General features: G+C 40.8%; 1 long non-coding RNA gene across 1 annotated transcript; it reads left to right on the top strand.

Annotated features, from left to right (window-relative positions):
• The first annotated feature begins 12,781 nt into the window (after positions 1-12,781).
• LOC134734378 (uncharacterized) lies at positions 12,782-30,820 on the top strand. The gene is made up of 3 exons (XR_010117592.1): positions 12,782-12,949; positions 22,990-23,198; positions 30,753-30,820. It is a non-coding gene; the product is annotated as an uncharacterized lncRNA (long non-coding RNA).
• The last annotated feature ends 41,269 nt before the right edge of the window (positions 30,821-72,089 follow it).

A 72,089-nucleotide genomic window follows, 5' to 3' on the forward strand; every position in this document is an offset into this window, starting at 1 on the left:
AAACAAATGCTATCTAAGATCCATGTATTGATTTTCTTTTTAAAGCATAAAGACAAGAAATTAAATAAGGATAAAAGTGGATGTGGCTCCTGATGAATCTTGGTTTCCAACCCAGTTGGCTTTTTCACAAAACAAGTGATAAAAGGGGCAGGATTCAATCTTTGAAGAGATAAAGCCTGTAATAGAAAGGTAATGAACATTTGTAATCCATTTCCCATTTTTTAAAGTCTTTTTTCAGTCTTGCATAATATTCTCATAGTTGTGAGACAATCACTCAAGTATTGTTATTCTCACTTCCAGAAAGAGAGGTCAGAGAAAGCCAGTAACCTTCACAAGGTCACTTGCCCAAGGTCATAAAGTAGGAAAAGACCCAAGTCTCTCAACTGTCAGTTCTGTGCTTGTCTATGAGAAAGAAAAAACACTTTTTATATAAGGAACACAAGCCTCTTTAAATTACCAGGCCCAGAGAGGCATTGGAATGAAAAATAACAGTCACATCACTCCTGGCTTGTGAAAAACCGTTACCTCTTGAAGCCACTTGCTATGTGGGGTCTAGAGTAACTGATGCCAAATAGCTATAAAATGCCATACACTGGACCCCATAATTCTTACCCTATAGTTCAGCAATGTATAGTTCATTGCTAATCAATGTTATTTCTGTAAACCAATGATAATACCTTGTGGACAACTTTTATGGATTTTGTGATTAACCCTTTCCTGATTTGTCACTTCTTTAAAAACTTGAGCCTCTCCTTTGGCAACTTGGAAGTGTGCCCTAAACAGCTATTCTCAATCTTGACCCAAACAAACTCTCTATAGTAATTTTGCCTCAGCTTCCTCCTTTATATTCATACCCACCACCCATATTAGATCCCCACTGTATGTGTTTTCTTTCTACTAGTAGTGCTAATTTAATAGATACCTAGAAATATCACTGCTTATAAGGGTAAGAAAATGTAGAAATGGATTATTATCCATAAGTTAAGAAGTTTTTCTGTATTTTAAAAATTATGTATACTTATGAAAAAATGTCAGAAAAAATGCAGAACACAAACTCAAATTACTCTAGTTCTATTAGTAATATATTTTCACTCAACAACTTTTTTGTATATCCTTAAGTCTTTTTTCTACTAAAAATTGTTATGTTTTTAATGTGAAATGCTATGTTGTTTTACCTTTAAGATAGCATAAGCCTTTCTTCTTGTTTTCACAGATTTCATGAATATTTAGTAGCTCTATAGTAGCTCTCATTTATGAAATGTCCACCATATTTCAGCCACAGTGCTGGCCTTCAGTAGATACTGTGATGACCTTATTAGGCAACAGTTTTTATACCCATGTTACAGATAAACGTAAGCAGGAAAGCAGCTCTGCTCAGGCCATGTAATCTAGAATGGGCAGTTGTGGAATCCCTCCCCCGTGGGGGCTGTTAATCCCTCTCTGCTACACAATTTATAATCGAGTGGATATTCCCTGGTTTATTCCCACACAGTTGGACATTTAGGTTGTTTCTAATTTTGTCTGTTACAAATAATATTGAGAAAAAATATTTTATGACCGCTCATACATTCTCACTACTAATATTAAATAAATATCTCCTTAGCATAAATCTTAGAAATGGAATTCCTAGGTCAAAGAACATAAACAATTTAATGTGATTTAATTGCCATTCTCTACCTCCCCCTCCCCTAAAGCAGTGTTACAACAGCAAGACACAGAATCAACCTAGGCAGGTGCCCATCACCAGTGGACTGGATAAAGAAAACATAGTACATATACAGTATGGAATACTATGCAGCCATAAAATTATTTCCTTTGCAGCCACATGGATGCACCTGGAGGCTATTATCCTAAGCAAACTAACACAGGAACAGAACAGCAAACACTGCATATTCTCACTTATAAGTGAGAGCTAAACATTGACTACACACAGTCATAAAGATAGGAACAATAGATACTGGGGACTTCAAGAGGGAGGCAAGGGTTGAAAATCTACCTATTGGGTATTATGCTCACTACCTGGGTGACAGGATCATTTATACAGCAAATCTCAGGGACACACCATTTACCCATGTAACAAACCTGCATATGTACCCTCTGAACCTAAAATAAAGTTAAATAATATCCATTTGTGCTCCCAGTTGGGAGTCAGAGTGCCTATCCCACAGTGCTTCTGTCCACATCAACATTTAGGTTAATATCTCCTTACCTTTTCCCTTTGTTAAATTATAGGTGAAAATATTAACTATTTTTATTTTATTTATTTATTTATTTTTTGAGACGGAGTCTCACTGTGTTGCCAGGCTGGAGTACAGTGTGGCGTGATCTTGGCTCACTGCAACCTTCACCTCCCAGGTTCAAGGATTCTCCTGCCTCAGCCTCCCGAGTAGCTGGGACTACAGGCACATGCCACCATGCCCAGCTAATTTTTGCATTTTTAGTAGAGATGGGGTTTCACCATGTTGGCCAGGATGGTCTCAATCTGTTGACCTTGTGATCTGCCTGCCTCGGCTTCCCAAAGTGCTGGGATTACAGGCATGAACCACTGTACCCAGCCTAACTATTTATTTTAAACAGAAATATTCTGACACATTTTGGAAGATACAAGTTGTCAGTGCCAGTCCTTGACTTTCCCTTCCACATATACTTCTGCCTCTTTTACTTAAGAGTTTTCTCTTTACTTTTCCTAACGTCATGGACAACAATTGTTCACTAGTACACTATTTGCAAGGCTTTATGCTTGATATGATTTGGGCACAACTTGGGGGTATACAGTACTACCACCAACCTGTAAAAGCTTAATGTTTACTAGACACAAAAGGAAAAAAAAAAAAAAACTAACAAAACAATTGCCCAGTGAGTTCCTAGTATTCAGAGGAAGGAGAGATCAGAGATTTCTATCCCTTCTCTCTCCTCTCTTTCTCTGACAAGGGCAAATTTTCTACTCTCCATACCCTCCAGTCCCTCCCCCGTGGGATTCCAAAATAGCTTCCAAAATAGCTGAGTCATGTTCCTGAATAATTATAAAGCAGGTGCCAAATCCTAGCATCTATACACACATCTATATGCTTTTAATTAGGGGAGGGAGTGAGGGTGGTAGAGGTAGCTGGGAGGTCTGCTCATCATTTAGAGATTCTGGGAAACTTATAATAAATGCTATTCACTATGAGAGTTTATTACAATAAACGCAGAAGCTTTCTCCAGTGATGTGTAGCCCTTAAGAAGTGCAGATTATACCAAATTCAATTGCAAATTGGAAAGTGTCTATTAGACCACAGGAGAAAAAAGTACACTGAGGGTGTGTTTTCCTGACTTGTTATTACTGAAAGCAAGGACAGCAAGTGGGGATATTAGGATGATTTAGCATCCCAGGGCAACCTCAAGATGATCAGTACCCTGTACTTTTATAAGGCCATGGTTTCGTACACATAAAAGGACAGCTGAAAAAGAGGAACTGCCCAAATGCAGTGCTGTCAGTTACTTTGCTGTCATTTGGATGGTGATAGGGTGAGGGAGGAGGATGGAGTCACTCAGAGTAGAAATGGGGAGACCAAGAAGAGCATCCAGGGGCTGTTGCTGCACTAGGGGTTGAGGGGGCCTATGTGGATTGGGTTTAAGAGTCAGGGGTCATGGCTTGAGGTGAAGGGAGAGGAGATCCTGTAGGATTCTAGGCAGGATGAGGAAGAGATGGAGACAGGAAAGTAAGCCCTTTGTTTGGGACCCCAGGTACCCATCACCATATCTGGCATAGGCTTATCCCATTTATAATTCTTCTACCCCTCATCCCTTAGTTACCAACTTTTACCCATCCTTCAAGCAGCACATGGCTTAAAACTCTCTTCCTCAAAGAAGCCGTTTCTGACCCCCTCAGGGACAAATTTGCTAAGCCTAGTAGGTCCCTCCTAGGTTGCCATATTTCCATTGCCATCATAGCATGTTTCACTTTATGTCTTTTCTCCCCTACAGACTGTACGTCCAAAAGGGGCAAGAGAGTCTTATAGGATGCTGCTGTGTCCCCAGGGTGAGCACAGTGCCCCACACCAAAGGCCTTAAAACACATAAGGGTTGAGTGAGTAGAGTGGTCCGTGCAGCTCGGTCATCCTCTCTCTAATCGATCTTTGTGATGACAAGGCTGTGAGCAGCACAAGGGGAAGATTTTGTTGGACCGATTTCCATATCCCAGGTCCTAGTATTCTGCCTGGGACCTAGTAGGTGCTCACTGGTATTTGTTGAACAAGACAACTGGTGGAAGCCAGTGCCAGGCACAGGAAAGTGGCACATTCAAGCAGTCGGCTTGACCTTCTTTTCCTTTACAATTCAAAATCCAGATTTGTCTAAAGCAAAGGCCTCAACGTAGTTGGTGCCCTGTTTACTAGTTCTGATGAAGTCAATGGAAATTGGAAGGTGACCCAACAAGATGTTTGAAACTAGACATCATTATAAAAATAACATTCCCTTCAGCAAAACTGTGCCATGATTGATTTTTCACAACTTTCCTGTTTTGCAGAGAAAAATGTAATGCTAAGCAAAAATGGCTTTATTTGTATATCCATTCTAGCTTTGTTTGTTTGATTATACAATTGAAAGTCCAATTCTTATCCATTTATGGCTAAATCCTGGATTCTAGTCAGTGATATGATCAATATTATATAGAGAACTCAGGATAATGTAAAAATCTAGAGAAAAGCTAATGCAAGCTCATAAATTTACATCACTAAGGAGCTGAAATTTTTAGCTCTTTATTAAACAAACAAAAGAAGGGCCCTTATATCTTCACAAAATTTAATGTGAGTCAGACCCGAGTTAATGATCTACACATTAGCCAAGGTTTGGACATGAGATGCAACATCTGCTATGCCTAAAAGTAATTGTATACTCAGAAATGTGCCTAATTAGCTAACGGATAGGTCTCTGGCATTGACATTTCCAAGGATAAATCCTGAAAGGGAAATAAGAAGTCCATTGGGAAGGAGGAATGTACAATTACATAATGTAAAAAAAACATACTTAGATCAAACTCCTTTAAGCATGGGCCATAATCCTATGTGCTTGAATTTTGGTTTGTTTTCATTTTTTAGTTATGTTTATTATTTTTAAGGATATAATTAATTTGTACATTCTTATACAAATTCAAACAAATAATCCTACAAGAAGGATCCCTTTTGCCACACAAATTTCACAGTCTTCTCTAGATATAACAACTCTATGCAGTTTGCTGTACATATGTCTGGATTTTGTTCTATACATTTACATATATATGTGTTTAAATTTAGAATTATATATTTTTGTTTTGTTTGCTTGTTTTACACAAATGGGATTATATCATGGGATTATATCGAATATTGTTTTGCAAATTGTTTTTACAAATGAAATATGTCTTAGAGATCTTTATTTTAATGAATACAGATTATCTCATTCTTTTTCATTGTTGCATAATATTTCATAGTATAGATGTGGTATATTTCATTTAACTGTGCCTTACTAACGGACATTTTGTTGTGTTCAATTTGTCACTATAACATGCAACATTGCAATGATTATTCTTTCTGTACACATGGAAATACTTTTTAGGAAAAATGCTTATAGTAAGAATTGCTAAATAAGAGGCTATGCATACATTTCGATAAACATTGAAATTTTTTGCCAGAAGAGCCGGTATCAATATCAGCACCAACAGTAAATAGAACCTTTCATCATCATCATCTTTCATTTTCCTTCTTCTTCCTCCTCATCTTCTATATTTATGGGGGAAAAACTGATTTTTCACTATTTTGTATTTCTCTTTTTGCATCTTTTTATATGTTATTGGCCATTTGCATTTCTTATTCTGTAAATAGCCTGCTCATATTCCTTTCTCTATCTTTTTTCCTTATTGGTAATGGAAACCCTAAATATTTCAGTCTACTAGATTGAAAGAAAATAGTTGCAACATATGTTATTGCCTTTAAACTTGATATTTTTTGTCAGATAATTTATATAGAGTCAAGTTAATCAACTTCTTTGTCTAACTTAAAATCTTCTCTGCTCCAATATTTATTTCTAATCTTTTTCTTTATTTTCTTATTTTATAATAATGCTTTTCACCTTTAAAAAATAAATATGGATCTAACTTAATTTTTTTTCTCAGATTGCTACCCAGTTGCCTCCAGCTCTTTCTTCAATTACAGAAAATGTTATTTCTAACATGCATTTATATCTGGTTTATCTTCAGATTCTTTTGAGTTCTACTGATTTTTTTATCTATTTTATTTCCTATTCATGTCCTATTCATCACTATAGCTTTCTAGTATATTTTGTTGTCTAATAAGACATGTCCCCATCATTTTTTCTAAAAATTGATTTATTCTTATATATTTTCTGTTCTGTAATAATTTGAGAATCAATTTGATAGGTTCCATAGAAATTTGATTAGGATTGCACTGGATTTATTGAGTCTTCTCAACCATAAATATACTTATTTTATCAAGTCTTTTTTTACACCCCTCAGTAAATGTTATGGTTTTCTTCATATTCATATTAGAAAATTTTATTTTATAACTATCACTGTTGTATAGATAGATAGATGATAGGAAGATAGAATCTGCCATGTTGCTGAATTTTCTTAAGAGTTCAAATAGAAAATTCAAGGAAGACTGCCTGACAAACTACTTAGATTTTTATATAAATCCAAATGATATTGACAGTATCTCTTTCCTATTAGTGGCCATTATATATTTTCCATATCTTATTGCATTGTGTAGGACCTCCATTATTATGTTGAATAGTAGCGATCATAACAGCCATAGTTCTCTTGTTCTGGATTTTAATAGGAATGCTTCTAATATTTTAACATTAAGTGATATGTGTGCTGAAGGGACGTGTTCATATAGTTTGTATTCCACAAGTGAAAGCAAACTTTTGTGTGTGTGTGAAGCAGCTTCAATCTCACAGACAGTGTTGGAAAAGACTTAATTGTGGAAGGTTTTTTTAAGGAGCCCCCAGGAGCATCTTGAGAAAGGAGCCCTAGTTAACATTTTCTATCACTTTTTAATGTTCCACATTGTTCTCCCATTAACCCAAGGACCTAAAAATTCCTCACCTTTGATTAAAATCAACCAAAATTGGTCTTATATGTGTCAATTCTGTCTCAATTCTGTCACCATGCAACTCTGCCCAACATATTCTCTGCTTCCCAAAGTGCCTGAAAGTCATCATTGCAACAGCCCATCTAGGCAGCACCATTCCTAGTCCCCTGAAAATCACTCTTTGCTATTGTAATGACTCTTATTTTGGGGCCTTTTAAAATAACTCTCCTGACATACATCCAGATGGACCTAATGGATATCTGGTTAGGACCTCTTCTGTCCAGAGCTCATCACTCCAGGCAGTTAGCTTTGATGTGTGCATGACCTAATGTTTCAGAGGTTGTCTGTCAGGATAAGTTATTCTGCACTCGTATAGTATCATTTACCGTATGCCTAGTACTGTACTAGAATATTTAGTGAATAACAAAAGCATAAAAGATACTGGCTTTTTCCTACAATTTTTCTACAATTTCTCACATTGTAATTGATTCACAAATATAAACAAGACCTGTTTCCACGTCTGAAAAATTATTCTTGGAGGAGGGGCATTCTTAAATTGGGGCCTAACAGACATAGATCAGTATAGAAGGTCTAGAAATATGTTTTGTTTTGGACTGATGCATCATGATTAGTAGGTCCATCTTGGATGCAGTCAGAATTGGGATACATGTTATTGTATTTCTCTCTATATTGAAGCCCTTGCTTCATAATTAGACACTAAGTCACCATCATCTCCTTTTCACTCATATTCTGACAAGTGCCAAGCCTGCCTCATGTATCTCCATAGGAAGTCCATTCCTATAACCACATTTACCTCCACCCGGAGTATTGTAAGTATTTAGCCTCACCTGGAGTATCCCTATCTAAGTGGCCTCCACACCTCCAATTTCTCATCCCCCAATCAGTTATATCACTGTGATAGCTACCATCACAATCTTACAGAGAAGCTTCAAGCATGCCAATCCTATCCTCAGAAACGTAATGGTTCCCTATTGCTTACAAACTTAAGTCCAGACTTTTTACACGAATGTTTAAGATCCTGGATGACCTTTCCTACCTCTTTACCAAGCAGTGGGTTTTCCATAATCCAACCACATATAACTGCACAACCTAAAAGTCCTTACCTTTGCTTATACTGTTACATCTCCTGGAATATCCTCCTCTCTTCTTATTCCAAGGCCTTAGTCCAATACCAAAACATTTCCTGCATTATTTCCATCTCTCATTAATTCTGTCTTCGTCTGGACTTTTCAGTCCTGTTAAACTACATGTGGCAATTAAATCACACTGCTGTTTTATATATATGTAGCCCTTTTTTTACCCTTCTCTACTAGATAGATTGTAAATCCTCTGAATAAGGTATTGTGGGCCACATCATTACTATATTTTCTTAGGATGATCACAGTGCCTAGAACATAGGGCCTGTGTGAATTTCTTCCACATTGAATGGATCATGCAGATAAACTGAGATAACCAAAGATTATAAGGCTACCCTTGATTGGAGTAATTTCTATTCACGATATTTTGCATTTGTGGCCCAAAAGAGTACATATAAGCCAGCTTTAGGCACTGAGTAAACCGAAGTAGCAATTGTCAACTTTTTTCTCTTCCCTAGAATATTTACAATGTTGCCCTACTCACTTGCTGTTAAATACCAAGAGGGAAATGGTTAAAACAGATTTCTGAGCCTATTGATTTTCTTCACACATTTATGAGCAAAAAGTTAGAAAGAAATTCACAGCAGAAGTGCATTTAGAGAAGGCTAAGAGCAGCAGAAAACCAGATGACACATCCTGGAATGGGAGCAATCAAGGTTCTATTCAATCCTTTCCTTCTACCCTCTGCATCAGAATATTTCCCCCTTTGAAACCTCTGCACAGTTGCACAGGTGTATTGAATTCACACTGATCCACCAAAAAACAAGAAAAAAATTGTTTTTATGTCAACAGCATCCAGAAATTTCAGCAAATTATTTAAGATGTAAAGATTAAAAATAATCCACTAAGGATTATCTCCTACTAACAGGAAAGTGATGATACTTTTCAGCTGCAAATAATCTGTTGATCTAACTAACTGTAAAACTGTAGAAAATATAATCTGTTTGTAGAAAAAAAAATTGTCCCTAGTGCTGTGCCAGGTAATGGGAAGGCATATGCCTAGACCAGGAGTCAGCAAACTTGCTGTAAAGGGTTAGGTAGTAAATATTACAGATAGTAAATCTCTGTTGCAACTACTCAACTTGGCCTTGTAGCCAGAAAGCAAATTATATAAACAAATGGTCATGTCTGTGTTCCAATTAAACTTTATTGACAAAACAGGCAGTTGGCTTGCAGCCATAATTTACCCAGGGCTACACCATATGTTCTTTGATTACAGTGATCACATCTTTCTTAGTAACCATTGCATCTTCCATGTCCAGTTTAGTGCCTGACTTTAGTGACTATAAATTTAAAAAAATTAATTTTACAAAAGTATATTTTCTGTCCCCAGAGTGCTTACTATCTAATTTTTATTGTAAGACAAAACAGGAAAATGTAGAGTAAGAAAATTTCAAAGATTGTAAACATGAGATTGGCTCCTAGACTTACCGTAAACTCTAATAAGGGTTTATATTTCAACTAATCCTATCTCCATATCTCAAGAAGTCAGTTTTCGTAACTATTGAAAATGGATTTAGGGTTAGAATTAGTTATAAAACTGCTACAATCAATGGCTTTTCAGGTTGCTTTTCTGAAGCTCAGCTTAGGTCAGAAAACCAAAAAGAGGCCCCATAAGATTCACAAGATAAACAGAGACTGAGGTAGGCCCCTCTCTTTTCACCTTTACCTGCTATTTATAACACATTAATTTCTCACAGAACATGGAAGGGTCAGACTCCATTACCACCATCAGCAAAGTCCTTAAGAAGGGCTAAATAAGGGAGATATAGCAAGAAAGCGGGCATATTCAGAAAGACAGGATTATTTGATATGGAATTCTTTCTCTAGCCAACACAGGTCATCTCCTGGGGGCCTATAGCTGGATCTTGGTTTAAGATAAGTTGATGACTGGTATATAAATTAGAATTCCAAAAGTAAGCAGATGGTATACTCAGGATAATTCAAGGATAGTTTATTTACAAGGTGTGGATAGCATATAGGGAAGCCACAAGGGATGATAATATCCCAGGGTTAATAAGAGCAGAGACATCATCACCCCTAAGCCCAAAAGGACAAGGGGAGGAAGAGTTGTGGGAATCCTGAAGAAGAGAGTCATCTTGAACACCCAGATTATCATGTGAGGGACAATGACCTTGTGTTGAAGGACATGGCCAGCCACAGGTAACCTCGCAGGGAGGGAAAAGGAATGTAATTCTCCATTCTCATTTCCCTTCCTCTCTTTGATGTCCTGCCAGGGCTCCTGTTTGGTTGAACCAAACCAGGTCCCAGGGGCCAGGAAGCCTGTTGGCATGGTCCACATTGGTCAGCCTCCAAGGACAGGGAGCAGGGTGGAGAAGGTTGAGAGCAGTTCTGGAGCAACAAACAGAAGATGTCCAGCACAGCCAGAGCCCTACAGAGCTGATAGCTCATTACCCCCAAGGCTGTCTGTTGGGAGTTGTTAGGTACATTGGGATGACATCGATTGATCATCCACACACTCCCATTTTTCTCCTGAATGAGATTTTCACCACTGTCTACAAGGAAATGAATTGAGCAATTTTCTGTTCCCTGCAATGTAAGGAGATCTCTTGCCAATCACTCTCATTTACCAGATGGTAGGTGATACTGTGAGGTCTGTTTGACTCCTTCTAAGGCAAACAGCCAGGTAGACAGGGCATTGGGGTCAGAAGCCCTAGTTCTCAGCAGTGGCTCTGCCCCTAGGTGACCACAGGGAGGTCACTTCTCCTGGGGCTTAGTTTCACTTTCCTAATTTAAAACATAAAGTGACTGGATCTGATGATCTGTGATCAGATCTTCTAACCTAGCATTCTGTTGAAATCATTTAAAATTTTGTAAAAAAAAAAAAAAAGTGTTTATGCACATGAGCATTTTCCTATCATAATAACAGCTCCTTCTTATCAAGCACTTACTACTCAGTAGGCATTTAAGCACTGTGCTTAGCTTGTTCTCTCTCCCCATCTCTTCCCCTCCATTTTCTCCCAAAAAAATGTATTTAAATCCTCACAATAATCAGTGAAGCACTTGAGTCTTTTTCTTGTTTATCCTTCAGTGACTTGCCCAAAATGCATGGTTAGTAAGTGGCAGAACGAGAATTCTCACCACTCTCTAATCCTCAAGATCATGGCCCACTTTCTCCCTGCTGTTGTCTCACTTCCCTAGGTCAGGCACACATAGCTAAAGATCCCAAGTGTGTATTACCTACTCCTATAGGACAGGCCTCAGGGCAACGCTGGAGGACCATTTCCCAGAGGGAAAATGTTTGGGAGTTTGGGTATTGAGGTCCACAAGAATGACTCGCAGCTTAGGAGAGGTTAGGGAAAAACAATTCTGAACTAGGACCATCAAGTCCTGTTGAGGCCTGGGGGTGAGAGAGCTAAATACCAGAGCAGGCCTGAAGGCCAAGGAGACTTTGATGCAGAGCAGGAGTGCTTCCTCTCACCTTTTTAGATGTTTTTTTTTTTTTTTTTTCCTGTAAATAGCCTATAAACTTCATTGCAATCTGAAGAAGCATTTACCCATTCTCTCCATAGCAGCCTCAGAAAGCTCTGAAGCAACAGCTTCTCTATCCTACCAAACTTTCCAGAGACCTCAGGCAACAGAAGATTGGGGTTCTTAGTTCCTTGTGATCTGGTATATCTAAGCAAATTGAGCCACCAGAGCCCATGCTGGGATTGCTACTGATTGTTCTGCCACCATCTGGAGAGCCTTTCTGCCATGTCGTGGCTGCCCTTTGAAAGCCAAGCTTTTCTGTTGCTTATTCCAGATGGAGCCAATGTCTAAAGAGCAACTGTAAGGCCAAGATGCCCCATCTGTATTCTGAGGCTAAGAGTGCTTTTCTGACCCATCCTCTGAGCTTCCAGTGGGCGAGAATCCTCTGAGCCAACACGCAGCCATCCTGATAGCCTGGTCAGTGAATGGCACCTACCATGAGATGCCAGGGACACAATTCCCCTGAAAAGAAAGGATTTGCTGGCCTCTCTCTGCAAGGGAAATGGGGGCTTTGGAGTTCATCGATGCTGCATCTCAGAATGGATTACTCTACTGGGCATAGGCAGCAAGTAAGCCAGGGTTATTCCTCTTTACTGGCAGGAGCCATACCAACCGAAAACCTTGGCAGCCCCGTTTGACCTGGATCGTGAATTTGAAATTCTCTGCATGGCCTAGCAAGGCCTCTAGATCCCACTTTGTTCTGCCAGAATCCTTTCCTTGGCCTCATCAATCCATGTAATCCCTTCCTTATTATCTGGCTACACTGATGGTTTTAGCGTAGGTTGCCTCTGAGCTGCCTGAAACCTGCAGTCTGTTACCACTGCTGTTGCCAGAAATCTCAGCCCAGTATCCAAGGCCTAAGGGACTCTGGGGCCCTCCATCCAGGCACCAGGATGGAAAGTACCACTTGGTCTGGCTGTTCTTGACTCAAAAGAAATGTGAAGATCTTTCTAAAGTAGCCTATAAGTGATATAAGATGATAGGATGGTTGATGCTGTATGTTGATCTACCCCTTGTCTGTCCTCACAGCCTGTGCTGACATGTCAGCAAGAGATACATTTTCCTTCTGCTGGTTTGCTGATTCTCCCAGCTTCCCATCACTGACAATCACTCCGAAATAGCTGGAACTTCATTTCCTCTTTAAACTGTGACACCTGGCTCTTTGGATTGCTTTCATGAATGGGATTTCACAGATGAAGAAACTGAGTTACAGGGAGACCAAGCAAGCCATTAAAGGTAACAGAGCTTGTCAGTGGAAGAGCTGAAATTCAGGGAAGGAAATAAGACTGGACACCTCTCTTACTGCATGGTGGGCATGGGACTAGGCCTCTTACACATCCCCTTTAATTAATTGCTAACCCATACTGGATATGGACATTGTTCTCATTATTGCTGCCACCTGTGAGAACTCCTAGTCCCAGCCTTCATGGAGTTTGCAGCCTGATGTTCTTTCGTGATACCACAGTGACTTAGGTTTATTCTACCCATTTTGAAGAACTGTTCCTTTCATATTCTCTTCCTCTAAAGCTTTCCTCTTATTTAGAAATTGAAATCCATGGATGACTAAACTTGCATTTTATTTCTTCTTGCCAAAGCAAAATTGAATCAAAAACTCATGAAATTCATCATTAACCAGGTTCCTTTTAGTTTGTCCCTTAAACCAACTTTGACCATCCACTCTGTAAAAGGCAACAACAGGCATCTGAGAGAAGAGGTTCTGTCTGCTAGAAAGTTAGAAAGTAGATGGAAAAAGACCCAGAAATTCTACTACTGCAAGAACTCTTGCATATGGAAACCTGGAGAGAGACAGTTTTAAGAATGATCAACAAAGCTTGATCATGATATATTTTTTACATGAAACAACCCAAATATATCAATAATAGAATGGACACATAGAGTGTGGGATAGTCATACATATAATCCTACCCAGTAGGGACAATGTGTGAACTCCAAGTCAAGGCATCTCTGAAGATCAACCCCAAAACATAATATAGAGCCACAGAAGTCACAAGAGAATGCAAGTCATATGTCCATTTATATGACACTGAAAAATCAAAAACTAAATGAAATAACATCACATGTTCAGTGTGTAGGTTGTGAAACTATAAGGCGAGCAAGGGCATGATTCCTCCACTCATCAGGATGATCTTTGGGCCTGGGGATGTGCAGAAGGGTTTGACTGAGAAGGGACCAGAAGGTTCTTTTTAGGTAAACGTTCTATGTCCTCATTTGGAAAGTGGGAACCAGGTAGTCTTTCTTGTGCTTCTTCTTTAAAGTATATAGATGTTTTCTGTAGATCCTTTCATATGTGTGTGTCTCTATATACCCTAGAATGTAAACTTGATGGGGGTAGAGTTTTGCCTGTTTTATGTATTGCCAGGTCATTAACACCTTCAAGGGGACATTACAGATAGCTGACATTCAATACCTATTTTTGAATCAGTGAATGAATTTCAGCCTCTCTTTGAAAGATTAACAAGAATGTGTATTAAATTCTCCCCGTGAATCCACTGTGTTTTCCCTTTGCATTAAGTTAAAATTCAGACACACTTCCACCTTAACTTCATTTTGAGCTTCTGCTGGCTGTGGTTCCAAGCCACAGCCTTAGATTTCAGTTTCTCTCTTCCTCTTTCCTCCACACAACCCTAACTCCTGTAAGACTTCAACAAGGAGTAAGGTGCCCAGAAAGAGAATTTGCAACCTTAAAATTCCTCTTTAAAATTTAGAATAAAATATAGAAGCAAATCAAAACTTCACAATTTTATCTTATTTGTGAGCTTGGGTTTTTAAAATAAGGACCCCTCCTTTCTAAATCAGACTGCATTTGTGTTATGAGAAAAATATGATAGGAAAAAGAAATCCTATAAACAGAGAAAACAGATATTCAAGGCGCAAAACACAAAAATCCTAGCCCCTCTTCTGAGTATATCTTTTAAGCCCGAAATGCTACATCCTATTGAATTGCTTCCAATTAGCAAATTAGAATCGGAGCCCAGAAAAACTGACTTAAAGTCCTTTCAAAATTGAGATTCACCTGGTCTCCACCCTGGGTTCAAATGAAATTGGCTCTCTTGGTCCTGTCTCCCTATGCACACAGAATTCACACCAGTCTCTGGTGGGCGTCACCAGTGTGGGTGGAGGACAGTGGACATGGGCAGCTGCCCCTGTTGCAGTGATTACTTCTATGAGGTTTGCCCTGTGCTCTGTCACTAGTAGAATGTGGGCCATGGGTGAAAATTAAACAGCCTGGATTAGGCCTCATCCTACCTTTCCCCAATGCCATGTAGAACTTACAATGATGCTTTGGGTGTCACCTGGAGAGAATATTGTCAAGAAGAGACCTTCAGAATGTCTAACAGACTTAACCCTGTGATCAGCAAAAAAAGCTATAAAAACAGAGGGAGAAAATCAAAAAAGAAGGTCAGGGCATGTAAGCAGAGAGTCTCAGGACAGAATTCAATGAAGATTTAAAATATTTGAAGATAGGTGGTCCAAAAAGCCTCTTTTCAAAGAATAGACAAAACTGAAAATAGGAGGGTGGAGCCAAGATGGCTGAATAGGAACAGCTCCGGTCTACAGCTCCCAGCCTGAGCAACACAGAAGACGGGTGATTTCTGCATTTCTGTTTGAGGTACCGGTTTCATCTCACTAAGGAGTGCCAAACAGTGGGTGCAGGACAGTCAGTGAGGCACACTGTGTGCCAGCTGAAGCAGGGCGAGGCATTGCCTCACTCGGGAAGTGCAAGGGGTCAGAGAGTTCCCTTTCCTAGTCAAAGAAAGGGGTAACAGACAGCACCTGGAAAATCGGGTCAGTCCCACCCTAATACTGCGCTTTTCCAACGGGCCTGGAAAACTGCACACTAGGAGATTGTGTCCCACACCTGGCTCGGAGGGACCTATGCCCACGGAGTCTCGCTGAGTGCTAGCACAGCAGTCTGAGATCAAACTGCAAGGCGGCAGCGAGGCTGGAGGAGGGGCGTCTGCCATTGCCTAGGCTTGCTTAGGTAAACAAAGCAGCCAGGAAGCTCGAACTGGGTGGAGCCCACCACAGCTCAAGGAGGCCTGCCTGCCTCTGTAGGCTCCACCTCTGGGGGCAGGGCACAGACAAACAAAAATTCAGCAGGAACCTCTGCAGACTTAAATGTCCCTGTCTGACTGACAGCTTTGAAGAGAGTAGTGGTTCTCCCAGCACGCAGCTGGAGATCTAAGAACGGACAGACTGCCTCCTAAAGTGGGTCCCTCACCCCCGAGCAGCCTAACTGGGAGGCACCCCCCAGTAGGGACAGACTGACACCTCACTCGGCCGGGTACTCCTCTGAGGCAAAACTTCCAGAGGAACTATCAGACAGCTGAATTTGTGGTCTCACAAAAATCCGCTGTGCTGCAGCCACTGCTGCTGACACCCAGCCAAACAGGGTCTGGAGTGGACCTCTAGTAAACTCCAACAGACCTGCAGCTGAGGGTCCTGTCTGGTAGAAGGAAAACTAACAAACAGAAAGGACATCCACACCAAAAACCCATCTGTACATCACCATCATCAAAGATGAGAAGTAGATAAAACCACAAAGATGGGGAAAAAACAGGGCAGAAAAACTGGAAACTCTAAAAAACAGAGCACCTCTCCTCCTCCAAAGGAACGCAGTTCCTCACCAGCAACGGAACAAAGCTGGATGGAGAATGACTTTGACGAGTTGAGAGAAGAAGGCTTCAGACCATCAAACTATTCCGAACTACAGGAGGAAATTCAAAACAATAGCAAAGAAGTTAAAAACTTTGAAAAAAAATTAGACGAATGGATAACTAGAATAACCAATGGAGAGAAGGGCTTAAAGGAGCTGATGGAGCTGAAAGCCAAGTATCGAGAACTACGCGAAGACTGCAGAAGCCTCGGTAGCCGATGCGATCAACTGGAAGAAAGGGTATCGCTGATGGAAGATGAAATGAATGAAATGAAGCGAGAAGGGAAGTTTAGAGAAAAAAGAATAAAAAGAAACAAATAAAGCCTCCAAGAAATTTGGGACTATGTGAAAAGACCAAACCTACGTCTGATTGGTGTACCTGAAAATGACAGGGAGAATGGAACCAAGTTGGAAAACACTCTGCAAGATATTATCCAGGAGAACTTCCCCAATCTAGCAAGGCAGGCCAACATTCAGATTCAGGAAATACAGAGAACACCACAAAGATACTCCTCAAGAAGAGCAACTCCAAGACACATAATTGTCAGATTCACCAAAGTTGAAATGAAGGAAAAAATGTTAAGGGCAGCCAGAGAGAAAGGTCGGGTTACCCACAAAGGGAAGCCCATCAGACTAACAGCTGATCTCTCAGCAGAAACTCTACAAGCCAGAAGAGAGTGGGAGCCGATATTCAACAATCTTAAAGAAAAGAATTTTCAACCCAGAATTTCATATCCAGCCAAACTAAGCTTCATAAGTGAAGGAGAAATAAAATACTTTACAGACAAGCAAATGCTGAGTGATTCTGTCACCACCAGGCCTGCCCTAAAAGAGCTCCTGAAGGAAGCACTAAACATAGAAAGGAACAACAGGTACCAGCCCCTGCAAAAACATGCCAAATTGTAAAGACCATCAAGGCTAGGAAGAAACTATAGCAACTAACGAGCAAAATAACCAACTAACATCATAATGACAGGATCAGATTGACACATAACAATATTAACTTTAAATGTAAATGGGCTAAATGCTCCAATTAAAAGACACAGACTGGCAAACTGGATAAGGAGTCAGGACCCATCAGTGTGCTGTATTCAGGAAACCCATCTCACGTGCAGAGACACACATAGACTCAAAATAAAGGGGTGGAGGAAGATCTACCAAGCAAATGGAAAACAAAAAAAGGCAGGGGTTGCAATCCTAGTCTCTGATAAAATAGACTTTAAACCATCAAAGATCAAAAGAGACAAAGAAGGCCATTACATAATGGTAAAGGGATCAATTCAAAAAGAAGAGCTAACTATCCTAAATATATATGCACCCAACACAGGAGGACCCAGATTCATAAAACAAGTCCTGAGTGACCTACAAAGGGACTTAAACTCCCACACAATAATAATGGGAGATTTTAACACCACACTGTCAACATGAGACAGATCAACGAGACAGAAAGTTAGCAAGGATACCCAGGAATTGAACTCAGCTCTGCACAAAGTGGACCTAATAGACATCTACAGAACTCTCCACCCCAAATCAACAGAATATACATTTTTTTCAGCACCACACCACACCTATTCCAAAATTGACCACATAGTTGGAAGTAAAGCTCTCCTCAGCAAATGTAAAAGAACAGAAATTATAACAAACTGTCTCTCAGACCACAGTGCAATCAAACTAGAACTCAGGATTAAGAAACTCACTCAAAACCGCTCAACTACATGGAAACTGAACAACCTGCTCCTGAATGACTATTGGGTACATAATGAAATGAAGGCAGAAATAAAGATGGTCTTTGAAACCAACGAGAACAAAGACACAACATACCAGAATCTCTGGGACACATTCAAAGCAGTGTGTAGAGGGAAATTTATAGCACTAAATGCCCACAAGAGAAAGCAGGAAAGATCCAAAATTGACACCCTAACATCACAATTAAAAGAACTAGAAAAGCAAGAGCAAACACATTCAAAAGCTAGCAGAAGGCTAGAAATAACTAAAATCAGAGCAGAACTGAAGGAAATAGAGACACAAAAACCCTTCAAAAAATTAATCCAGGAGCTGGTTTTTTTAAAAGATCAACAAAATTGATAGACCGCTAGCAAGACTAATAAAGAAGAGAAGAGAGAAGAATCAAATAGATGCAATAAAAAATGAAAAAGGGGATATCACCACCAATCCCACAGAAATACAACCTACCATCAGAGAATACTACAAACAAACACCTCTATGCAAATAAACTAGAAAATCTAGAAGAAATGGATAAATTCCTCGACAAATACACCCTCCCAAGACTAAACCAGGAAGAAGTTGAATCTCTGAATAGACCAATAACAGGCTCTGAAATTGTGGCAATAATCAATAGCTTACCAACCAAAAAGAGTCCAGGACCTGATGGATTCACAGCCGAATTCTACCAGAGGTACAGGGAGGAACTGGTACCATTCCTTCTGAAACTGTTCCAATCGATAGAAAAAGAAGGAATCCTCCCTAACACATTTTATGAAGCCATCATCATCCTGATACCAAAGCCTAGCAGAGACATAACCAAAAAAGGGAATTTCAGACCAGTATCCTTGATGAACATTGATGCAAAAATCCTCAATAAAATACTGGCAAACCGAATCCAGCAGCACATCAAAAAGCTTATCCACCATGATCAAGTGGGCTTCATCCCTGGGATGCAAGGCTGGTTCAACATACGCAAATCAATAAATGTAATCCAGCATATAAACAGAACCAAAGACAAAAACCACATGATTATCTCAATAGATGCAGAAAAGGCCTTTGACAAAATTCAACAACCCTTCATGCTAAAAACTCTCAATAAATTAGGTATTGATGGGATGCATCTCAAAATAATAAGAGCTATCTACGACAAACCCACAGCCAATATCATACTGAATGGGCAAAAACTGGAAGCATTCCCTCTGAAAACTGGCACAAGACAGGGATGCCCTCTCTCACCACTCCTATTCAACATAGTGCTGGAAGTTCTGGCCAGAGCAATCAGGCAGGAGAAGGAAATAAAGGGTATTCAATTAGGAAAAGAGGAAGTCAAACTGTCCCTGTTTGCAGATGACATGATTGTATATCTAGAAAACCCCATTGTCTCAGCCCCAAATCTCCTTAAGCTGATTAGCAACTTCAGCAAAGTCTCAGGATACAAAATCAATGTACAAAAATCACAAGCATTCTTGTACACCAATCACAGACAAACAGAGAGCCAAATCATGAGTGAACTCCCATTCACAATTGCTTCAAAGAGAATAAAATACCTAGGAATCCAACTTACAAGGGATGTGAAGGACCTCTTCAAGGAGAACTACAAACCACTGCTCAATGAAATCAAAGAGGATACAAACAAATGGAAGAACATTCCATGCTCATGGGTTGGAAGAATCAATATCGTGAAAATGGCCATACTGCCCAAGGTAATTTATAGATTCAATGCCATCCCCATCAAGCTACCAATGACTTTCTTCACAGAATTGGAAAAAACTACTTTAAAGTTCATATGGAACCAAAAAAGAGCCCGCATCGCCAAGTCAATCCTAAGCCAAAAGAACAAAGCTGGAGGCATCACGCTACCTGACTTTAAACTCTACTACAAGGCTACAGTAACCAAAACAGCATGGTACTGGTACCACAACAGAGACATAGATCAATGGAACAGAACAGAGCCCTCAGAAATGATGCCGCATATCTACAACTATCTGATCTTTGACAAACCTGACAAAAACGAAATGGGGAAAGAATTCCCTATTTAATAAATGGTGCTGGGAAAACTGGCTAGCCATAGGTAGAAAGCTGAAACTGGATCCCTTGCTTACACCTTATACAAAAATTAATTCAAGATGGATTAAAGACTTAAATGTTAGACCTAAAACCATTAAAATCCTACAAGAAAATCTAGGCAATACCATTCAGGACATAGGCGTGGGCAAGGACTTCATGTCTAAAACACCAAAAGCAATGGCAACAAAAGCCAAAATTGACAAATGGGATCTAATCAAACTAAAGAGCTTCTGCACAGCAAAAGAAACTACCATCAGAGTGAACAGGCAACCTACAGAATGGGAGAAAATTTTTGCAACCTACTCATCTGACAAAGGGCTAATATCCAGAATCTACAATGAACTCAAACAAATTTATAAGAAAAAAACAAACAACCCCATCAAAAAGTGGGCAAAGGACATGAACAGACACTTCTCAAAAGAAGACATTTATGCAGCCAAAAAACAGATGAAGAAATGCTCATCATCACTGGCCATCAGAGAAATGCAAATCAAAACCACAGTGAGATACCATCTCACACCAGTTAGAATGGCCATCATTAAAAAATCAGGAAACAACAGGTGCTGGAGAGGATGTGGAGAAATAGGAACACTTTTACACTGTTGGTGGGACTGTAAACTAGTTCAACCATTGTGGAAGACAGTGTGGCGATTCCTCAGGCATCTAGAACTAGAAATACCATTTGACCCAGCCATCCCATTACTGGGTATATACCCAAAGGACTATAAATCATGCTGCTATAAAGACACATGCACACGTATGTTTATTACGGCACTATTCACAATAGCAAAGAGTTGGAACCAACCCAAATGTCCAACAAGGATAGACTGGATTAAGAAAATGTGGCACATATACACCATGGAATACTATGCAGCCATAAAAAATGATGAGTTCATGTCCTTTGTAGGGACATGGATGAAACTGGAAAACATCATTCTCAGTAAACTATCACAAGGACAAAAAACCAAACACCGCCTGTTTCCACTCATAGGTGGGAATTGAACAATGAGAACTCATGGACACAGGAAGGGGAACATCACACTCCGGGGACTGTTGTGGGGTGGGGGGAGGTGGGAGGGACAGCATTAGGAGATATACCTAATGCTAAATGACGAGTTAATGGGTGCAGCAAAACAACATGGCACATGGATACATATGTAACAAACCTGCACATTGTGCACATGTACCCTAAAACGTGAAGTATAATAATAATAAAAAAAAACACTGAAAATAGATACCAGGAGCTACAGTACAGAGAGAAGAGAAATCTTCTAGTACCTAAATTCTTGTAGTACCTGGTGTCTATGTGTGCAGGATTATGTAATGAGGCTTCCACCTTTCCCTGTACCCAATTCTCCCATACACATACATAACAAAAAAGAGATATTTGACTGTGCAGCAGCAGATTAATCCCTTCTCTCTGCTGTCTCTAGAGTTCCCATTTTAGTTGGTTGATTCTCCAGTACTTAGTGGTGTACAATCAGATGATAATATTACTATGAATACTACGACCACTACTACTACTACTAGCAGTTAAGGTTATTAAGCACTTCCTGTGTACCAGGCACTGTTGGAAGCATCTTATAAGTATGAGCTCATTAATCTTCATAGTCCCTTCCGCATAGGAGTAAATGCCCTCCTTATATACAAGAAAGGTGAGGCACCATCTATGTAACACACTCAAGGTTACACAGCTAGCAAGTGATAGCATACTAGAGAAACGAGGGAAGATCAGTAGACTTGGGCAACTAGGCTCAGGCAGTCCACCTAACATAGGCCTGGGGGTTATGAAGGAGGAAGAAGAGAGAAATGTCAAATAGGTTGGACATCGAGAAAGACTTTTAGGGATACCAGAGTAATAGCAGGTGGAAAAGAAGAAGGAAAGGAAAGGTGCTTATCAGAAACATGGCTTATAGGTTATGAATTTTATCAACTTTTATGTTCTTAAAGATACATACGTAAAAATTGAGCTTCCTTTTGTAATGTTTATGTGTTAGACTGGGTTCTCAGATCCTAACTCCACAGAGTCCAGAACATATAAGGACCCTGCTTTTATGTGGGTTACCTAAAGTGCTTTATGGTTTCATATGTGTCCTCTGACCAGTTAAGTATAAGTCTCATGAGGATAAAATGTAGTGGTGATGTGTATTTATGGAGAGGGGGCAGAAAGGAGTGAAGTGCCTCCAAATAGCTTAGAAATGAGACGGCTGCTCTCATAGTGAAACTATGAAATTAGCATATAATGGATGCATTCATTTAACAAATATTTATTGAGCACCTACTACATCGTAGGCACTGTTATATGCAGAGAGAGATACAGCAGGGAACAAAATACATTTTTGGAGCTTACATTTCAGTAAACAGAGAAAGATAATGATCAAATAAATGAGTAACTATTTACCATAATGTCAGTTAATGGCTGACTCAGTGGTTCTGAGCTAAAATCTTGAAAGTTGTCCTAAGATTGTATATCTACCAGCTCTGCAAATCTCATTTTAACCATAAGATTGAATGTATTGCCCACCAGAGAGGAGTTGTTATAGAAGAATGGATAAGAGAGAGTTACAGAGTCCAATATCAACAGAGTCCATGAAGAAACTATGAGAGAGACATATTTCAAATCTAAGCTCTACCCTCTTCAAGCCATGTGGCTTTGGGCAAATTATTTATCCTCTCTGTGACTGAGTTTCTTCAAATGTAGTGATACTGTTTACATGTTATATTTCAGGTATACATTCAGCAAGGCAGTATCTATAAAGTGTGTACCATGGAGAGTGCCTAATAATTGTTGCTAATATCACTGCAGTGACCCAACTGTTGAAGATGCTGGCCCTGCAAGAATTGGCAACACTCGTACATGCTAGACAGATGTGAAAGCTCGCTGGAATGTACAACAAGAGTCCAACTTGGTGACAGAGATCCTTACCATTTATCAGAAGCCTCAAATACTTAGGTTGAGGACCAGAAAGACACTCAGCATGGATGGAAAATGCCCTCCAGAGATACTGGAATCAGGTTGTCTGTACATTTTTCTGTTTTCGAAATATTTCTTATTTTTCTTATTAACAAGAACAAACATCGATAATCATTATCAAGCATTAACTAGGTGCCAGCACTAAACCCATGTTCCAGAGAATACAAAGACAATGATAATAAAAGGCCAAATTTAGTTCCCTGCCTCTGGGAGCTCACCACCTAGGTAGGATGTATGATCTAAATAAATTCTTGGATCAAAACTCCCCTCAAAGCAGTACAAGACAAAGGCAAGCCTGGGGGTGGCCTCTGAGCACCACAGAAAAGAATGAGAACGATGTCACCTGGAAGGAAGGCAGAGTTCATAGGCGGATGCAAAGAGCATACTTTTGTGGAGCCCTCCTAAGTGCCAGCCACCAAAACACACAATTCCATCTCCTCCTCACACATACCCCATTAGGATAGGTCCTTAGGTCCATTTTACAGATGAGAAAAATAAGTCTCAAAGTTAAATAAGCTTCAAAGTTGAATGATTGAGGCGGGGCACAGTGGCTGATGCCTGTAATCCCAGCACTTTGGGAGGCCAAGGTGGACAGATCAATTGAGTCCAGGAGTTCTAGACCAGCCTGGCCAACATGGCAAAAGCCCATCTCTACAAAAATTAACTGAGCATGGTGGTGCATGCCCGTAGTGCCAGCTACTTGGGAGGCTGAGGTGGGAGGATCAGCTGAGCCTGGGAGGCTGAGGTTGCAGTGAGCCAAGATCATGCCACTGCATACCATCCTGGGTGACACAGCAAGACCCTGTCTCAAAACAAACAAAGTTGAATGACTTATCCAAAGTCATCTAGCTATTCAGAGACCATCCCAGGATACAATTTGTATCTGCCCATAAACCCTTTATAATATTTCCCTATTATAGGGAGTAGTGGTCAAAGGTAATGGTCAAGGGTGTGGAGGTATCAAAGGACAGAGCTAGGATTTCAACTCTTACATCTAACTGTGTGATTTGGGAAAATTATTTCACCCCCTGTGCCTGTTCTATCAGATACAAAAGATGTTTCATGACAGTATCTCTCACAGCATTGTTGAGAATGAAATGGTATAATCCTTGTCCAGCACATAAGTGGCATTCAATAAGCATTGGCTGTTGTATCAAATATGACATTGCCATTACTTCCTTCTGCCATCCACTCAGGGGAAGCGACCCTAAGAAAGCTCTAAGATCTGGAGACAAGCACCCTTAGGAAGGAGCGGTATCTTGAGAGGGAGAGTGGCCATTGTGGGGAAGTCTGGGGCAAATGCCTAGACAGGCTTCCAGGGCCTGGCAGATCCCACCACCAGCTACCCGGTTCCCTTCAGGAGCTGCATTGCTTGGGATGGGCTCTTTTGCAAACTACTGGCCATTATAGCAGACACTGTCACTTATCCCCTCATGGTTTATGTACTCACTGTTGTTCCATTCTGTTCTAAGTGCTTGCTCTGACTGCAGGAATAGGCAAGGCTCATACATAGAGCAGGCCCAAAATAGGTGGATGTCTATGCCAGCCTCCTTACTTCCTGGAGCAGGACAACTCAGAAGTGTATTCTCCATTGTCTGCCAGAGTCCCCAACAGGACTGAGCTCCAGTTGCCCACACAGTAACCTGCTCATCAACACATCTTTTGTTGGTCTCTTTCCCTTTCCTATGTCACCTCCACACTTCCCTACTTGTGTTTCCTGGGATTACCCAAATCTTAGTTTCAGAGTCTGCTTAAGGGAGAACCCAGCTGTAGACAGCTGGACTCAAAAAGCTTTCCAGTTCAGCACACAATTCTTGGTTAGACCACCCCATTGCACCCCATTAGCCCTCTCTTAGTTTCTCGTTGCACTGGGACTTATAATGACAGGCTTTTTGCTTCTGAATAGAGCTTATTACCAAAATATAGCCTTCTTATAATAGAAACTGACATGAAACCACTGTCACCAGTTTTCCAGTTTTGTTGTTGTTGTTTGCAAATGCCTTATACTCCACTGCCCTCAGCTCCACTCCCATCCCACCCACCTGCTCAGAATGGTGTCCTCTCATCCCCAGCTACCTTGATGCTCTTCTCAGGGGAGAACTGAAGGAAGTAGTCAATTTCTGAAGTATCTGTGAACTAAGGAGTGTTTGAACTGAAGAGTTAGAAAAAAAAAGATTTCCTGAATCAGCAAAGATTTATGCTAAACAAACAACCCTTTTATGAAATGACCCACTGAGAAAGGAAAGCTTCACTGCAGCAGTTTAAGGTATTTCTTGGGGAAGAGAAAAGGAGTCATATCCTTCTAATTAGCTGACTCTAAGTACTTAGAGAAGTCTCCCATGATGCCAACCAGACTCTTAGCAAGTGCAAAACAGCAATTTTAAAGGCTTATCAGATATTTAATTGAATTATTTAGAAAATAGTGGTTGAGAACCTACCATGTGCTCTGGTAGGCACTGACCTAGAGAATGGGGATAGAATAGCAACAACAAATAAACAACCCCAAAACCACACAGAGTCTCTCTCTGTCCTCATGAGACCTACATTCTATATCAGTTTATTGCTGCATAGCAAGTGGCACCAAAACCTAATGGCTTAAAGCAATAACCATTTACTTTCAATTCTGTGGGTCGGCAATTGGGGCTGGGCTTGGCTGGGCTTAGCTGAGCTGGTCTTCTATTGGTTTCACGTGGGTCCACTCATGCACCTGCAGTTATGTGGCGCCTTATCTGGGGCTGGTGGTCTAAGAAGGCCTGACTCCCAGCTGGCAGGTGGTGCTAGCTGTCAGCTGGTTGTTTGAAGGGCCTCAGCGGAGACAGCTTATCTCTGCTCCGCATAGCCCTTCTCTTTCCAGTAGGCTCCCTCAGATGTTCTACAGTACTGTGTTTCAGCATTCTACTGGTCAAATCAAGACACAAGGCCAGCGCAGATGTAAAGGGTACTCCATCTCCTGATGGGAGATGCATCAAAGATACATTGTAAATGGCAGGTATACAGGTTTGGAAGGAATTTGTGGCCTTTATTTGCAGTCTATGATTATTCTAATAGTTGAGTCAAATAGCAAATATATAACAATGTTTAGCTAGAATTTCTCAACCCTGATTCCACATAAGAATTACCTGGAGAGCTTTTTTAAAAAATGCCAGCTCCTCTATCACAAGCAATTAAATCAGGGATTAGAGCTTGGGAACCTAGGCAGTTACCCAGCTCTCAAGTGATTCTAAATTGCAGCTAGGTTTGAGAATCACCGGTTAAAGTGCTCTGAAGGAGAAATGAAGCAGGGTAGAGGAATGTTGAATGAGAGAGCTGTGTAAGATGTGGAAATCAAGGGAAGACTCTCTAAAGAAAAAACATTTGAGCTGAGATCCACATGGATGAAGGGGGCCAGGGAGCCTTGGTGCTACTTGGAGAAGGGAGGGAAGAGCAAGTGGAATACTCTGGGGCCTGAGATAGAAGAGGCTGGGTGGCAGGAAAAGATGTGGTTGGCAGATGTGTTGGGAGAATGGTCTAGACCATTCTAGACTGGAGGTAGCAGTGCCTTGTAGGAATGATCTGTCTGGTTTCCCAGCAGTCAAGGCCTTGCACTTTGATGAGTCGCCTCACTTGGTTTTTGTAGAGAAATAAAGCAATAAAGAATGGACTGAATAGACTGTGGAAGGGCATATGATTTTTTAGAAGGTATTTATTGAAGAACTCACCAATTGAGCAGCCATCTCTAGAATATGGGAAACAAAGCGGGAGAGGAGAAGAGTATAGAATATGAGAAAATAACACCAACAAAAAATGGATTGCTTCTGAGAAGCCAAATGTAGAAAAAAAGAACTCTAGGCTGAGAGACAGTGGAAGCTATGAGCTGACCTTCCAGGCAGAGATGCAGCACTTGGAAATGTATAGGAAGGAAGGACAGGTAGCGGCCGGAAATGCAGGCATTAGAAATGTCACAGGACATAATCTTCCATGGCAATTGTGCTGCTTATTATGTGTAGGGAAGGCAAAATCTTCTCTCTTCACACTTAATTTTTCAGCTGGGCCTGAGAATTTGACTGATGACAGATTAACAGGGGAAAAGCATGCAAATGTATTTAATCAAAGTTTTTTTGTAAGCCCTCATAAGGAAATGAAGACTCAAAGAAGTGGCAAAACCTAAATGCTTTTAGACCAGGTCGAACAAAAAGAGGCAACTGTGTAAAAGTAAACTGTGTGGGGAGGCTAAAGGAAGATAAGAATGATTTTAACAAGGTCTGTTTGTACAGAATTCTCTCGGTCTCAACTTCCTGTGCTTGATGATAAGAATGTTCTTTCCCTTCTGGTACAGGGAGGCCATCTTCCATATGGGGGTTTATCTCCTGCTTTCGGGAAGATAACGGGGAGGGTCAGAGCACCTTTCTTGCACCTGCTGGCTTTTTTAAAGGGCCTTTATCCCAAAATAATCTGTGTGCCAAAGTAACATATTTTGGGATGGCAGATTCTGCACCCTTCAAGTTAATGTATGAAATCCCTGGCTGGAAGACTTTTGCGTGGGTTTCTAAAGGTGCTTCCCTATGTGTCATGGCATTTACCCTTCCCATTGCAGCTATGGGGTGGGGGTCAAGGGTGCCAACAGTATGTTCTCCATTTTTGTAAGAGCAAACAGACGCCCTGAGAGCCAGAAGGCTGACACCACATCCCCCAGCTACTCAGTAGCTGAAATGGGAAAGGAAGCAGAGATTCTAGCTCCTGCTATCCTTACTCACCTTCCCACCCTTCCCTGCCACCCCCCTCTTCCCTACTCAGCTGACATTCTGCAGTCTGCCCTTGTCAATGCACATTTATGGACCACCAGAGGGATCTTCAGCATCTTGTCCTCCTACCCACCTTCTCTGACAAAGTTTCTAATTTGCTACCTAGGCTGTAGCTTCCCAGGAAGAAGCCAGCCCTGTGCAGAGTTGTTATTTCACAAAACACCATTTGTGTCCTCACTAGAGGGAGTGGTGTCTCTCACCTTGTGGAGCCACCTTAGAAGGTAACAAGAATGGGATGTAGCCCAATTCCCAGTAATGGAGACCCTAGCAAGAAGGAAAAGTTCTGGAAGAAACAAAATTAAGACCTAACTTGGATACTCCAAACCCACCAGGGGCTGGCCACCAAGTGAAATATGGTCAGTGTCCCCTCTCCAGAAACTATATGGCTGGAGGTTTCACCATCTTCTTTCCTGCTCATGGTGGAACCAAAGTCCACAAGCAAAGGGTTTGAACTGCATTGAGAGTTGGCCACAGCCTCCCTCTGTCAGGCTTCTCCCTAAAGGTCCTGAGAGCCTGTATCAGAAGCAAGCAGGAGGCAGAATTCTAGACCCCTCTCCAACCCACTGAATAAGAGTCTATGGGGTTGGAACCTAGAACTGCTCATTTTAAACAAGCTGCCCAAGGTAATGTTGCTGCAAGTTAAAAATCACAACTTTACGTAAAAACTTAAATTCAATTCTCAGCCCTCTAGCAACCAAGTGAATTTCTCTCTCATTGGCCTAGTAGGAAATTCCAGACCCAGAACCCTTTTCCAGAACATGTCATAAACAAGAGGCCCTAGAGCAAGACCATGAGCCCCTACTCTAGCAGAAAAAGGGCATTTCCCCCAAGGAAGCACTTTTAATAAGCTCTGTAAAACAATTCATTCTGTAGCCCATATTACCTACAGCATCCTCCTGGCTCTCTGTGCACTAGCAGGAGCTTAGTAAACTTGAATGAGGAGACCCACAATTCCAGGGGTCTTGCTGGTTTGAGCTTACTCCTCAGATTAGAGTTTTGACATTGTTGATGGAAATCCTAGAATATAGTTCTGGGAGAAAAGAAAAGGGAGACTCTGACTTGTGCATTTCTCACAGGTGAAAAGGTTTTGTTCTGTTGGATCCACACACTAGGACTAGATGAGGTGTGACCATGAGATGGTGAGAAGTGAGAGAGGAGAGGAGGCAGGTGAAGATGCAGGGAAGCCCAGCTCCACCTCCTGGGTGGCAGACCTAGTTCTCTTCTCTCTCTCTCTCCTCCCTCCCCTTTCCTTTCCTTCACTCTCAACCTTTTTATTTCTCTCTCCTTGTCTCTTTCTTGTATCTCCCTTCATCTCCCGCATTCTCTTTTTCTCTTTCTCTCTCCCTGTCTCCCCTTCTTTTCTTCCTTTTTCTCTTTCCCTGCTCCCCTCACCTATTCCCTCATTTCTGCTACACAGATTTACCAGGTGCCCACTCTGTGCTCAACGCCATGGATAGCAGAAAAGGAAAAAAACAGTGGCCTCTAGGCGTTCCCTAGATCATGGGGAGGATCAAAGAATAGGCAATTGCAGCTCAGTTATGAGTGGTGAGGTGGAGATATCTAAAGCAGGCATCTAATGCAGGCTGAGGTCCCAGGAAGTAATGTTTAAGCAGAGATCTAAAAGAATAGTGTGTAGCACACCAGTAAAAGGCTGGAGGAGGGATGGAGAGGACTCTAGGCTGGGACAAGGTCCCAATTCAAGAGAAAACATGGCACCTCTGAGAGTCCAGGGCTGCTACACACAGTTGTGTAGGTTGCATCCTGCACCAGGGCCCTGGGTCAGTGAACAAAGGTCTAGAGCCTCCCTGGGGCATGGACCTTCCTTTCATGCAGTGAGTCTCCTATATTGAGAGGAATGGCGTGCCTGCTTCTTCCACTGTTACTTTTCTTCCTAGTACACTGGCAAAAGACTGGGACAAGGACAGTAATACAGAAACTTAAGTGGGAGCATTTTTGTTCTAGTTTCCTTGTTCAGGAATACAATGATATCTCAGACTCTACCCAAGCTGAGGCTCACCAGATATGGTCAAATCTTGACCATTTCCTCCACACTTTACTTTGGGCGTATTTGATACCTCTGCCTTCATATTAGCCTCTCTTCCTCACAGTCATTGTGCTCTTAGGTTGCACTTCATGGAAGTGGTTTGTTTCCCAAATTTCTAGCAAACGTTTACCTAGCGATGCCTCATTACCATTTAGAGAAGAATTTTCAACATGAATATTGGGAATCATCATTTATTTTCCCCTTTGGAAACAGAAGACATTTTGATATATTGCATTCTTTTTCAGAATTTGGCTCCAAATATGATCCAAAGGCAAAGAGTTAGATGTGTCTAAAAGACATATGCATACTTTTCTAGTAATTAAAATTCATTTAGTTGATCAGGGAGATGATTTTCGGCTGAGACAAAAATGACCTCAAGATACCAGCAATTCCTTCCTTCACCTTCAGAACTAAAACCACAAGGAAAACTAAGTTTCCTGTCAACATCTCTTTCCTCTACAGTTGAACCGAAAAAGCTAGACTTTGCTCTCTCATTGAAACTGTGTTTACTCAGCATTGCCCATCAGAAATCTTTGAAGGAAAGATGATTGTCCGTAGAAATGGGATTCTAAATATTTAGGAAAAAAATATATATGATACGTAATATATTTGGGGAAGATATTTTGAAATAAATGGACTTCACTTTCTTTAAATAGAAGAAACTATTTCTTTGAAAATAGAGTCAGTGAGAAAAGAGGCTCCTCCAACCTTTAACCTTCCTGCACTATCAGGAAAGGGAAAAAAAGAAAAGTTGTTTTGCCTTCCAACAGGAATGAGGGGTGAGAAAGATGCACGCTAATGATCTGTGATGGCATGTCCCAAAGTATGGAGATGTGGCTGCAGACATCAAATCACAAAGACAAAAGCCATAGACAAAGAGATGAAGAGACCTGGAGGATTGTCCTGTATAACTTCTTGTTCTAGAGGTGAGAAAACCAAGGGCCACTGAAGACAAGTAACTTTCCCAAGCCACAAAGCAAATCAGTGACAGTGCTGAGATGAGTCCCTAAGATGCCTAATCTGCAAATAACTTTCTTCAGTACCATGAAGAAAATAAATAAGCTTCATTCACAACTACTGTTTCCTGGGTATTCAGTGAGGTTAGTGGGAGACAATGACTTTAGACATGGAGGATAGAAGCTGATGGAGAAGAGAGTTACTTCCTTCTCTTAACAATAGACCAGAAATAGGAGGCAGTAGAAGTCTGTATGCATGTGTAAAGATGGGTGGGGTTGTGTGTGTGTGTGTGTGTCTGTGATTTTAGGTAGAAATGGCACATAAGCAACACATGCATGGAAAAAAGGCATGGATTTTGATATCAGACAAACTATGGCTCAAATATTGACTCTCACATTTACCATGTGATCTTGATTAAGGGAGGCAACCTCTCTCAGCCTCGCTTTCTTCATTTCTAATGTGAGGATAACAAGTTAGCAATCACTTACATGAAGCTTTGGTGTGCACATTGAGCAAGGCAGGGAATGTAGAGTCCCTGCACCAAATGGATAAAAGAGAGGTCATTTTCTTCTTTAGGGAGCAATTATTAGGGAGAGAAATTTATATTGTTATAAAGGAAGACTATACATCCTGTTTTCCCACATTCTTTAAATTCTCAAGAATTAAGATGTTTTCAATTGTGAAACAGAAGGGAGGAAACAGGAAGGAGCCTTTATTAAGGATGAAAAATTGCTACAATTTTAATTTTGAAAGCAAGCTTATTGACAGAATGTGGGTATGTTTTCAGAATAATTAACAGGAAAGCCAGGACTGAGGAAATTAATTGCTATCAATATAATTGCCTTCCAAATGGCAACCTTGAGGCTGATGTACAATAAGGCCTTAGTTTATCCATGGGATTAGGTAAGGGCCCTGTTTGATAGGCTGCTCACTGGCTTGGGAGACCGAAAATGTAGCTCTGTCCATCATAATGGGATCTTCTTAAGATGGAAATGAATATTTGTTAAGTTTCTACAACATGCTCAAAGTATACTAGCTGCTGTTTTCTATGCAAATTTAAATATCTTATAAATCAGATAGAATTGAGTATATTTTACAGAGGAGAAAAGTGAGGCCTGAGAGTTTGCTCAAAGACAAATGTTTGGAAATTGGTAGAGTCAGTTAGAACCCAAATCTGCCAAACTTCAAAGCTGTGATCTTTCTTCTCCACGAGAACACCTTCCACAAAGCATGTAGTGGATGTGAGAGTAGAGGTAGACTTAGGGCACTAGAGATCCGAAACTCACTTTATTGATGGTTATTCCATTCATCCTAGGTTTTAGGACCACCATTTAATAGCTTAGTGACTTTGGCAAGTTTCTTAACTTGTGTGATACTCAATTTTCATATCTCTACCAATTTTGTGATTTTGAATGTGTCACTTCCATCCTACTCCTGTAGGATGCTGCCAGAGCCTAACTTTAGTGGGTAGAAGAGTGGGAGGAGATGCTTATAGAAAAATGTATATGTGTGGTTGTGTGTGTGTGTGTTTTAGGATAGGAGGTACAAACCAAAAACTTCATATTATTTCCTTTCATCACAGTCAACCCAGTCCTTATCCACCAACTTGGATACACTCCCATTTCAGTGGCTGAAGGTGAGAATATATTTCTGACTGGTTTCTCAAAGCATGGAGGAAAAAGTTTGAAAGACTGGAGATAAGGGTGTACATGGTGAAGACATATGGATAAATATACACGTGTGGGCACAAAGAAATCTGTATCTCATGGTAAATCCCACCAGAAAGCATCCACCCTGGAAGATGCATTGAAATACCAAGGAAACAAAATGACTGGGACACTGATGTTAGACAGCCTTCGTTTTCAGCCACTGCAGACATCATCTGATGAGCATGTAAACAGAGTGACCCTGGCTGCAGAGACGGGTCACAAATGGGCCCAACATGATGGTCTCACACAAACACATCCCACAATTCACTCTTATGACACTTTATATCTCTCCTGTACTGCCCTTACCATAATTATAATTAAGCCTTATCCCTTTCCCCAAATGGAGACTGAGGGGGAAAGAGCTCTTTCTAGAGTAGACATTTTGCAGTTTCTCTTTGCATAATTGAGGGAGCCCTGAAGAAGGGGCATATGGTCTCTCTTTCTTATTCTAGTAGGCCCCCTATGTCTCAATCTGGAAGGAGGAAGGAATAGTAATTGGACTTTGTGGAAAAGGAAGGACTCTGCAGCTCACAGGCACTAGAGTAGCTACTTTTTTCCTCTTATGGCTTAAGAATCTGCTGTCTCTGAGAACTAATAATGTCTTCAGAGATGTGAGTATGTGCACACACCAACAGGTACCATGTTAATTAAACAGATGTACCTGTAAATCATTCTGTCAGAAAAACCAAGCAGGAAGATATACCTGCCCCCAACTAAGCCTGTGAGATTTGGAGCCCCAAATTCCCTTCCCATGCTGGAATACCAACAGGTATCTCCACTTATGCTGCCAAATTTCTAGGAAACCAGTCCTGATGCAAGGACCCAGATTTGGGAAATTGTCCAATGGCAGGATAAGAGAGTGAGAATTGGGTTATTGATCACCTCACATCAAGAAGGGTGGCACTTTACACAGGAAAAGATACAGGAAGAGTATGAATTTAAGGGCAGAGAAACTGGGAGAAGAATGAGAGCCTCTATATAAAAGCTACTTTCTCACTGAGTTTTGGAAAAGTTGTATTTAGCACATAGCTTTGTATTTTTCTTTCCTATGTTGTCTTTTCCTTTTTGAAAAGTATATATTTTATTAGAAACATAACATACATTCCAGAACATGTATAACTAAGTGGACAACTCAATGGATTTCTTAATATGAACACACCTCTGCAACTCCAACTCCCAGATTAAGTCAGAGACTCTCTTCATAACACCTAGAAGTTACTACTCATCCCTCCTTAAACTCAACCACTGACCTGGTTTCCTGATAAGATAGAGAAGTTCATGCAAGCCATGTTCCTATGAAGAACAAGAAAAACTTGATAAGTTTCAAAAGGCACACATGTAAAGGCATTAGAGTGCTGCAGAAACAGTGAAGACTAGCAGCAGTGAAATTCTATGGGGGAAAGCATTGCAGAGGTGAGCTAGAATTTAGCTGCCCTTTGCCAATTCTGGGCATGAGCTAGAGGCTGAAAATTTGGGCTTGGCTCAGGCAGAGCAATGACGCTAGGGCAAGAGCTAAGAAAGTGATACAATAAGGCTTGGAGCAGATGCACAGGGATGCAGTGACTTAAATGGGAAATGGAATGGCTTCAAACTGAGAACATTTTCTCTTAGGACATTTGCTAAATGTTGAAGCTGCTTGAAGCAGAAGGAGAAAGCGCTATGACCTGTATACTAAAAATAAAACTCTAAGCCCCTAAACTGACTGAATGGACCCCCTTTTGGCCAAGAGGATCTCAAGGAAGGAAAAACTAGTTCAGGCCATGATGAGAAAGGGGGTCAGACATGCCTCATTATACCCTCCTCCCTTTGGAGTTAAGAGGTAACTGACAAGCATTAACATTAAAACAGAGCTCTTAAGCCTGGAAAAATAGACTCTATGTAGCAGTAAGATACCAAATTCCAACCTGATTCTGGTATAGCATCACATGACAGAGAGCAAGCACAGAAGGAAATCAAAGTATTTTACGCCAAAATGTTTTTCCTTGATATATTTTGAATGGTCGTGCAAAGCATCTCTGGTGGGGGAAATTTGCATTCTGTAGAGAATCTCCTGTCAGTCATTATTAGGTCTTTTCTGAAGAGTCTGACATCTTTTAAGGCTTGGAAAGAGATATCTGTCTCTAAAGCTTGCTACCTGAAGGCTTCATTTACATGACAAGAACCTTGGCTTCCCCCTGTCCCTGCCCCACCTTACCTTAACTCAAGCATCTCTTTATGCTGACTTCAACTCTTCAGGCAGAGCTTAACTCTTTCAACTAGCTGCCAATCAGGAAGTCTTTGAATCCACCTATGACCTCTGAGCCCCAGCTCAGAGACGTCCCATTTTTCTGGGCCAAACCAGTGTATACTTTTCGTGTATTGATTTATGTCTTTATCTATGACTTCCATTTCCCTAAAATGTATAAAACCAAGCTGTAACTAAACCACCTTGGACACATGTTCTCAGGACCTCCTGAGGTTGTGTCATAGGACATGGTCCTCAACCTTGGCAAAATAAACCTCTAAATTGATTGAGACCTGTCTCAAATTCTTTTTGGTTAACAATCCAAACTCTGAAAAGAACAGCAGAATTTCCCAGTCTCGCAGTGCCTAGGAGACGAGGAACCACTATGAGAATGGGCTCTGAGAAACTATAGACCAGGAGTATTATGGACTTGTTACAGGTAGTTAGGCTTTGACTGGGGCTCTTCCCCACCCACTAGGAATGTCAGGTGATGGTTTGGCAATCATTACATTGCATCTCAGGAAGTGATAAATTGGCAGCCAGCACCAGGGAGAGGCCATTTCCTGATGGTCCATATCTGTGGCATTAAAGTGTTCATTGAATACAGTTGCCAGGGAGAAGCAACTGCCCAGGCCTGTGCACTAAGAGACAAAATGGCAGAGTATGACCTTCCAGGACACTCTACCAGAAAAGGGAAGAAACCCTTAGGTGGGGAGGCTTTCTATTGATCACAGGACCATGTGATCAATAACCAAGGGGAAAGACAAATGATAAAAACAGCATGCATACAACTTCCCTAAACACACTGCTTGTGCTCACCTGCCAGGGTAAGGAAGGCACTGCACATATGGGCAGCCCACCCTAAGGGAAGAATCATGAGAAAGGAGCCAGCCTCTAAAGTCCTAAGATAAGTTTAAACACTACACTTGACCTTGACATCCCCAGTTGGGACTCTTCCAGACACACGTGCCTTTCTTTCCTGATCTAAAGCCTTTTTAAATAAACTTCCGCTTCTGCTCTGAAACTTGCCTGGATCTCTTTCTCTGATTTACTTCCCTCAGTTGAATTCTTTTTTCTGGGGAGGCAGGAATTGAGGTTGCCACAGACCTGTTTGGAATTTGCCACCAGTAACTGGGATACCTGTCACCAGTAACAGACTGAATTGTGACTCCTCTGAATTCATATGTTGAAACCCTAACCCCCAGTATTTCAGAATGTGACTGTATTTGGAGACAGTATCTTTAAAAAGATAATTAAAATATGATAATCAGAATGGCCCCTAATCCAATATGACTAGTTTCCTCCTAAGAAGAGGAAATTAGGAACCCAGAATGTTGGCTCATGCCTGTAATCTGTACTACTCAGGAGGCTGAGATGGAAGGATTTCTTGAGGCCAGGAGTTCCAGATCAGCCCCAAGTAACATAGGAGAGAGACACTCATCTCAAAACAAAACAAAAAACACAGAAGAAGAAGAAAAAGAAAAAATTTGGGCATAGACACAGGTACAAATGGAAGACCACATGAAGACAAAGGGAGAAGACAGCCATCTACAAGCTAAGGAGAGAGACCTTACAAGATACCAACCCTGCTGATACCTTAATCTCAGACTTCTAGGCCCCAGAATTGAAAGAAAATAAATTTCTGTTGTTTAAACCACCCAGTCTGTGGCACTTTGTTATGGCAGCCCTAGCAAGTGAATACAGCCCTCAAGGGAGTCATGAAGCAACATTTACTATCTGCAACTGTTTTCCCCCTGAGCACTTGCTAATCTGAGCACATCTAAAATCTGCAAATCCAGGTTTGGCCTTGGTAAAGGGCCACTGCTATGGGAGAGATAAACTAGCAGAATTGGATTTTGGCAGTCATATTGGGCTGAAGTGACAAAATTGAAGATTTGAAGAGCCTCAAACATATAACCAATATCCTCTTCAATACCTTTGCCAAATTCTGAAGTTATAAAAAGTGGTGAGTCAAGATGCAAAGCCAAAAATCTCCTTAAAGTAGAGCAAAAAATTCTGCAGTTACTCTGTACTAAAAAAAAAAGAAAGTTGGGTTCTCAATTAAGTTTCCTGATGGCCACAACCTAACAATAGGAGGAAATTAGATTAAGACTGATAATTATGAAAAGTGTAGCCTAGGCTTGACCCATTCAGTCCCTGACTGGAATAAGGAAATTAGCCACCCCATCCCAGCCTCCTGACATCCATTTGTCCATCAGAGGAAAGGGAGAATCTACCTGTGAAAGATAAGATCAGCTGAAACTCTGCAGTGTTTTAAAGATATTTAAATAGTAATGATTTACTAGGGATGTAGAAACAGGGCCATGTGATCAATAACCAAGGGGAAAGACAAATGATAAAAACAGATCCACAGATGATTCAAAACAGTCAATTCTTGTTATTTGTGGTGGCTATGCTCTATAAATTGCTAAGAATGCTGCAGTAATGAATAGTGAACTATTGCTACACAGGGAAATATAGGATGTGGTTCTGAAAACCTCTGGTCACAACAGTTTTATCAGCCAAGATTCTGTTGTTATTATATAAGTTTGTTTGACAACATCTTGTAAGATGAGCCAGTGTTATCAGCTTTGACGACCTGCTCTTCCTCATAAATCTTCCTGTATAATACTACTTAGCAGGTATTTTAAAAATGTTTCCACAGCCTCATGATCTTCAGAGCCTCCCTTGCCTACATTTAACATTTCTCATGTTATATCACCTTTCCAAATGTGTGAGCCAGCATCATTAACTGGGAAGTGTGTAACATTTTCCTGACCCTGAGTGATGTAACATTAAGTTCATTTGACATTCACCATCATGGTAGTGCTGTACATTATGCTTTTGAAAAATCAATCATCATCTTAATAATCCAAAATTTTAGACACTTTATAATCTTCTCCATGGCTTCATTATGCACTATACATGTTACTTTAGCACTTTCCAGAGTGGCGTTACTTACAGACTGGCAAATTTTCTCTTTCTTTTTCTGCATGTATCACATTATTGATTCGTTAACATTGGACTCATGACAAAGAGTACTATAACTCATGCCTGAACAAAACTTGTCTAGTATACATATTTTCTCTGTAAGGTACATCACAGCCATCTTGCACATTAAAACACCAGACAGCACTTTAGCAGTATGCTTGGGAGGCCATAAACAGCAAAATTGCCAAATAAAGCACCAAAATGCAAAAATAGACCACAATAAGACACCTGTTTACAACAGCAGAGCTGAAACAATACTGCAGAGTGTCACCTTGTTCAATCTCAGCTAGGAACATGTGCATTAAGAAAATAAAATTTTTCACCACTCTGCACATTTCCATAAATGACTGTGAAAGTGCCATGAGTATCGATTTGGGGTTTACAAATAAATTTTAGCAAGTAAGCAGATTCACAAATATGGAATCCACAAATAACAAGGATCTACTGTATTCATGTTAACATTAAGACTTCAAAATACCTACAATTCATATGTTTAAAAGTATAAAGAAAAAATAGAAAAAAATTAAAGATTTTCATCAGAGAACTGGAAGCTATAAAAACATGAATCAAATAAACATCAAATTAAAAACATAATGGATAGATTTAACACAATGTTGACCATAGAGAAGATGGGGTTATTTAACTGAAAGAAAGGACAAACTGAATATACTGAGAAATGGAGGCAGGTGGACTAATTTAATAAATAATAAAACAGAGCCCAGTATACATGTGAGGGACACCAAAATCAAATTGCTAAAAATGAAAGACAGAGAAACCCTTAAAAGTAGAAAGAGCTAAAAATGCATATTACCTCTGAAGGAGTATTAATGAAGTTGAAAGCTGACTGTGTAATGGAAAGTATACATGAAATGAGATGATCTTTTTTTTTTTTTATTGAGACAGAGTCTCCCTCTGTCACCCAGGCTGGAGTGCAGTGGCATGATCTCGGCTCACTGCAAGCTCCACCTCCCAGGTTCACGCCATTCTCCTGCCTCAGCCTCCCGAGTAGCTGGGACTACAGGCGCCCGCCACCACGCCTGGCTAATTTTGTTTTTGTATTTTTAGTAGAGATGGGGTTTCACTGTGTTAGCCAGGATGGTCTCGATCTCCTGACCTCGTGATCCGCCTGCCTAGGCCTCCCAAACTGTTGAGATTACAGGCGTGAGCCACCACACCCAGCCAAGATGATCTTTTAATTTCTGAACTGAAGAAAATAATTACCCTGATTGCTCCTGCCATTGATTAAGTGTTGCTGTTTTTGAGCATTATATAAATGGAATTGTATTGTACTCTTTTGTGTCTGGCTCCCTTTGTTGAAAATTATGTTTTTGACATCCATCTATGTTATTGCATTTAACAGTAGTTCACTTATTTTCCTCATACAGAGCAAAGATCCATGTAACAAAGGACCACAAATAATTTAGCTGCTTTACCATTTATGCACTGTTTGGTTATTTCCAGTTTGCAGCAAATATAAAAAATACTGCTATAAACATACTTAAGCATGTCTTTTGGCATCACATTTCTATTGGTTGCAGTCTAGCAGTGGAATTGCTAGATCATGAACAATGCAAGTGCTATAGACTAAATTGAGTCCCCTCCCCGCAAATTCATGGGTTGAAGTCATAACCTCCCATATGTCTGTACTAGACATAGGGCCTTTATGGAGAGTAAGGTTAAATGAGGTCATAAGAGGGAAGCCTTCCAATAGAACTGGTGCCCTTATAAAATGAGGAAAAGACACGGGATCTCTCTCTCTCTCTTTCTCTCTCAGCAAGAAGGCAGCTGTGCATAAGCCAAAAAGAGAGCCCTCACCAGAGCATGAACATTGTAGCACCTAAGACTTCTAACCTCCAGAGCAGTGAGAGGGTATATTTTTGTTGTTGAAGCTACTCATTCTATGGTATCTTATTATGGTAGCCTGAGTTGACTAATACAGTCTGTATTAAGTGATAGTATATATTATTAAAGAAGTTTCTGAAATGTTTCAAACCAGCAGTTTACAATGGTTTCAGCTGATCCATATCCTTTACAAGAGTTAGTATTATCTATATTTTTCACTGTATCAGTCTTGTTGTTCTGTTGTGGTATTTCACTGTGACTTTAACTCTCCTGATTAATAATGATATTAGTCATTATTTTGCAAAGTGCCTTTTCATGTCATTTTTTTCATATTGATTTACAGGAGCTCTTTATTTCTTAACAAATGTCTTCTACTCTATTGTATTTTTCTTTCTTAATCATGAAAATAAGTTCTTTATTGCAATGTAGTTCAGTGTATCAGTCTTCACTGTTAGTACATTTTGTACTAACAAAGTTTCCTCTGTTTTTAATATCTTGCTTTAGTATAATACATTAGTTACAGTTAATGAAACAATATTGATTTATCATTACCTAAAGTTCAAAGTTTATATTAAGATGCATTCTGTGTGTTATATAGTTCTCTATGTTCCCTCAAATGCACAATGTCATGAATAGACCATTATTACACAATAATACCCTAAAACTCCACCTATTCATCCCTCTCCTCCTTCTAAACCCTGGCAGTCACTGATCATTTTACTATCTCTATAGTTTTGCTTTTTCCAGAATGTCATATAGTTAGAATCATATAGTGTGTATTCCTTTCAAATGGACTTCTTTTGCCTAGAAATATGCATTTAAGGTTCTTCCACCTATTGTTGTGGCTTAATAGCTCATTTCTTTTTACTGTCAAATAATATACTATTGTATGGATGAACCACATGTTGTTGATCTGTTTACCTACTAAAAGACATCTTGGTTGCTTCCAGTTTCAGGCCATTATAAATAAAGCTACTATTCACATTCAGATTTTTGTGTAGACATAATTTTCAACTGTTTTGGGTAAATACCCACTAGCACAATTATTGGATTACATAGTAAGACTATATTTCAGTTTTTAAGGAAATGGCAAAGTATCTTCCAAAATGATCGTATCATTTTTGAATAGGAGCAATGAATGAGAATTCCTGTTTGCTCCACATCCTCACTGGCATTATTTGGTGTTATCAGCCAATCATTGATCCTCTTGGCAGGTGGTTAGAACAGGGCCATAATGCCTTAAACCAATTAGCGGACTCACTTCTTTGAGGCTTATTCTCAGACTTTGTAAGGCTTGGTCAACCTCTGATCCAACCCCACTTCTATAATGTAGCCCTTGAAGGATTCACCCTGAAAATCTTGTGTGTTTTCCAAGATCCTTCATTCTTAGAGTCTCAAACTTCTGTGTTTTCTCTCGCCTGTAGTGTTAGACTGATGAAAGTGCCACTTAGCTTTTTCGTCACACTGTGCTCTTTCCTGAAACTTATCATATTCTCTCTTGCTCTCATTCTCTACCTCTTGTTCTGTAACTCCTATTTAAGAAAAGGCAAATGCTTCAAGGGAATAAGTGTCACAGGCTCACTTTCCTGCATATCCATTATCTCTGTAATCCTGGCCCCTCAGTTCTGGTAACCTCAGAATCTCTCTAGTGCTTTTAGATAGACTGTATTTAAAATGTCTATTCAGAAAAGCAGTTGTTTAGAATACATAATTGATTAAAAGAATGTGTAATTCTTTCCTGATGTCTGTATTGTCTGGCAAGAATACAATCTCCCTGAGGGCCAGGACAAACTTTTCTTTAGCCCTACCATCATCTGAGTCATTAGCGCAGTGCTTGGCTCCATAAATTTTAACTGTCTTTTGGAAAGAACAAATAAAGAAAAGAAGAGGAGAGGCAACTTTAAAAGAAACTTCCTCTTATAGAATCAGTAACATAAAAACAAAGATTCTTATCAAAGATTCTTGAAGCTGAATGTGCTTGAGCTGTGTGCACCAGACTGCCCTGCAGTGGGAGTAAACATTTCTGAAACTTAACAGTTAGTTCATTTTCCGTTCTCCATCTTCCATACTCCTTTGTCCCAGTGGAAATAGAAATGGAGGCCTCATATTAAAGGCCCCTGGTTTCACTGGGTTCGATGTGGTATTGAGTGAATTGTTAAAAGAAAAATCTAAGGAGAAATCAGGTTAGTGGTTTATGTGAAACAACAGTAATATTTGAATTAAAGCTATAAATCAACTATGCAAATAAGCCTGTGCTCAGGGCAGAAATGCAATCAAATGGCCTGCAGAAGGAAACTTAATAAGCCCTGCCTCTCCTTCTGTTACCTTGCGGTAAGTTTCCTGAGATTCGGGTCTTGTGGGGACACTGAGAGAGGGTAGCTCCAGGCATTCCAGTAGCTCTCACAGCAACTGTACTGGCACCTGGCAGCATTCTAACACCTCAGAAAGGGTTGAACAGTTTGCATCTGTGTCTCTGTCAAAAGGCATTAAATATTCATCTGATCAAGATAGTAGTCAGGACTATGAAGTGCCTATGGGGGAAATTTGCTTGAAATTATGACTATATGTACATGCTTTCTCTCTGAAATGGCTTTGGGGCTGGAATTCTCACAAGAGAATTGGTTAAAGAACAGGAGATGGTTCAAAAAAGATTGACTGTTAACAGTTTGGGTGGAAAGTAAGGGGGGCAGCAAGACCAAAATTCAGGGCTCATTACTAAAGATGGGTCCCAGCCCTGCCCATGGAATTTTAACCACTTGTTGGTGGCCATAGAATCATGGTAGTCAAGTAATCATATGTCTTAGTTTGCTCAAGATAGTCCCGTTTTATTCGTACTGCTCCAGTATAATTGTTCTTAAGAGTGTCCTTTCGTTCTTAAGAGTGTCCTGGTTAGGATGATAAATTATAGGGCCACCCCTACAAAGTGAGGATCTCCAAAATTATTTACTTTTCAAATAAGTCAACCACTCAGACTATTATTACACAGTCCAGTAGGCCTCACAACTCATAGCCCAGATCTACATCCATTAATGAGAGTAGTAAGTTTCCTCTCTCTAGAACTATTCAGGTAAAGACTAGAAAAGGAGATGAGGTCAAGGAAATTTGGACAAAAAACAAGGGCCTATGTCAATGGTTTTGTGAGATTCCTTCTTGCCCTGAGGTTCAGCAAATCTGAGAAAAAATCTCATGGGGAAATAGTTTCTCAAGTTTGTACAAGAAGATGCTAGCTGATGAAGAGGCTGAGCCCAAGTTTTCTCACTTTCTTTACTAGAGACTGATTATGATTAGGAGAAAATAAGCCAGACAGGAAAAAATTTAAGAGTGGTTCTAGGTACTGCATGTCTAACTCAACTGAAACCTGTACACTCACTCCAGTTTGAACTCTAAGAGCAGTAGAGTTTTTGTTAGCTGCAAGAATTCAGGTGGGAAGGAGGCAGGGAAAGATTGGTGAGGATAGAAGTCTCCACCAATCATGCCCCCTGCAAGGACATCAATTTAACAACTTATCTACACAGAAAAAACACGATCATAGAACCAAAAATCAGGCAAGCCCTCATAGTATCTGGTTTTAACATTGTATCACTGAAAGAGACACTGAAGAGGCAGAAAACAACAGTCTTGAATTGCTGATGCCACCCCTCCCCGACTTCTGGCAGCAGCAATGTGGTACAGAGTGTCCCTGGGCGCTGGAGGAGGGTGAACACAGAAATTATGAAGCAATAAACTCAGTGCTGTCCTGCTACAGCAGAAAGAAACACCAGACCAAACTCAGCTGATGCCACCCCATGGCAGGAGCATTTAAACCAGCCCTACCGAGAGGGGAATCACCAATCCCAGTGGTCAGAACTTGACTTCCCAAAAACCTTACCACTGAGGGACAAAGTACTCTGTGTCTCTAAATAAACTTGAAAGGCAGTCTAGGCCAAAAGGACTACAACTCTTAGGTGAGCTCTAGTGCTCAACTAGGCCCAGAGACTAACTGGGTGGTGGGGCATGCACATACTGAGAGATCAGCTGGGGCAGCCAAAGGAGTGTTGGCAACACACCTCCCCTATCCCCAGGCTGCACAGTTCATGACTCCAAAACAGACTACTTCCTTTTGCTTGAGGAGAGGAAAGGGAAGACTGGGGAGGACTTTGTCTTGCATCTTGGATACCAGCTCAGCCATAGCAGGATATGGCACTGGTCAAAGTTGTGAGGACCCATTCAAGGCCCTAGCTCCTGGACAACATTTCTAAACATACCCTGGGCCAAAAGGGAACCCACTGCCTTGAGGCAGGGACCCAGTCCTGGCAGCATTCATCACCTGCTAACTGAAGAGCCCTTGGGCCTTGAATAAGCAGCAGCAATACGCAGGTGCTGTGACAAAGGCCTTGAGTGAGCCTCTGAGACTTGCTGGCTACAGGTGAAACTCAGCACATTCCCAGCTGTAGTGGCTATGGGGCAAAACTCCTTCTGCTTGAGAAATGCAGAGGAGAAAGTCTTGAGCCTTAGGTACCAGCACAGCACAGGAGTTAAAGCATCAAGTGTGGTTATGGGGTCCCTAATTCCAAGACTTGACTCTTGAACATTTCTGGACCTGCCCTGCACCAGAGGTGATCCCACTGCTCTGAAGGGTGAGTCCCAGGCCAGGCAACGTTCACTACAACTGACTTAAGAGCCCTTGGGCCTTAAGGGAACATCAGCAATAGTCTGGCAGTACTCCTAGTGGCCTGGGGTCTCAGTGGCTGTGGGTTGAGGCTCTGCTGTCTTTAGAAAGGGAAGGGAGGAGTAGGAAGGACTACATATTGTGGTTTGAGTGCCAGCTCAGCTGCAGTACAGTAGAACACCAGGTAGACTTCTAAGGTTTTTGACTCCCAGATGGCACCCCTGGACTCACATGGGGCCTGGGGGACCTTGCCACCCTGAAAGGACCTACACCCAGCTGGCTTTGCCACCAGCTGACTGTAGAGCCCCAGGGCCTTGAGCAAACATAGGCAGTAGCCAGGAAGTGGTTACAGCAAGCATTAGCCGAGACTCACTGTTGTGCTGGCTTCAGGTCTGATCCAGTGTAGGGGTGCTTGTGTCACTTAAACTCCAGGTTTAGGTGGCTCAGAACATAGAGAAAGAGAGAGACTCTGTTTATTTGGGAGAAAGTAAAGGAAGAGAACAAGAGTCTCTGCCTCGTAATCAAGAGAATTATCTTGGGTCTTGTCCAAGACTGTCAGTGTGGTACCACTAATGAGTCTGCAAGAATCACATTATTAGGCTTGGGGTGCCCCCTAAAGCACATACATCTTAGATCACAACACCCAAGTCCTTTCAAATATCTAAAATGTCTTGCACAAGAAGGATGGGTAAAAATAAGCCCAGACAGTGAAGACTGCAATAAATACCCAACTCTTCAATGCCCAGAAACTGAAGAACATTTGCCAGCATCAATATCATCCAGGAAAGCATTACCTCACCAAATGAACTAAGTAGATCACAAGGGACCAATCCTGGAGAAACAAAGATATGAGACCTTTTAGATAGAGAATTCAAAATAGCTGTTTTGAGAAAACTAAAAATCAAAATAACACAGATAAAAAATTCAGAATTCTATCAAATAAATTTAACAAAGGGATTGAAATTATTAACAAGAATCAAGCAGAAATTCTGGAGCTGAAAAATACATTTGGCATACTGAAAAATATGTCAGAGTCCTTTAATAGCAGAATTGATCAAGCAGAAGAAATAATGATAATGAGCTTGAAGACAGGCTATTTGAAAATACACAGAGGAGACAAAATAAAAAAATAAAAAAAAATGAAGTACACCTACAGGATCTAGAAAATAGCCTCAAAGGCCAAATCTAAGAGTTATTGGACTTAAAGTTATTGAAAGTTTATTCAAAGGGTAACAGAGAACTTCCCAAGTCTGTAGAAAGATACCAATATCCAAGTACAAGAAGGTTATAGAATACCAAGCAGAGTTAGCCCAAAGAAGACTATTTTAAGGCGTTTAATAATAAAACTCCCAAAGGTCAAGGGTAAAGAACTGATCCTAAAAGCATCAAGAGGAAAGAAAAACAAATAACATGCAATGGAACTTTGATACATCTGGCAACAGACTTTTCAGTGGAAACCTTACAAGCCAGGAGAAAGTGTAATGACGTATATACAGTGCTAAAGGAAAAAAAAAACTTTAGAATAGTATATCTGGTTAAAATATCCTTTGAACATGAAGGAAAAATAAAGACTTGCCTAAACAAAAGCTGAGGGATTTCATCAACACCAGACCTGTCCTACAAGAAATGCTAAAGAGAGTATTTCAATCAGAAAGAAAAGGACATTAATGAGCAATAAGTACTCACCAGTAGGAACAAAACTCACTGGTAATAGTAAGTACACAGAAAAACACAGTATTGTAACACTTTAACTGTAGTGTGTAAAGTACTCTTAACCCAAGTAAAAAGACTAAACAGTGAACCAATCAAAAATAATAACTGTAACAACTTTTCAAGACGTAGCCAGTACAATAAGATATAAATAGAAACAACAAAAAGTTTAAAAGTTGGGGGATAAAGTTAGGGCATGGGTTTTTTTATTCATTTCAATGTTTATACAAAGTGTTACATTGTTGTCAGGTCAAAATCATGGGTTATAAGATAGTATTTGCAAGCCCATGGTAAACAAAAACATACAATGAATACACAAAATTAAAAAGCAAGAAGCTAAATCATATCATCAGAGAACGTCACCTTCCCTAAAGGAAGGCAGGAAGGAAAGAAAGAAGAAAGAGGAGACCACAAAACAAAAAACAACTGTAAAACAAATAACAAAATAGTAGGAGTAAGCCCTTCCTTATCAATAATAACAATAAATGTAAATGGACTAAGCTCTCCAGTCAAAACACATAGAGTGGCTGAATGGATGAAAAAACAAGACCCATTGATCTTTTGCCTACAAGAAACATATTTCACTTATAAAGTCACACATAGACTGAAGATAAATGGATAGAAAAAGATATTCCATGCCAATGGAAACCAAAAAAGAGCAGGAGTCACCATAAAGATATTAGACAAATAGATTTCAAAACAAAAACTGTAAGAAGAGACAAGGTCACTGTATAATGATAAAGGTATCAATGTGGCAGGAAGATGTAATAATTTTAAATACCTATGCACCCAACACTGGAGCATCTAGATATATAAAGAAGTATTATTGTAGCTAAAGAGAGAGATAGGCCCCAATACCATCATAGCTGGAGACTTCAACACCGTTCTTTCAGCATTGGACAGATTTCCCAGACAGCAAATCAACAAAGAAACATCAGACTTAATCTATAGACCAAATGCAGCTAATAGCTATTTACAGAACATTTCATCTGATGACTGCAGAATACACATTCTTCTCCTCAGGACATGGCTCTTTCTCAAGGACAGATCATATGTAAGATCACAAGACAAGTCTTAAAACATTCAAAATCATGCAAATAATATCAAGCATCTTCTCTGACCACAATAGAATAAAACTAGAAATTAATAACAACAGGAGTTTTGGAAACTATACAACGACATGAAAATTAAATAATACGCTCCGGAATGACCAGTGAGTTAATGAAGCAATTAAGAAGGAAATTGAAAATTTTCTTAAATGATAATGGAAACACAACATACCAAAATCTATGGGATATAGCAAAAGCAGTATTAAGAAGGAAGTTTATAGCTATAAGTACCTACCTCAAAGAAGAGGAAAAAATTCAGATAACCTAATGATTTTAGGTTATCATAACCAAGTGGGGTTTTTTCTTGGGATGCAAGGATGGTTCAGCATACACAAATCAATCAATATAATAAGTCGTATCAACAGAATGAAGGATAAAAACCATATGATCATTTCCATTGATGCTAAAAAAGCATTTGATAAATTTCAACATTTCTTCATGACAAAAACCCTCAAAAAACTGGGAATAGAAGGAACATACCACAACATAATAAAAGCCATATATGACAGACCCACAGCTAGTGTCATACTGAATGGGAAAAAACTGAAAGTCTTTCCTCTAAGATCTGGAACATGACAACACTGCCCATTGTCACCACTGTTATTTAACATAGTACTGGAAGCCCTAGCCATTGCAATCAGACAAGAGAAAGATATCAAAGGCATCCAAATGGGAAAATAAGTCAAATTATTTTTTTTACAGATGATATGATCTTATATTTAGAAAAACCTAAAGACTACACAGGAAAACTATTAGAACTGCTAAACAAACTTAGTAAAGTTGCAACATACAAAAATCAGTAGCACTTCTATCTGTGAGTGAGAACTGACTCACTGTCATGAGAACAGCATGTGGGAAACCACTCCCATGATCCAATCACCTTCCACAAGGTCCTTTCCTTGACACATGGGGATTACAATTTGCCTTACAATTCAAGATGAGATTTGGGTGGGGACACAGCCAAACCATATTATTCTGCCCCTGGTCCCTCTCAAATCTCATGTCCTTCTCACATTTCAAAATGCAATTATGCCTTCTCAACAGTCCCCCAAAATCTTAACTCATTCCAGCATTAACACAAAAGTCCAAGTCTAAAGTCTCGTCTGAGACAAGGCATGTCCCTTCCCCCTTAAAAAATCAAAAGCAAGTTAGTTACTTCCAAGGTACAATGGGGGTACAGGCATTGGGTAAATGTTCCTATTCAAAATGGGAGAAACTGGCAAAAACAAAGAGGACCCATGCAAGTCCAAATCCAGCAGGTCAGTCATTAAATCTTAAAGCTTTGAAATGGTCTCCTTTGACTTCATGTCTCACATCCAGGGAATGCTGATGGAAGGGGAGACTCCCAAGGCTTTGGGTAGCTCTGCCTCTGTGGCTCTGCAGGGTATAGCCCCTGTGGCTGCTTTCACAGGCTGGTGTTGAGTGTCTGTGGCTTTTCCGGGTTCAAGCTGTCAGTGGATCTACCATTCTGGGGTCTGAAGGATGTTGGCCCTCTTCTCACAGCTCCACTAGGAAGTGCCCCAGTGGAGATTCCGTATGGGGGCTCCAACCCCGAATTTCCCTTCCATACTGTTTTAGTAGAGGTTCTGTATGAGGGCTCCACCCCTGCAACAGACCTCTGCCTAGACATCCAGGTATTTCCACACATCTTCTGAAATCTAGGCAGAGGTTCCCAAAGGTCAGCTCTTGTCTTCTGCGTATCCACAGGCCCAACACCACATGGAAGCCACCAAGGCTTGGGGCTTACACCCTCTGAAGCTACAGTCTGAGCTGTACCATGACATCTTTTTGCCCTGACTAGAGCTGGAGCAGCTGGGACAGAGGACACCAAGTTCCAAGGCTGCACAGAGGAGAAAGGCCCTGGGCCTGGTCCATGAAACCACTTTTTCCTCCTAGACCTCTGGGCCTGTGATGGGAGGGGCTACCTTGAAGATCTCTGACATGCCCTGGGGACATTTCTCCATTGTCTTGGCAATTAACATTCAGTTCATCATTACTTTTGTGAATTTCTGCAGCTAGCTTGAATTTCTCCCCAGATAATGTGTTTTTCTTTTCTACCACATACACAGGCTGCAATTTTCCCAGAATTTTATGCTCTGCTTCCCCTTTAAACATAAGTTCCAATTTCAGATGTCTCTTTGTAAGTGCATATAACTGTATGCTTTCAGGAAAAACCCGGTCATGCCTTGAATGCTTTGTTCCTTAGAAATTTCTTCTGCCAAAAACCCTAAATCATCTATCTCAAATTTAAAGTTCCACAGATCTCTAGAGCAGAGGCAAAGTGCCATCAGTCTCTTTGCTAAAGCAGAGCAAGAGTGACCTTTGCTCCAGTTCCCAATAAGTTCCTCATCTCCATATGAGACCACCTCAGCCTGGATTTCATTGTCTGTATCACTATCAGCATTTTGGTCAAAACTATTCAAAAAGCCTCTAGGAAGTTCCAAAGTTCCCTACATCTTCCAATCTTCTTCTGAGCCCTCCAAACTGTTCCAAACTCTGGCCCTTACCCATTTCCACTGTTGCTTCCACATTTTGAAGTATCTTTATAGCAGTACCCCACTAATGGTGCCAATTTCGTGTATTAGTCCATTTTCACACTGCTATAATGACACTATCTGAGATGGGGTAATTTATAAACAAAAGAGGTTTAATGGGCTCTCAGATCCACATGGCTGAGGAGGCCTCAGGAAACTTACAATCATAGCAGAAGGTAAAGGGGAAGCAAGCACATTTTACATGGCAGCAGGAGAGAGAGAAACGGGAGGAGGATGGGCCAGACACTTATTAAACAACCAGATCTCATGAGAACTCACTCACTGTCATGAAAACAGCATGGGGAAAACCCCCATGATCCAATCACTTCCCACCAGATCCCCTCCTTGACACATGGAGATTACTGTTTGGCTTATAGTTCGAGATGAAATTTGAGTGGGGACACAGGTAAACCATATCACTAAGTAAAATAACCAGGTACAGAAAGACAAATATCACATGTTCTTACTTAATTGTGGCATCTAAAAATCAAAGCAGTTGAACTCATGGGCATAGAGAGTAGAAGGATTGTAACAGAGGCTGGGAAGTGTAGTGGGGGTTTGCAGGGAAGATGGGGATGGTTAATGGGTACAAAAAATAGAAAGAATGAATAAGACCCACTATTTGATAGCACAACTGGGTGACTATAGTCAATAATAACTTAATTGTACATTTTAAAATAACTTACTTAACACTATTCTGGAGGGATGAGTTTCCAGGGCAGTAGGCTGGACTTAGGGTAGATGCTAAGAAATTTCTTTCCTCTAGTCAGCTGCTAGTCAGTTAACAAAGAAAACAATAAGAATCTCCTCTTTTCTACCAATGACACCTGTTAAACCCTAAACCCTGCGAAGATACACATTTGAGATGAAATGAGCCTGAGAGAAAGTGGTAAGGTGAAACAAAGAGGGCATTCGATTAGCAGGGGGAGAAGTGGGCCTGCATCAGATCAGTAACGAACTGTGTGACCTGGGTGAATTTTCTACCAACTCAGAGCCTCTACCACCATCTATAAACTAACTTGGGGAAATACAGTCTACCTCCCAGGGTTCTTGTGATTATTAAATCATATCATGGGGAAAATATTACCTGACTTATCTTGCTAGCTGTTGGGAAGATCAAGCATTCATTCCACAAATTTATAAACCTACCATGTACTAGACAGTCAAAGGACAACCTCAGCTTTTGCCCTGTGAAGCTCAGTCAAGTAGGAAATGTCACTAAAAGCAGCAAGAGAAAACCATGCAACTGCCATTTATTGAGGATTTGCCAGTGGCCAGGTATTGAACCAAGTGTCCTATATGTATAAGCCCATTGAAAGACACAGAAGACGAGAAAGACTCAGGGCTATGGAAAGACTTATTATCTTCTATGGAAATATAAAAGTAACTGATTCCCAGTCTTAAGGCCACTATGGAAAATAATAATGTGGCTAAAATTCATGGCCTGCCCGCATTCATCTAATAAAAAGACGTAAAAGTGATTTAAATAAGTTATTTGGCAACATTTAAACTTTACCTGTGAAACTGACCCAGTTTTCTGGGCCACATGTGTAGCCTAGCAGCAAGGGGACAAGAGTCCCATTAAATAAATACAGAAAACCTGTCAAAGGATCTGTTGAAACTAGGAAGACTATCAGAAGCCTATTCAAAGCTCTGAATTGAATTTTACAGCTCAAGAGGTGAAGGAGATCAGTCCATGATTTACAACAGAGGACAGCACAATTAGTGAGTCTGTTTTTTCAAGCTAACTGAGCAAGTGCCTCCAGAGATACACATGACATCTGGACAACTGTTCCCAGCTAGAAGGAGGGGAGGCTGAGACCAAGCCAGCATTGACATTCCAGCACACCCGTATGTGCACTGGTCACCACCTTTCTAGAATGAGGCTGCAATGATTGTAATTGGCCCCTTCCCTTGGGAGGCATCTCTAGCAGAGTTACAAAGCAGTGTCTTTTCAGGAGCTCACTGAGTAAGCCACGGACTTTCCCGGTCATTCATTTTTCAACTCACACTTACGGATCAGAGTAAGCAGATCTGAATCCTCCTCATCACTCTGTTTTCCAAGTGGAGCTCTCACTGGAATTAAAGAAGCTGTAATTAAAGTACCTTGTTTGGGAATGCTGCAATTAGTCACCAATTCAACATGCTATCAAACGTAATTCAAATATAAACACCCAGGCTGCAGGTGCCAATCCCCTGATGAGTTCTGGGAGCTAGTGAGCCCTGCCTGCCTTCTTCATATGAACCTGTCACCCCTGGGTGACTCACCTAGTGAGGTAGATACTGGCTTTGACCTGCTTCATGGGAGTAAGCCCCAAGGCAGCCTGTCTTCCCAATTATTTCTAAGCTTTGGGAGTTGGCCTCTGTAAGGAAAATGGCTGTGCTTTTGTCAGGAGTAGGCCGAGGTGGCCTTCCGGGGGCAGCATGACTCAGCGGGTTTGGAGCACAGGCCCACAACCCCACACATTATGTAACCACACCACATGAGGTACATTAACCCCTCACGAAAGCTCGTGCTTGGCTTGGAGCCACTATTGTCTGTAAAAGGCATAACTACCCTGCTCGTGCTGTACATACAGCTTGCCCCCAGAGAGAGAATAGTCATGTCAAAACTGCCTCAAGTGTTTTTCCAGCTACCCACCACTTGCCTACCCACTCCCCTCAAACCTCAACTTGGGCTGGAACCTGATATTTGGCATGACAGATTTCCAAGGAGTTGATTTTGTCTCATCGCCACATAGAGAAGCTTAGGGTAAAGACAGCTTCTTCAATCTATATTTCAAAGGTAATAATGTGGCTTCATGATTAAACATAAGCTTTGAGGCTCTATTTTTATTATTTCAGTCACTAAAAATGCTGGGGTACTGAAATCTCAAGTGGCTTGTTTGCAGCGTTGCCTCCCAGTCTGGCATCTGGCTTCAGTCCCTTCTGATCTGTCCTCCATGCATATCTTTTTAAAATACAAATCAGATCAGGTTACAGTCTTGGTCAAAGCCCTCCACTAGCCCTCACTCCACTTGGAATCAATTCCAAGCCCTATGCTTTGACCTCATTGCCCCAAGGCCCTGCTCCTGCACATCCACCCTCTCACTGTGGAGCCCCAGGGCCTTTGAATTCGCTGTTGACTCTGCCAAAAAACTTCCTCCATAGATCTTGGCGTGGATGGAACCTTCTCAATTCTCAACTCTTCAGAGAAGCCTTTCCTGACCTAACATACCCAGCCTCTTCCCAGGCATTCCTTATCACACCAGTCTTTTAAATTTTCTATCCCATCAATGTGATAGTTTCTTGTTTAATTCTTTAGTCTTTCTACTTTCTGCTGAGAATGCTAACTCCTTAAAAGGGATTCTTTGTCTTTGTCTGCCACTTCCTGAAGCAGAGCCTGACACATAATAAAAAATATATTGGTGGGGTGAATGAATCAATCTTCATAACAATTATTTATAAAATAAGGATGAACCTGCCTGAGCAGGGTAAGGTGAGTTGTGTGGCATGGCTGGTATGGAGCAAAGCCTCAATTCAAACCTGTCTTTACTACTCTAAAGTAGATCCTTTTTCCACGCTGTCTTCTGTTTTGTTTCTTTCCCTTCCTCTGTTCCCAGCAGCTAATACAATGTTGTCTGAACATTTCATCTTTACGTTAAATGTTGGCACATGACCTCAAGTCTCTGCCTCTTCTATCTGAACTGACTCATGGCTCACACTTTAAATGTCTGCATTCCAGCCTCCACTGCTTTTCTGAATCACTAGGAAACACTTATTCAAAGTAGACCCAGCCAACATATTTTACCTTTTATCAAGAGGTGCTCGTCAAGTATCCTACATTTCTGTCCATTGTGCCTGCAGAAAAGCAGCATCCACCACTCTGCAGATCAGAAGATGGAGGGGAAGTGTTTCTCCTTGAGGAAGATTCAACGGAGATTGCTACCTTGGGGCTGGTGGGCCAAGCTTTCTGGAATGGAGGCAACACAACGGCTTCAAAATCCCAGACTGAGGCTTGGGGGCAGAACAGGAAAAAGGGTGAGGTGAGTTAGGGTGGGCACCTGGTGCCAGTTGCAGAGAGCTCATAAAGCAGGAGGCAGGGTTGGCGGGGGGGACACCCACACCTGTACTCACCTTTTTAAAGAAAAAATGAACAGTATTGAACTAGGAGTCCGAGCACTTCCCTTTGAACACTTGTCTATTACTTGCTTGCTGCAGAGCCTTGGGCAAGCCCCCTAACTTCCCTGACTCTCAGAATCCGCATCTCCTGTGGATCAAGGTCAGCACCCCATCCCTGCTTACCTCAGGGCTTCCATGAAGACCGTTCCAGATGATCAGTGGGAATGGAATCTGTGCAAGATATTATGGTTCTTACATTAATAGATGCCACATTTTGCAATCAAATCCACAGTATAAAGATGTGGCAGGGAGGGGCAAGATAAGTAAAAATAAGGATACTTTTATAATTTCAAATTATATATTTTTTAATTATAAAAATAAGGAGTTTGCTTCCCATCTCACCACCTATGCCTTTTCATTACTCAGCTACCAGCCCCAACACTCTGTACTAAGGGCCTTGGGCCCCCATGTTCTGCCCCATCCACTCTGCAAACTTCTCTCAAACTCTTCACTAGACCCAAATTTGGCCAAGAACAATACTGTTGCTGGCAGAAGGAGCTCTTCTTGGGCTCCTGAAGTCAGAACCTGTGGTCCCTGAAAGAAAAAAAATCCAGCCCTGGCCCCCTTCCAATGTAAAAACATTAAAAGAAGTCACATTAAGAAACAAGGTTTACCCTGAGAAGTATGCCCAGTCCAGGGCACTGTCCTTCATAGCCGAAAAGCAAATCCATCATGTAAGACCAAGGATGAGCCTCTGAAGGCAAATGGAAAAGGGCTTGTGGGGGTGACAAATTCCATCACCATAGGAGGTGGGCTAATGATGTACATAATCCAGCCTCACATCTGCATCATGTTCTTGGCCCCATATGTCCTAAAGTCATTTGGTTGAGAAAAGGAAGGGGATTGCATTATTCATGGGTATAAGACAATTCATAGTACCATTCCTGCCACTGACTAAAATATTTACACCCCCATGGGGAGGTCTGAGCACCTAGCCTTCTGGCATACCCACATGAGTCTGTCAAGCCATTTGAAGAATTGGTGTCCTCAAGGGAGACAATACCATATTCAGGGAAGATATTCAGCGTCTCTACAAAGGGATCACCCAGCTGATTGCTGGTGAAGCACATTGTGTCCAGTTCAACATACCTTTTTTGAGCCCCTGCTAGAGATGGGCTATATGCCAAGAGTAAGCTCTTGCAGATTTAAGGCCAAGTCATAGTTCTGTTGCTTATTGCCATGGGATTATATATGACTTAATCTTTCCCAGTCTGAGTTTCTTCATCTGCTAAATGAGGATAATAGCAAAGCCTATGTTACCCAGAAAAAAGAAAAAAGAAAAAACAAACAAACAAAAAAACTGGAGTTCATTCACCTGGCAAGTAACAAAAGACTCTCCACAAGAACAGAGGTTTTCATCAATCATCAATAAGAGTTTTTTTACTTGGTGCAAGTGAGGCGAACCCTGGGAGTATTCTCCAAAGCAGTGTTTCCCTGAGGGAAAATGGCAGGAGGGTTTAATGGAGTGATGGATAGGAGAGAGGGCACATCATTGCATGTAGAGAAGGGGTCCCAGTGATGCAGAGGCAGTGAGTCATTCTGCCAGCACATAGGTTGTATGTTATGGTAGTGAAGCTGTGGCTCCTCCTGCAGTGGAAACTTCAGCATGGTCATGAGGAATGTTCACTTGGGCTCATCTATAAATTGCCAGGATCTGTCAGGAGCTGGTTCCAACTAAAAAGGTGTCTGCATTCCACATGGAGTTTGGGGAAAAACAGACTGAAGGGCAGGAGGCTGTAAAACAGGCTGATTGTTCAACTTGATTAAATTCCTATAATCCTTGGAGACCCTCTTTGTCTGCTTATGCCTGATTCATCAAACTTAGTGTTCCAGTAAAAATGCATATAAAATTGATTGTAAGTAAAAAGTGCTATTCAAATGTTATCATCAGAGAGGACAGGAAGGGGAGAGCACAGTGTCTTCCTCAGCTGGCTGAAATAGCAGTACGTCTCAAGATACTTGCTTGATTTTGGTAAAATGGAATGCTTCCAATGGTGGACTTACATGACAGGCAACAGTGGTTAGAATACAGACTTTGGAACCAGACTGACTGGCTACTTCACCACTTACTGGGTGACCTTGGATAAGTTACTTACCCTGTCTATGCCTCAGTTTTTCTATCTGCCAAATGGGGAGAATAGCAGAATCTATCTCACAGGACTGTTGCGAAGATTAAATACCTTAATATATGTTAAGTACCTAGAACAGTGCCTGACCCAAGCAAACACTATGCAAATGTTTAGTACCTGTTTTTATCACATAGACATTCAAAAAGCACATTGTTCCCCACCTGAAACGGTCTTAGAACAGAAGCCTTCCCTGACCACCGTATTTTATGTTGCCCTTACCTATTACCCACTACTTGGGTTATCAGGTAAAATATGGTATGCTCAGTTAAATTTGAATTTCAGGTAAACAAGGAATTACTTTTCAGTACAAGTATATCTCATGCAATATTTGGGACATACACTAAAAAGGAAATAATTCCTTATTTGAAATTCAAACTTAACTGGGTATCTGGGATTTTTATTTGCTAAATCGGGCAACTCTACCACTCTATTATCCTGTCAATAATCTCAGGCCACAAAAAGTGCTATAAAACTGCCATTTTATTATTTATTTGTAGAGACAGGGTTATGCCATGTTGTCCAGACTGGTCTCAAACTCCTGAACTCAAGTGATCCACCCACCTCAGCCTCCCAAAGTGTGGCAGGTCAGGTCTCACTAACGCAGGCCTCCATAACAACTGTTTCAGCACTGACTGAGTGGTTAAGATAAATATTAAAAGCTGATAGAGTCAGTGCCCTTATACAAAGGCTGGAATGTAACAAAAGCCCGCCAAAAGTTTTGCCTAGGCCTTTCTTGGGCTTTGAAGCATGACAAGATAATGAAGGAATTCTTAATACGACCTGCTTAGGATTAAACAAGTTTTATTGGGGGTCTAAAGAAACTCACCAGGCCTCCACAAACAAGTTTAGTGGGGATCTAAAGGAACTCCCCAAACCTCCATGATTTAGCAGGGACAAAAGATAAGGCTAATCACCCTAGCACCGGGACCCACTTAGATAAAGTAAATTTACTGAGGCTCCAGAGGAAGGTCTTCAGGACTCAGATCTTATAGATTAAAAGAAGTTAATCACTTATATCTTTAGATGAATGCACACTTACACATAGACATATAGCTTAGAAGGTATATAAGCTCTGCAAATCTTCGTAATTTTGAGTTGGTTGGGTGATATTTCCCAAGCCTTCTCTCTGTAACCAGTTTCAGAAATAAAAACTCCCTCCTTTCCCAGTTCATCTGCATCTTGTTATTGGGCCATGAGAATAAGCAGCTCGACCCTCCATTTGGTCTGGGAACAGAAGTGCTAGGATTACAGGTGTGAGTTACTGCACCTGGCAAAACCGCCATTTTAAATTTATCAGAAAGTCCTCCTCATTAGAATGTAAGCACCATGAGAGCAGGAATCTTGTCTATCTTATCTCTAGCTATTTTCCCAGAGCCCAGCAGACTACCTGGCCCATGAGAGGAGTTCAACATAAAGGTGTTTTTATAAAGACTGCAGAAGTTGACTGAAGCAGAGCAAGAGAGAGGCCCTTGGCTGCCTTCTCTAACTTCCTGCTCTTCTGGTCTCTCTCTCAAGTGCTATTTTCAGGTATCGTTCTAGTCCACATACCCAGATCTGAGACACTTCCTGTTTGCAGTCTGGGGGACCCCAACCCTTCTCAGAGCTTGGCCTTCATTGCCAGAGTGGCGGCCTTGGCATGGGGTTACAAAATGTGCCATAGTTTTCCCTTTGAACTGTGAACAATCAATTCTCTGAATTCCAATTCTATCGCAATCCTGGGCTCCTCCACAGACCACAAGAAATGGACTTGCCTTATGCTAATGGCATTTCATTTATCATTATGGAGTCGAATGAGGAGAGACCATTAAGCCGAGTGTGATGTTTTATTAGTGTGTTTTTCCGAGGTCTGTGACTCTGCATAACAGAATGAATAAAAATGACCTAAATTTTACTTTATGAGACATTTTCAGGCTGCACTAGCTCAGCTGCCCAAGCCTTTGGTAAAAGGCATCAGGCTTCAAGTCTTCCCTTTTAAAGCATTAGTACAGGTATGGCTTTCACTCAATTTAATTTGATGTTTTACATTTGGTACAGCTCCAGTTTCCCATAAAATGAAGACCTCTCGATTCTTTGTGATTTTTAGTTTAAAACAAGGTAGACTTTAGGGGCTTATGAACCAGAATGCCTACCCTGTCCCTGAAATTGGCAACACTTGCCACAGTTTTACAAACCATGTTTCCAGGTGTGGCTGAAATTGTTCACAGTCCTTTCTGATTTGGAGTGTCCATATTTGCTTTGTCTGATGTACTACATTTAAAAAGAAATGGCTCTTTGCTTTGGAATTGAGTTTTAAATTGAATGGGTGGTTACTGAAGCAGCACTGTTCCATGAAAACACCGGCTTTGGGACTGGTCAGGGGGTGGGCAGGCAGTGAGAGGAGAACGCACTGTCTTGCCTCATAGATTTGTTGTTACAAGGACTTAATTATCTATGTAAAAGTTAGCTACTTTGCTCCTGTAAAACAATTTTTACAAGAAGCAAATAAAAAAGAGGGAAAATAAAATAAATGGGCTTCCCCAAGTGCTGATGGATGATTTTTGCAAGTCTCTTCAAAGAGGACAGCTGATAACGAACTGTGTCCCAAGCCTCTTGCTGGAAACAGGAGGGAATTCTGTGGCTTACACGCAACCATATGTTGAGGGTGTGAATATGGCTTCATATATTCTAGCAGTTTCAAAATGCATGAGGGCTTTTTTCCCTTTAAGAATAACACATCAAGAAAAAAAAAGCTATATGCACAAAAATGTTAATTAACAACATTATCAATACTAGCAAGAAGAAATTACAAGCAAGCTCTATGTGCAACATTCTGGAAATTAAACTACGGTGCATGGACAATGATGAAGATAATGCATTCAATGAAATGATAATTAGATTTTGTAGATACATAGAAAATGTTTAAGCTAAAGTGCCAAATGAGAGAAAAATGACCAAATTATATGTGCATTGTGATTGCAAATATATCAGTATAACTGTAGATGGGCACAGGCTAGAAGAGGAAAATAAAAAATGATAATACATAATAGTTGTATAGAATTGGTTGGATTAATTGTAATTAATCACGATTTTTAAAAATTATTTTTGAAAAGGTAAAAACATTTTTTAAATAATGGCTTGAAAACAAATGGCAGAAATGTGCATTTAAACATTTAACGTGCAGTTTAAATGTTTGAATCTAGAGACTAGGCATCATCAGTTCATCCTGGAGCTTGTGAATAAGGTAATATTCTACTTACAGAAGTGCTTAAATTCTCCAAATACTTACTTAGAAGGATGAAATTCAAACTATCTAGGGAGATGCTTCCAAAAAGAAAACAAACAGTCATTTAATTTTAGGATGAGAAGGTCTCAAACATACCTGTGGTAAGCTCCTGGTCTTACTGATGGAGGCCCAGAAGGATTGGAGACTTGGTCAGGGGCTAGGACTAGAACGGGGCAGTCCTGATGCAGGACAGACCTAGTGTGTAAGTCACCGAGGGTGACTGGGAGGGTGGATGACCACAAGGCTCTCTCCCTGGGTTTCTACAGCCCACTGAAAAGCCCAGCAAGGGCCAGAGCTCAGCCCTGCTCAGCCCTCAGTCAGCACAAGGCACAAGACACAAAGTGCACAGCTGGGCTCAGCGGTCCAGCTTTGGAAGGACAGGGCTGGACAATGTTCTCTTGCCCTTCCTATGTTTGCAAATGGTCCTTTCTTTTCCCTGCCTAAGGCTCTTTTGGTCCTTGACCCACAGCTGAATCCTTGGAGTTGGCACACTCTGCTCTGTTCCTAGAAAGCTTTCCTTCTTTTGCTTTAACAAAGTGCTGTCCTCACGTGGACCACTGGCGGAACAGACAGGGACTTCTGTTGGGTCAGCCATGCTTTGCTCTGAGGGAGTTCTCACTCCAGTCCTGCTGGCCATACTGCATTTCCCACAGGCAAAACCCAAAGAACAGAGTAGTCTTGATTCAAGGTGTTGTGCTTTGCTCCCTGGCAGGCCAGCTGACACCTGGCTCTTAGTCGTGGCCTAGAACCTCCAGGGCTTAGAAGGTGCAGGTCCTCACTTGCCTTTCGGCCCAGCTCTGGAGTACAGATGTCCTTTCTTGCCAGGTGCGGTGGCTCATGCCTGTAATCCTAACAATTTAGGAAGCCAAGATGGGAGGATTGCTTGAGCCCAGGAGTTCAAGACTAGCCTAGGCAACGTAGTTTTTTAGTGAGACCCTGTCTCTACAAAAAAAGTTTCAAAACATTAGTGAGACATGATCATGCATGCCTATAGTTCTAGCTACTTAGGAGGCTGAGGTGGGAGGATTGTGTGAGCCCAGAAGTTTGAGATTGCAGTAAGCTATGATCTCACCACTGCACTCCAGCCTGGGAAACAGAGCAAGACTCTGTGTCTCTAAAAAAAAGAAAAAAAAAAATTTCCTTTGTATGCCTTGTGCTTTGCGCTCCTTGGCCTTTGGAATGTGATAAAACACTCTCAGATGGAAGTTCAGGTTAACTGAATGCTTTTCATTACAGCTAAAACAGGAGGAGGCAACACTATAACTTATCTGCTCTGTTACTTGGTCAAGTTACTTAACCTCTAAACCTCAGTGTTCATATTTGTTAAAAAAAAAAAAAAGGGATCATAACAGTAGCCACCTCACTAGATTCCTATGAACATTTGATGAGCGAGAATACATTAAACATGCAGGGCAGTGCCTGGCCCATAGGAAACATATGCTGTGATTTGCTATTATTTTTTATCCTAATTTTATTCTCTGTAAAACAGGAGTTTTAACACGTCTTCACTGCCACTATAATGGTGGTCACCATCTCTAGATGGTGAGGAAACACCATCTTCCTGTCTCTAGAAGTCAACAACCTCACATCCAAGAGGTTACTCTCCCAAACATTAGCATCAGATGAGCTGCAGTCCTGAATCTGCCTACCCAAGCGTGGAGCACTGTGGTGATGCAAGGCCATGCTGTCATGGTGTGGTGGCCCCTTTCCCCATGACATGAGCGCTAGAGTCTTTGTCCCGAGGGCAATGGGCACCAGGCAGCTCTTGGCAGCCTCATTACACCTGTGCAAGAGGACTGTCATCACCACCTCAGAGACGTGGAGACGGAGGTTAATGTACAATGTGTTTGTCATTTACCCGGGACCACCAGGCTAATTATTGGCAGAACTTGGTTTAAAACTAGGTTTGTTCAACTCTAAAACTTACATTCTTAACCACTATTTTGTAACTACTTTTTGTTCCCAGTCAAAAAAATCAATTCAACCATACATTACATAAAAGAACATGACAATATCAACTATACTAAATGTCTACTGAATTCAGGATATATAACACAATTTTTTTTAATGTGCGAGGATTTTTTTGTTTTGTCTTGTTTGTATTTGCTTCTGATTGACTTCTTTCCTCTTTAATAGAGCATGAGTGCATGTGGCTGTGGCTGGGCAGAGGTGGGATAAGGGGGAAGGTATATTCCAGATCACAGAAGGCCCAGTTGTTTAGACTTTTTGTGACTAATGATTGATGTAGACTCTTTAATCAAGATTTCAGGCTGGATGCAGTGGCTCACACCTGTAATCCCAGCTCTTTGCAAGGCCGTGGCAGGAGGATAGCTTGAGCCTAGGAGTTCAAGACCAGCTTGTACAATATAGTGAGACCCCGTCTCTACAAAAAATAAAAATAAAAATTATTAAAAACAAATCAGGGATGAGGATGAGAGGTGGTTGTGGCTATGTATCTCCTGAGAGGAAGGGTTTGGTATTAAAGAATCTTTTAAGCCTGTCTGATCCAGTTATCTTGCCCTGTTGGGTCAGAGACCATCTTGATCTTAAACTTGACTTCCCTTAGGCCTACTACAAGTGAATTGTATCATCTAAGTTACATTCAGATCCTGTCAATCATAGGTATTCTGGTTTAAACCTCTTATTAATGTAAATTTTAAGAATTGGAAAAGAGGAAAATAACATAAGCTTGCATTAACAGGAGAAAACAATAATAATTTCATCTGCATGTGGGAATTGTGTCTCAGATTCAATGAACTCTAGAATGAGATGGAAAATATTATAAATATGACTCCGAAAATTGAATAATCAGCTTTACACGTGGTTCCAAGTGTAATGGATGGAAAGACAGAAATAAAAGGAATATTTGCTCTTAAACTTTTCTGAGACTGTCACTGTAAGAGTGAGCTTATCTCTCCAAACAATTGCTAATTGAACTGTGAAATAAGGAACACAAAACTTATAAATTTGAAGTTTCAAATTTTAAGTCAAATTAAACAAAATCCAGACACTTTTATAGGATTAATCTCCTGTCTTTCCTCCAATAACAAGTAAATTGAATCTGAAAAATCATGTTCGGTGTACGATTTTCAACTGTGTAATTATTGTTTAAAGATACATGTCTTCAATTTCTTCTGTTCCCTTTTGAAACGCAAATCCATTTCGAACCTTTCGTTAATCAGCAATTTAGTTATCAGAGAATGGTCTCTTAGTGTTAGTAATTGTTATATTTACAGAAAAGAAATAATGAAATACAATCTCATCCAAAAAGAACATTCTAAAACATTCCACTGAGTGCAAACACATGACCCTGCAGTGTCAGAGTTTCTTCTAGTGACACCACAAAAACTTCCTGAGCTATTTTACAAGGAACTGAAAAGAAAGTCTGATTCCTCTGAATGATCTGTCCCTTTTATATGTGACAGTTGAGGTAATATTAAGCAACTCAATAGCAATTGTGAAAGTCAATATACAGTATTACAAGTTTATTACTTGATATTTTGCATTAGATCTTGACAATACGACATGCATTTTCCTCTTAGGCAGCAAATACCTGCAGGACAAGAGTGCTTTCTGCACATTTGATATAGTTATAGATGTAGCAGGTTTACTAAAGTAGAAAATAAACATTAGCTAATTAGCCATCAAACATGCAGGGGGCACCTCCTTACCATGTGACAGGTACTCTGTGAAGAGCTGCAGAAAATGCAAATCTGAATGAGATCAGGCCCATTCTCATTAGTGTTCAGTCTGGTCAGAGAAATAAGAGAACAAGGATTCTGATAAGCAAAGAGAGGGCAGGGTAATTCCAGCGATGGGCAATAGCATGGCAGGGGCAGAGATGAGGGCAGGACATAGGCTTGGGGGGAGGAAATGCAAAGCATGTTTAGGAAAAAGGAAGAATATATAGCATAATAATGATCATTATCCTAATATTTATTATATGCCAAGCACAATGCTAAATGTTTTACTTGCAGTATCTCATGTAGGGTGGCCACCTCATCCCAGTTTGCCCGGGGGTTTTCTGTTTTACCACTGAAAGTTGTTTTAGTAGGTCAGAATGCCTCTCTGTCCTGGACGAACGGGGATGGTTGGTCACCCCACATGCACTCCTTGCAAAATGACCTTATGAGATCTATTCTGTAATACTATCACCCTTATTTTACAGAAGAGGGGATGGAAGGTCAGAGTGTCAAAGAACTTATCCAAGATTGCATGGTTGCTAACACATGGGAGCTGAGAGTGAAAGAGAGAGCACTTACCTACCAGTATTAGAGATGAATCCTGATTCTAGAGTGTCTGCAAGGCACAGTCCCAGTTAGCAAGATTTTTTTTTTTTTTTAAAGAAAGTTGGTACAGAATCATAGTGCAATAAAAATTCAAGGATTTCTCCTGTGGACATTGGGGAGTTATTGAAGATTTCTGAATAGAAGGACAATGTGGAAGCTTTCCTAATTTAGGATTGATGTCACCAATGCAGTTAGCACAAACCAATGGTTTATCCAATCATTCTTCCTGTCTCTAGAAGTCTACAACCTCACACCTAGAGATTACTCTCGCAAACCATTAGCAAACTAGAGAAAGCATTTTGAAGATCAAAGAAATGTGCTCCTATTCCCAATCCATTTCAAGATTTTTTCCCTATTCATGTTAGTACTTTTCCTATGTTTCTGTCTATAGCAGAAACTAGAAATACTTAAAAGGTTATAAACAGCTTTGCTTAAGCATACTTCTTTTACAGTCTATCATGCCTCAAATCTCATTTCCTTCAGGAAATAACACGTAGAAGAGGTGCTGGTTCTAGACCTCCCTCTAAGAGATGGGAGCAGAAGCAGAGCAAATCACTGTCGAACGGCGTGATTTAGACTGTGTTTGTGTGCGCGCATCTTTTGTCATCTTACCAATTTCCTGTTTGTCTGCTTATTTCCTTTCACCACTTTTTATTTTGAGCTGTTATGTGGTTTATTTAGTGGTGGGGAGAATAGGGATCCACACAGCATATCTGTTAAGAGGTATGCCATTTGAGGTCACCATAATTCCATAGTCTAGTGCAAGATGGCCAAGTGAAGTCTCTTGAGAATGAAGGTGGTAATTTTCATGAAGTACCTTTCCCTGTCTGATTCAAGGGGACACATTATGCAGAAACCCAAAGCAGTGAGACTTAGTGCTGAGAACATTAATTTAATTGCAATCTATAATGCTCCTGCCAAGTCACAAGGCCCATATATTCCCAATCTCCTGCGTGTTTGAAATTGAAATCATTCCCTTTGCAAAAACAAACCATCCTTCTCCATGAGGTCCCATTACATGGCCAGAACTCCTTTCTGGGAGATTATTTGATGACAAATTATATCAAGAAATTAAACAGAAACACCATTAGTAATGTTGACAATATTCCACACACACATGAAATATTTAATGAAAATCTAGAGCTAGGGTGTTGAATTTGCACACAAAGAACCTATGTAAGATGGATTTTCTCTGAATGCAAATGCAAATTTTCTTTTCTAAAGACCTTTGCAAGTACGCAAGAGCTGTCTGCTTTTAGTCACAGGGAAACATCCATTTAGTAATCTCCTACGTCCATTGATTCCACCCATAATGAGATATACAGAGGTATAGTAGAAGTCCAGAAACATTCAAAATATGGAAGCAGAAAGATGGAACCAGCTCAAATGGCTAGTACCATCTGCTAAGGAGTCAGACATATGAATGGCCAAAAGAACCCTTACTCTTTAAAGGATGAGTGGACCTGGTCAAATTAAAAATGGGTTTCTGCTAGATCCTAGTATAGGCAGCTGAAAGAATTAGTAAAAATAGGAACAGTTCATGCTCCTGCTTGGGTCACGTCTCACCCTCTACCTTTAAGTCAGTTGGACCCTTCCATACAGGTAAATAGAACAATACAGCATAGCGGTATTGTTGTTTACCACTGTATATTAAAATCATCTATGGACTTTAAAAATGTCTTGATTATAGCAGACCAATTAAGTCAACATTGGGTTATGGGAGAATACAGATATCTATATATCTCTTAAGTGCCTGCAGTCAGGGTCCTGTTGGGATATAGAAACCAGAAACAGAGAATTTAATTAGTCTTAACCAGTTATTGAGGAATGCAGAAAGCAGCTACTACCTCTAACGCTGAGAGAAACAAAGGAAGAAGTTAGGGCTATCGAAACTTAGCAGCTGGAAGGAAGAGCCCTGCAGAACTGAGACCATGGCCTCTGGGATGTGCTGCCAACTGTTACTGGTGTCTGAGCTCAGGGGAGGAACCCCGCAGAGCTGGATGGGACCTGACTTCTGAGAAGAAGGCACTGGCTGGCTAGTGCTTATGTCTCAGAAACAACTGCTTCTGGGATTGTAGCAAACCTGCAAATTAAAATCAACTGCTGCTACTGGGACCAAAGATTGAAGAACCACTGCTAAGGTGACAGTAAAAACAAACAAAGCAAACAGAATGAAAAAAATCCCTTCTCCCTATTCCATCCTTTCAGTCTCTTCTAGCACCCACTAATGGCAGAGCTGGTAAAGGAGAAATGCTGTTGGCAGAATCCCAGCCCGGGCATTACAGAGCAGAACATAGGAGGTAGGTCTGAAGTAAGAAACAAGCGTTTAATAATGAGCATTGGTCCCCCAGGTGATTATGTTGTGTAGGCAGCGTTGAGAACCACTGCCTATGGAAAGCTACAATTCAGGACTCTTCTCAGGTATTTCTGGTCGTTTTTGCTTTGTCCAAGTCCCCCAGACTTGGTTCAGTTTTCCCATTATCGGCCTGCTCTTTTAAGCTCTGTATTTGCTTTTGGTCTCTTGACTTTTGGGTTCCCACAGTTATGGCTTACATCTGGCCCATGGGCTCCTCAGCTTTAAAGAACTTACTCTCATTGACCCTACAGGACCCAAGCCTAGGCAATTAGAATAGAGGGATTGGACTTTGATGTCCATGGAGTTTGTTTTGGCTTATAATTCCAAGGACGATATTTCCCTGGGACCAGTGAGCTCTGGTGGTCACTTACAAATCTGTGCTGATGACCGGCCCCAACAGTTGTCTGCTGCCCTTGGCTTTGCTGAGAACCCAAATAGGAAAAATCTATTATCCTGTGAGGTGTGGCTAAAATGAAAACATCAGCTTTCATGCCTCTGTTTTTGTTCTTTGGAGAGCCTGATTGGGTTATTTTCTTAGCTGTAGACTTCATCACTTAAAACATCCAACCAGTTAGATCAGAAGAGAAATAAAGCTAATCCTTTTTATCTTGATCTCCCACATATAATGAGATACTCTAAATCCTCATTCAGATCATTTCAGTGGATTTCGGTAGGCTCTAATGTTCATTTAACAAATATATATTGAGCTCCTCCTAGGATCTGAGCAATGTCCTAGGCACCAGACGAACAGCAGTGCACAAAGTAATTGCTCTCATGGAGGTCATATTCTACTTAAGAGACAATAATAAATAAGCAAACCTATAATATGCCAGATGTAGTTGGGTAGTTCAAGATAACAAATTCTCATGAAGTTGTCAAGCTTTTAGCTAGGATAATAGTCTCATCTGAAGGCTCATCTGGGGCTGGAGGATCTGCTCCCAAGTTAACTCATGTGGTGTTATCACAAAGCTTTGTTTCTAAACCATGTGGACCTCTCCAGAGAGCTCCTCATGACTTGGCAGCTGGGTTCCCCTAGAGTGAGTGATCCAAGAGAAAGTGATCAAGATGGGAGCCACAGTATTATTTCTAACCTAAGCTTGGAAGTGACATACCATTGCTTCTGTCATATTCTATTGGTCATAACGGATCAAATGTGAAATGGGACAACATGGCAGCATGAATACCAGGGTTTGGGGATCACTGGGGCTGTCTCAGCTGCCCTACATGGTAATAAGTGCTATGGAGGAAACAAAACAGGGTGAAGAGATAGGGAGGGCAGAGGTTTGGGGTGACTATTGCTCTTGATACAGATGGTCACAGAGGACTTCACTCAGGCACAAAACAGAGGCCTGAAGAAAGTGAGGGAGTAGCTTCAAGGCTTTCCCTTTTAAAGGATTCCACCTAGGGGTTAGCTTTTGTGGAAAATCATCCCTCAGCTCCACTAAGAACCCACCACTCATCAGCCTCACTAAGGACCCCTACTATGCTCTCCCAGAGCATCTACACTTACTCTCTGAAAGCTGTCATCACACTGCCATATCTTCTTTCTTCCTTCGACATTAGAGGGTGAGTTCTTCAGTGTAATGGAAAATGTTTGATTCATCTTTGTATCCTCAGTAAAAGGTCAGTAATTTTAGATGAGTGAATGAAATAATTAACTTACCTTCTCTGCAGTATTTTTTAGGAACTTAGAATTACTGTTTAACAATTTGTTAAATTATTAGTTATGTTTTGTTTAAAGCAAAAACTGTAGATATAGATTAATATGGCCACTTTAAACACAGAAATCCACTCTTCTGCCCTGTCAGTGGCATTGCCTACAGATACTGTTAGTTTATGAAGTACTAAATGGAACAAAAATATGTGGCAACTTATTGAATGAAAATGTTTTGTGAGAAAAATATTTTTGTTCCCATGCAGCAACGTTTCTATTAAATTGTTTCTAAATATATAAAAAGAAAAAAAATCTCACAGTGGCAACAGAATACCCTGAGGAGTCTAAGAAGCACGAAAACAGCAATATTATTTTGATAATGAAGAACAGATATGAATGATATTATTTCTTCATACTCTGTTTTGGGAGGAGCTGATTTTTTTTTAATATACGCCCCTTGCACAATAAATCAAATGCTGTGACTCTCCCACAGCCCTAGGACAGAGGCAACAATTTACACAAAAGGACAGTTGGCCATACAGAAATATGTCTCCCATTTGTTTGGGAATTAACTCATCAGTCAAAGCATCAGCTATCTCTCTCCTTGTGACTCCGGAAGCATTTAATGTAGTATTACTCCCAAAATTCACCCTGAGTACTTAAAGTACCAAAGCCATGGAAACCGTAATGTGCATACCAATCACCTGGGTATTCGTTCAATGCAAATTTTGGTTCAGAATCTGGGGTGGGGCCTAACAGCATTTCTAACAAATTCCTGGGAGATTTGTGAGAGCTGGTCCTCATATTACATATTGAGTAGGAAGGTATTTAAATAGCATTCCGAGTCCAAAATCTGCCTGCCTACATTTATAGGTGATTTGAAATTTCTTTCTTCTTTCTTTTTATTTAATCAGCCTAATGAGGAAACCTATAATAATCAAGAAACAAATTTATTCTATTAATCTGAAAAGTTGTTAAACCATTTATTCTTCCACAAGACAATGTAGATTTCAGATTTGAAAATCAGCATGTTCAGCCATACATTTTTATTTGAACAAGTGCAGTTGCTAAGAAATCTACAATGTAGATTCCAAACTTAATTAAATCTTACCTCTTACCTCCACATCCAATGTGCTGTGTTTCAAGCATTTCCAAAATGAAATTGAGCAAAAAAAAGTCATTAAAACTAAAATTTAAAGGTTATATTAATCATCCTGTATAAAATTCCAAGTGGACACCTTCCTCCTGCACTGCAGTTACACAGGAGGAACAGAGGAAATTCACCCATGATTTATTTTTATCAAATTTTCTTTAATGTTACATTGACCTATTTCTCAAAGGAGGGCACAGACTCTGCAGGGTTATTCACTCTTTGGCTTTTGTATATGCAACTTGTCTAATTGAGATAGGCAAATATAGAATCATATTGACAAGGTTGTTGGCTTTCATTATTTCAAAAACCTAGCAAAGTACAAAAATCTGTCAGAATTAATCAGCTTATTATATCTAAAGCAGCTTGTTACATCTAGCTTGTTACATCAAAAGTAGTTGACCCTCATGCCCCACCCCCTACCCCAACCTCAGACTCCAGCTCCACTCTCAGAACCCTCACCTGGATCTAATTGGAAAGGTTGCACTGGTGCCCAAAAGATCTTTGAGACCCATTTCCTGGGTCTCTGCAGCAGCAGAACCCAGCGTGGTGTTCTCCCATTAGTCAGCAAGGTGCAGGCTGTGAGTCATTTCAGCCCCCAATTCGACAGCTCTCAAAGCACCTGTCTTTCACAGAAAATAACTCACACAGTGAATCTGGATATTTTTTAAATGTCTATATTTGGTGGGCTTGAAGTAATCACAGATTTACCACCTCAATTCAGTTGTGGGTCTTATTGATATACCAAACATCCTGACTTCTAAATATCTGAAGAGGCATAACAATGGAAACCCAACTAATTCCTTTCTTTGGTCAGTGACAGAGCCTATATACTCATTCTCCTCCTCCACTTGCTTTTGGTTGCTTTTAACAAATTTTTAAAATTTTCCTAGGATAATGTAAACTAGAATTCCAACCAAATTGTGCCTAGCACAAAGGAAGTACTTAATACATTGATTAAATAGACAAATGAATGAAGGATGACTCCAGTAAAGATTTTCAACCCAGCCACTTCAAAGGAGAGACGTGGCCATAACAATAACAAGTAGCATATACATGTGACTAGTTACCATTTCACAAAGCTTTTGCCTACATCAGCTCAACCAGTCTTCATTACAGCTCTGTGAGTGTGAGGAAACAAGCACTTCTCACTGATGAAGATGCTGAGACTCAGAGATTAAATGGTCGGTCAAGGTTTCATAGCCAGTAAATGGGACAGCCATGGTTTGCACTTGGGTCTTTTAACTCCAAATGCGATACCTTTCACACTGTACCATTTTGCCTCAAGTAAGCCTAGGAGATAAAGTTTTGATCCTAGAATTGATGGGACAGATCTGAATACATTTCCAGTGTATTCCACAATTCTGAGTCTTAAGACTTTTTCTTAGCCCAAACATCCCAACTTTAAAACTAGAAAATATAAAATCAAAATCTGATCTAGGGGGACAGTGCCTGCCACAATGAGAGTTTTCTGGGGATATCACAATGTATTAGTCCATTTTCACACTGCTGATAAAGACATACCCAAGACTGGGCAGTTTACAAAAGAGGTTTATTGGACTTACAGTTCCATGTGGTTGGGCAGGCCTCACAATCACGGCAGAAGGTGAAAGGCAAGAATGAGCAAGTCACATCTTACATGGATGGCAGCAGGCAAAGAGAGAGCTTGTGCAGGCAAACTCCTATTTTTAAAACCATCAGACCTTGTGAGACTCATTCACTATCATGAGAACAGCACAGGAAAGACCCACCTCCATAATTCAATCACCTCTCACTGAGTTCTTCCTACAACATGTGGGAGTTGGGGGAGTTAAAATTGAAGATAAGATTTGGGTGGGGACACAGCCAAACCATATCATTCCACCCCTGGCCCTCTAAATCTCATGTCCTCACATTTCAAAACCAATCATGCCTTCCCAACAGTCCCCCAAAGTCTTATTTCAGAATTAACTCAAAAGTCCATAATCCAACACCTCATCTGAGACAGTACAAGTCCCTTCCACCTGTGAGTCTTTAAAATCAAAAGCAAGTTAGTTACTTCCTAGATACAATAGGAGTAGAGGTATTGGGTAAATATAGCAGTTCCAAATGGAAGAAATTGGCCAAAACAAAAGGGCTACAGGTCCCATACAAGTCTGAAATCCAGCAAGGCAGTGAAATTTCAAAGCTCTAAAATGATCTCATTTGACTCCACGTCTCACATCCAGGTCATGCTGATGCAAGGCTTGGATTCTCATGCTGTTGGGTGGCTCTGCCCCTGTGGCTTTACGGGGTACAGCCTCCCTCCTGAATACTTTCATGGGCTGGTGTTGAGTGTCTGAGGCTTTTACAGGTATACAGTGGAAGCTGTCAGTGGATCTACCATTCTGGGGCCTGGAAGATGTGGCCCTTTTCTCACAGCTCCACTAGGCAGTGCTCCAGTAGGGACTCTGTGTGGGGGCTCCTTCCCCACATTTCCCTTCTACACTGCCATATCAGAGGTTCTCCATGAGAGCCCTTCCCCTGCAGCAAACTTCTGCCTGGACATCCACATGTTTTCATACATCCTCTGAAATCTAGGCAGAGGTTCCCAAACCTCAGTTTTTTTATTTCTGTACACCTGCAGGCTCAACACTACATGGAAGATGCCAAGGCTTGAGGCTTGCACCCTCTGAAACCATGGCCTGAGCTGTACCTTGGCCCTTTTCAGTCATGGCTGGAGTGGCTAGGACACAGGGCACCAACTATGGGGACCACAAGCATGGGGACCCTGGGCCTGGCCCATGAAACCATTTTTTTCTCCTATGCCTCCGGGCTTGTGATGGCAGGGGCTGCCTTGAAGACCTCTGACATGCCCTGGAGACATTTTCCGCATTGTCTTGCTGATTAACATTCAGCTCCTTGTTACTTATGCAAATTTCTGCAGCCAGCTTGAATTTCTCCTCAGAAAATTGGATTTTCTTTTCTATCATGTTGCCAGGCTGCAAATTTTCCAAATGTTTATGCTCTGCTTCCCTTACAAAACTGAATGCCTTTAACAGTACCCAAGTCACCTCTTGAATGCTTTCTTGCTTAGAAATTTCTTCCAGCAGATACCCTAAAGTTCTCTCTCAAGTTCAAATTTCCACAAATCTCTAGGGCACAGGGCAAAATGCTGCCAGTCTCTTTGCTAAAACATAACAAGAGTCACCTTTGCTCCAGTTCCCAACAAGTTCTTCTTCTCCATCTGAGACCACTTCAGCCTGGACCTTATTGTTCATATCACTATCAACATGTTTGTCAAAGCCATTCAACAAGTCTCTAGGAAGTTCCAAACTTTCTCACATTGTCCTGTCTTCTTCTGAGCCCTTCAAACTGTTGAAACCTCTGCCTGTCCCAGTTCCAAAGTTGCTTTCACATTTCT

Source organism: Symphalangus syndactylus, chromosome 2 (assembly GCF_028878055.3).
Source record: "Symphalangus syndactylus isolate Jambi chromosome 2, NHGRI_mSymSyn1-v2.1_pri, whole genome shotgun sequence".
Taxonomy (NCBI): domain Eukaryota; kingdom Metazoa; phylum Chordata; class Mammalia; order Primates; family Hylobatidae; genus Symphalangus; species Symphalangus syndactylus.